This window comes from Atractosteus spatula, chromosome 19 (genome assembly GCF_055471065.1).
Source record: "Atractosteus spatula isolate fAtrSpa1 chromosome 19, fAtrSpa1.hap1, whole genome shotgun sequence".
In the NCBI taxonomy this organism is placed as follows: Eukaryota; Metazoa; Chordata; class Actinopteri; order Semionotiformes; family Lepisosteidae; genus Atractosteus; species Atractosteus spatula.
This window is the reverse complement of record NC_142724.1, coordinates 6316316-6388404: the sequence shown is the minus strand read 5'-3', so window position 1 is coordinate 6388404 and position 72089 is coordinate 6316316.

The following is a 72089-nucleotide window of genomic DNA, read 5'->3' as shown; positions in this document are numbered from 1 at the left end:
GAGTTCCTCCTTTCATTTTCTACTTGGAGAAGATTGACAATTTTCAGTCCCCGTCCCCCCCCCCTCCACCCCCACCCCACTATAAATTCAAGTGACTGCATGACTCAGGGTGTTTTTGTTTTGTAGACTCTCGATTTTGGCAATAACACTTATTTTCATCCTCCATTAGAAAATAAATCTGTCTGCGTCCTTTAAAATACTTTGTTTAAAACATTATAATGCTTAATTATTATTATAACATTTTTCTAAAATACTTAATTGATTTTAATTTATTAACCAATTCACATGCATGGCAATTCAACACCATGGTATACTGTATTGAACCAACTTGAAGTACGGTCAGATGGAAAGTGACAAGCGATACTGTAGGTTATAATGAGTGTTTCAGTTTTTAATTTTATTAAATAAACATCATAAAAAGAACAGATTGCTCTTTGCTTTCTTTCTTTCTTTGGTTTTTATCCAAAGTGACTTACAGGGGATAAATTACAAATAGGTTTTGGTACCATCTGACAGGGTTTGCTTTCCTGGAGCATTCTGGGTAGGGCACCTTGCTCACGGGATACACAACTTTCTGGTCAGGAAATGAAAATGACCCCATGGCTTTCTGGTCAGGAGACGACAGCCCTCACCCCTATCCCTGTGTCCCAGCTCGCCTGTAACTCGCTGGCTTTGTTTTGCTCTCGTGGGTTAATTGTTCAGCATAGCGGAAGCAGCCCAGGACTGCATTGCTTCAGTAATCGGTGGGGATTTTTTCTGTTTTTGTTTTTAACAGTCCCGCCTTAGAGGAGATCTCTTGGCTCCAGGAGGCCTCCTCCCTCCACCTCGTTCAAAGAGATCCTGGCATCGTACAGTCAGGCAGCTGTTTAATTTTTTTTTGCAGACCTCCTCTTCGGTGTCTTGCAGTGGCTCGGAGGATAGCAGGGAGAGAGCCAAGAGTCCACCACTTCTTTCAGCTCAGTCGGCACATCGTGCTAGTCCAGATTCCACTCTAATTATTTATCTGAGCGTTCCTTCACACACAGCTGCCCAGAGAGCTTTCTTGTGGTTGCTGTATAGAACAGCGGGGATGAGAGCAGCTGGGCGGCTCAGCTTTAGGGGCAAAGAAGGTTGTTTTTCAAATCATCTGTGAAAGGAGGATGAAAGAAAAGAAAGCACAGGGGCAAATGACACCAAATAAAAGAGCAGCACGATTCACGGAGCTGGCGAAGGTGCACACTAAAGAAAGATGGTACTGACAAGAACATGAATAGGATACTGCACTGGGTAGGGTTCAGCTCTCTCTCTCTGGTGCATAAATGTGACTGCATGGAGATGCAAATGGAGATTTATAATTTTGTTTTTATACATGTGTGTGCATATATATATATACTTTATAGATATTCATGTATGGATATTCAATTATGGAAATACATTTAAATGTTAGTTCAAATTCAGTATAAGTTATTAATACTCATGTAGAACCTTTTATACAACATGTGCAAGGTTTAGGGGGCACTGTTTGTGTAAGATAAGGTACATAGCCCGAGAGCAGAAGCTTTCTTAGGGGAATGTCTGGTCCTGAAATGAACGTTTTATTCAGATGTTGTCCTATGAGAAGACCTCACAGGAGGCTGTCACAGTGCAGCACACAAAAAAGCACACACAGAGGAATATTACTTCACTAGAAAATGAATAAGGGGGCACTTCTGCTTTCAAGTCAACACCAAATTCCTTCAGGGTGTTTCGTGAACGGCGGAAAAAAAGCAGGGATTCAGTTGCATGGGGAGCTGAAGTGCAGGCACCTGTAGCATGGGAGAAAGTATCACATTCTTCAAAATTAGCACCTCTCAGAAAAGACGAAACTGGTGAATGTTAAAAGTAAGCCTCCATACTCTACACAGGATACATACTGTTTTCTGTTTTCCTCACCCCTGTCTGGTTCTTATTAAATGGCTAATGGCTCCCAGTTAGTTTATGTCTGTCTGCTCTATTAGTCACATTAGCCCACATCACAGCTGCAACCTCGACCCCCCTCTGCAAACACTGCTCATGGAAAATACATGCCTACAACTGGGAACCAAGCCCCCTTTGATATTCTCTGGGTAATGAGGTTCTGCTCTACCTGAACTACAGCCATCGCTCGCATTCTTCATCGCCTTCTTCATTTCTACATTCGTTTTGAGGCTTAGAAAAAACAATTTTTTTCCTCTCCCTTATTTTAATTTGAGTCTGTTTTTTTCTTCTTTTGCTCTGCTGTCTTATGATTCATTTAACCAAATCATTTTTTTAAGGACAGAGTTGTGTTTTCAGAAGCTCCCTGTAGCTTTTTGTAACACCTTTCCAACCTTTTGCTTATATTTATGGCTTTTCCTGAGGTCTGTTCAAGCCCCAGTGTAGCCTGCTCTTTTGTCAGTAATGGACTGAAAGTCTCCACGACATATATATATTATTTCAGCTCCAGGCTTAATGACCTGGTTTGAGTGTTTATGCCATATGTTCTAAAAAGATGTATTTCGGAGGCCTGTTATGACATGTTTCCCATAGACCAAGTGGCATTTGTAAAACTCTTTCTGGCTACATTGAACTCATGTCATGACTAGCGTGTCCATTTCCACAGACTGCGACTGGTATGAACACTACCAGGCCTTCGTGACTCTTAACTCAACCTTTGCCACTTTTAAGTCTTGAACATCTGAAAAATCTTGTTTATGAAGATTCTGCAATATATAAAGTTATTTCTGGATCACTGACTTTGTTTTCTGTTGTTTTTTTGCCAAAGGTAAAGAAAAGGAAAGAAAAGACTAAGCAAAGTTGCTGATTTATTTTTTCTGTTGCTGTAGAATTCTTATTGCATAGCAATGTGGGAAGTACAATAAGACGCTGTGTCTGCATTATTTCTTTTCCTAAGTAATATTATTCTAAGGTGTTTTATTGCCTACTTTGTAATGGCCACTAATAATCTCTCATAATTGGCTTGTGGACAGGTCAGAATTGTTTTCCACCACTAAATAAATCTAGACACTTAATTTGAATTCTTGGAGAAATCTTTCTCTCTCTCCCCTCTCCACCTGGAGGGAGGGATTCAAGTCTCCTAATCCACAGTTGAATTAAATATTCATGCCTTCCTTAGGCCAGGATGAAGCAGTTTGTTCCACCTCATTTCTCCACCCCAATCTCTGTTGGGATCCCCAGTGTACTGAAACAATCCTGACGATTCGATTTCTCTGCCCCCTCGATGTCCAGCCAATGGAAGCAAAAGGGTGCAGGTTCAATAAAGCATCTTATTCTCCATCCCATCTCTATAGAGGACATTCTCCTATTATTATTGCTTTCAGTTATCCTGCTCTGGTGGATATCGTATATGCATAATGCTGTTACTGTACATTTTGATGTACAGTATAGATTGCCCTCCATATGCATTGAGATGGTGAGGTCAAAATTGCTATTTTGCTGTAAACTCAAGCAATCTGGATTTTAGAAAAAATGATGAATATGAGGCATTTTCATTTCGTGTATTTCTGTACATGTATGCTTGAAAGTTTAAGAATAATGCCACTCCATTCCTCCATTTTAGGTGCGGATACATATTGGAACAAATTAAGTGAATTAAAATAGTATATAATTTAGTATTTGTTTGCAAATTCTTTCCATGCAATAACTACATCAATCCTGAGACCCATTGGCATCGCCAGACTCTTGGTTTGCTTTTTTGAGATGTGAGGCTTTCAAGCCTTTGCTTCAGCCATTTTCAGTTGCTGTTTGTTTTGGGGCATTTCAGGCTTCAGTCTCCTTTTCAGCAAGTGAAATGCATGCTCGACTGGATTTAAATCAGGAGATTGACTCGGCTCATCTAAGACTTTCCGCTTTTTTCCCCTGATGACCTCCTTGGTTGCTTTGGCAGTGTGATTTGGGTCATTGTTTTGCTGCACAAAATAAGTACTGGCCAATGAGTCTGGAGGCACATTCTTGTACACAACCAGAAAAGATGTTTCTGTTTACGTCTAAAGTCATTCTGCTTTTACAGTCATTAGTTTTATCATCAATAAAGACGAGTGAGCCAGTTCCAGAGGTGGCCATGTGTGCCCATACCGTGAAACTACCTCCACCATGTTTCACAGATGAACTGATATGTTTTGGATTGTCAGCAGATTATTTCTTTCTCCATACTTTCACCTTGCCATTACTTTGGTAGATGTTTATCTTTGTCTTATCTGTCCATAACATTTTGTTCCAGAAGTCTACTGGCTCATCTCTGTACTTTTTAGCAGATTGTAATCTGGCCTTTCTATTTTTGGTGTTGATGATAGGTTTGCATCTTGCAATGTACTGTAGCCTTTATAGTCCACTATTGATGTCTTCTGTGAACAGTAGATACAGTACCTTTACTCCTGCACTGTGGAGGTTGTTGGCGATTTCAGATGTTTTAAAGTTTTTCTTCACAGCAATATAGATTTTTCTATCATCAACTGCAGTTGTTTTCCTTGGCTGACCTGGTTGTTGTCAAATTTGAAGTACACCAGTGGTTTCTTTCATTTTCAAGGTATTCCAAATTGTTGATTTTGGTAGCCCCATTTCTGTGCTATGGTTCCAATGGAATTTTCTTTTCTTTTCACCTTCCAAATTTCTTGCTTTTCTTTCACAGACAGTTCTCTAGTCTTCATGTGGGTTTGGGACTGCTAACACCAAACGGAAGAGCAAAGGCTAAATTCAACACTGTACATTCTAAGCTCTTTTATGTGTGCGCAATCAGGAAACACCTGACCAATAAGAAATACCTGACAGCCAACTGTCTCCATACTTATGCTCACTGGGGGGATTGAACACAAAAAGTGCTATTATTGTAAAACCATACAACATATTAGCACCAGAATACCCAGAAAAAACATGACATTCTATACTTTGCAAACTTTCACCTCAGATCTTTTCATCTCAAATCCAATTTGCTTGAGCAAAAAAAAAAAGCACTTTCACTGTCCCAATAATTACAGACAGGACTGTATAACAGTCACCTTGAGTGCTCTCTTTTTTGTATAAAAGCAGTAAATTTAGAACAAACGCAACAAATTGGGCTTCTGGTTTATCCAGTATCAGTGTACCTACAGTGTAGACACGGGATTCCTCAAACAAAGCTTGGAAAAGGAAAGAGGACATTATTCTTCTGATGTAGCAACACAGTACCTCCAATATAAATCTGTTACCGCCATTCTACACTGCAATATCAGCTCATGTTAAGTGGCTTTTGATGTCTCTGGCCTATGCTTTAAAAGTCAGGGTTTTAGAGCTGAGATCCCTGCCCTCGTAAGTGCCATTTCTCTTGGGCGCAGAGCCATTTCATTTCCAGAGCTCTCTGTCAGTGGCTCTCTGGGGATGCTGTAATGCTATCAGCTGTAGTTATAACTTTGATTATGCGTCACGTTGCCTGCGGTTCGATTGCGTTAATATAATTACGAGTACAATATTGGTATTAAATGATGTTTTCCTAACATTGCAATAACGCTTATTTTGTTCATTGAAAAAGTTTATTACATTCTTCCTGATCAATAGCTGCCTAGATTTGTGACTTGAGATTAGCATTGTGAATATCAATTAGGAGAAAAATCAATAGCATTCACAAAAATAAGTTGGCTTGAGAGAATCCTTTGGGGATTCCTCCCCCTTTTCTAAATAAGAGTGAGTGTAATAATTCTCATTTGATCTTCCAGGAATAAAGTTCATTGAGTGAATGTGTGTAATGTGAACCAAATTGGTTTTTATTAACAGATGGTTCCTATGATTGAGTTACATGTTGTTGAAGATCTGCGTGTTGTTAGCACTATTTAAAGACTAACAGACATATTTTCTTTATTACTGCAGAGCATAAAGGTACAGAAGACTGAATTCATAGTAAAAGTTCACTGACAGACTCAGCTTGACCCTTTACAGATAAGCATAAAGGATGACAAAATAACAGATCATCTGTCTCAAATGTCAGCTCATGATTTCCTCTCCTATGTGTGACCATAAATATTTCTGGCCAGATTCAGTACCATAACTATGTTATAGTAACTAGTAGAAGATTAGATTGACTAATAATTCTTAGCTACATTTGAACTGTAAAGGCCCAAACTTTAGTTTACAAACAACAGCAACATAAATGAGAAAGTCTTACTTAATGTGTAGATAATTGTAAACAAGTTCTTATCGAGACAGCAAGAAAAGTGGAAAAGATAAGAAAAGTGGTCATTGTTCTTGTTGTTGTGGCTCATTATTCAGTCATTTTGGATGATGCTGTTCTCTTACACACTCAGCTTTCAGAGCATATTATGACCACGCAAGGTGAGAAGAGATAGATACTTAAAGGGTGCAATTGTTTCCTTCAAATAATATTGTCTGGCTATTTAAACACTGTTTTGCATGTCTATTATATCTGTAACAGGAGTAAGAAACATCACTTCATTTTTTAATAAAGACATTAACGCACATTTTTTTCAAAACCGAGCTCACTTTCTTCCCTCCCACATCTTTTGTTAAACACCAAACAGCAAAAGTCAGACAATTTAAATGTGGATGGCAACAGAACCATTGTCATTAAATTCAGCAAATAAGGACCATTGAGCAGTGTCTCTCTATTACTAGTTACCAGGGAAGCACCAGAAAAGGGTCTTTCAAGCTCATAGACCCCCACCCTTGGTGTACACTGGGATCAATGTTTGAAAATAATGGCCTTGTCGGGTCTTGGATTGAGCCAGTTTATAGTGTTGCTGGTGGGAATCAATCAGGTGCATGATATCTTATTACTAACGTTAATTCACTCAGGGCTGTATGGATCCATGCATTAGCTGGGGCAGCATTTGATTTACAGTCGGGACATGAAGGGAGGTTTGAAATGAAAAAGAAGAAAGTTCAATTGCTGGGTAGCCCCAGGAAGCAGATACCACAGTAAAAATGCAGTTCTTATAAAACAATTATGAAAACACCAGCTGTCTTGTAGAGTCATTACACTAACTGTACACAGGTCGTATTACAAAGCAGATATTTGGAGTGACCTCTGGATTTCCTGCATTTTCAGCATGGTGAAATGTACTCTACCTAGTACAACCCATTAGGAATAACAGTTGCTCTGGAAGACGTAGCTCTTAGAAGGATACATTCTCTCTGTTTGATTTGTTTGGTGTATTACCATGATTGAAATTAGACTTTCTTTTGTCTGCTTTACTCCAAATGGAAGGAATACCATTTTTCTCTTTAATTTGTAAAAAAAAAAAAGAAGCAGTTGCTTGGTTACTTCAAGGAATCCCGCTGGCATTTTTCAAATTAAAGGGCTATATTTGTAAGCCGATTTACTGGAACAATGTTTTATTCATTTGTTGTGTTATTTTTTGTATTATTGTCTATTGTGGTGGGGTGTTTGATGTTATGGCTGTGTGCACTCCCATGGGAGATAAAAATGAGAAGCTCCCTCAGTACGGTCTGTAAATAAGAATCAGTTTACATCCCCACTTTGAAGACGTGCTTTGACTCAGGCTGATTTGCATATCGACTGGAAGACCATGTTTTGTTTTTGGTATAGGTCAGTGGAGATCTACAGTACATCCCAGAAATCCCACCTGCAGAGATGGTGCATTCTGAGACATTGTTTGTGGAGCGGAAACATTTTAGCTGAGACAAGCACTCCAAGTATTCCAGTCTTCCTAATTCTTGGATAAAACCTAAACAAATTAACGTACAACACACGTACACATCCTGATGTGTTTTGTATTTACGAACCTCACTCTTAAACTGAGCATATGTCAGTCTGAAGCATTAAATATTTAGTTGTGCAAAGTGGACATTATGTGAGCTTTAATCTGCACTGCATTGTTAGCTTTGGTGCCGTTTATTTAAAGGTGTGCATGATTCTAGCTGTATACATAGATATTAAAGAACAGGTACAGGTTAATTCATATGTTTTTCTTTCTTTTTCTACTTTTCAGTGTGGAATTAAACTCTCATTTTTCATTTGCTGCTTGCACTCACCGATACCTCACTCAAGCACAATCTCTAAATTCTTTTGGTGTATTTTCTTTCCTCCAGAATTGTCACCTTTTCACATTGCATGCTTGAAAATGTTTGTTGTGAAATACCGGCTGAGACGCTAACACGACAGAGGAACAAACTGACAGGAGAGGGTATAGAGTGCTTGTGAATAACAAAACCATAAGCTGTTCCTCTGCACCTTTCCTATGAACGAGTTAAAAAAAGCAGTGGCTAGAAGCTTATGGTCAGTGTGGCTTCTGTTGCAGACTTCCACTATCAGGTGGGAATATTGCTAAACACATTTGCATTTGTGGGCTCTTTTTGAAAGCAGCTGCTGCTCAGTGCTGTGCAGAGCAAATGAGACAGGTGTCTGGGGCTGCATGATGGTTTAAGCGTGCTTGGATGGACGTCAGGCTTGGTTGCCTCCAACTAAATACTGTATATCAGAGCCACAACCTAGGGTTTCACTGTTACAGAAACACATAACTGTACCCTGTAAAAATAGATCTGGACACATAGTTGCTTAAATTAATTAGAATGTATTAAACCTTCATTGTGTTTTGCTCAGACAAATGCAGAGCAAAGCCTGAAGAGACATTGGCTGTGAATAAATGACCAATTGCAACTGTTATTCTCTCTTCATTTTAATCCCCTCTTCATCCCTTTAAGCAACTGACAGTACAGCCTTGCAAAGACTCCAGAGATGCAAGTCAAATCATGGTTTCTTGTTTTGTACTAACTGTGAAGCATTGAGCGTTTATACATAATTATTTTAAAAAATAGAACTGTAAATTAAAGGCTAACTGAATTCTTTGGAAGAGCAGCAACTCAGAATGATGGCAAACAAGATTTTGGCATAGGGAAATGTTTTATTTTCTGTTAAAGCTCTCTGAAGGATTTTTCAATTTTTTGTAACGATCTCTTTAAAGTTGAATAGAAATGCACAGAGTCTCACAAAGCAGCATGTGAAATGTAGAATGCCTGGATGAAACAGCAGTCACCACAGCTTTGCGGGGCTGTGCGGAGACAGCCGTTAGGAGTCGATGAGATGGTTAACTCTCTTTATCTACAGTGTACCTGTTTCCTGCAACACACCTCTCTCTCTGCCTGTCAGTCTCTTGTCCCTCCCATCTCTCCTGCCTGGGCCTCACCACAGGAGGTGGCAGTTAGACCAGATCAGACTGATTAAGGAGGAGCAGGGTGATTAATCTAAAAAAATCAGATGAGCTCATTCTTTGACTTGTTTAGAAAGTCTTTATCTGCACATCTTTTGAGCTGTAGAACCCATTAAAAGTTTATGATGGGATAAGTTTTCACCTTCCTCATAGCACTTGTGCACAAAATGGAGATTCCTGAAAATCTTTCCTACAGCCCTCAGATCCATAAGCGTCTTGCTTTGTCCTGATTTATAGCTCTGTGAGGTCCTTTGTACATTAAATGAGTGTATGAATTTAAATGTGTGCTCTGTAAGGTTCAGTGGACCAACCAAGCTTGTAAGAAAGCCAAACATAATTAATATTGTGGGCTATTAAGCCAAAAGCAGGCATAATGCATTTTTCTAAAAAATATCAAGATTAATTGCAAGTGTTTATTCTACTGCAGTGGTGTTCACCTGTTCTGGATGGAGGCCCACTTTGCAAAAAATCCTCTCCTCCATTGAACTGGAGTCTATAATTCTTATAAAAAAGCTTGTGTGTTTTAAAAACAGAACTACAGATTTAGTAGACCCCGAGTGGAGTAAGATCGCTATTGGGGTCAAAATGTTACCTTTGTCGCTTGGGACTTCCTGGAATTTCTTGAGGGAACCCCAGGGGTTCCCCAGTCTCGTTGTTGAAAATCCCTCATCTACAACATTTATCAGAAATGATGCAATAGGACCTCAGACAAATTTGGGGGTTTTCTTTTATTGTTCACATTGTGGGGTTGATGGGGCAACTCCCACATGTCCAAAGACTAATATATTTGTATCTGGCATACAAACAGTGCTTTCTGCTTCTACTCTGTAGTTAGATGTGCATATTTCGGTAATTATACAGCAGAAACCCATTACACTGCCCAGTGTTCTCCAGCTTCTACTGTACATTGAATCAAATCCTAACCAATAAATTTAGGGATATTTTCACTTGTGGTCTTGATCAGCTTTTGTTAATATTTTGTTTTTATGATGCCATCCATTTTCCATATATTAAAAGTAATAAAAGAAAGCAGAAGAGGTTAAGTGAGAATTAAATAGTCTCCCCGAGTCATGTTTTTGCATAAAGACCTCTATACACATTTAGCTTCTAAACTTCTGTATTTCTTTAGGTCTCTTCTAGCATGTGTTGAGGAACTATTACATTTTTAGTGGTTCCTATATTGCTGCTGCTTCTGGTGGAGGGAGTCAGAACTGTGCACTAAGCCTTAGAAATAACTATGAAAAGAAAAAAAGGTAGAAGAATGCTACATTAAGTGGCCTTCCACAGAAGAGCTATCCTAACAGAACAGACGGAAATAGTGAAGTGAAAAGTGCATAAGTAATAAGAAGGCCACTAGGTGAAATGAAATGTCTGGAAGGAGATCAAAGACAACTTGTGCTTTAATATCATGACAGTCAGATTATCATATACTGTACTTAAACACAATGCTATGAGAGAGTTAGGGACCATGAACAGAGATGAAATATAATTTTTTTCATTTTGACTCACTGCAAAATGATTGGTTTTCATGCATTTAGTGACACAGAGCATCAGGAATAAAATGGGTAGACTTTCAAGCATATGCAATTTACTTATGTCTGAAGTATGTGAAGTAGCTGCATTAAGTATTCCTGAGTTTGATTCAAATTAAAAATGGCAATGAATTAAAGCTTTTACATAGACCCTTAAAATTCAATTCAAATAATTAAACAGTCACAGAATTTGTTTTAGATAGAAGTACATACAGTAACGAAGTATACTGTAGTACATACTATCATGTATTACATACAGTGTTTTACTATTGCATTATGCCTGTAATAATAAGATTGTGTGGATACTCATATTTCAAGTACTAACTAAATTTTTAGTACGTGCTGTACGTGTCATGGGCTTGTGATCCAAATCTTTACAGGAAATTCAACAGTATTTGTGCATGCCTGGCACTGATAAAGTAGAATTTTACTAGGAAATAAAATTGTCTCACAACTGTTAATACCTTCAAATCACCATACAGCAAAAACAGATTTTTGTTTAATTTGGAACTTTTCATTTTTTAAAATGATTATTTTGCTATTATTTCTGACAGGTTGATAGCTTGGCAATGTGCATGGCCTTCAGTTTATCATGTGGGTTAGTGCATGGATGTGAGGCAGTGAAGTCTCCCATCTTGCTTTTAAGTAACTCCAGGGGACTCGGAACTTTGCGGAACTGAATCTGCCGATTCAAGCAAGTCGGCAAAAGCCACCTAAATTTACCGGATTGTTGTGGTGGAAAAAGATGCTGAGAGAGTTAGTATTGGCGTTTGAGAAATCCCCCACAAACACACTTGCGAAGCTTGGTCTGTGGCCTGTGGCTTTCTTTACATTGATTTTCTTGTTTTTGCCTCATATGAAAATTGTCAGGACTTCTGCTATTGGAAGACTGCGGTGTTTATACACCTGACAGTGTAGCAGTCATCTAAAAAAAATCAGTAAAACTGTACTTTGAATGCATATGTTGCAATACTGCAAAAATACTGCAAACAGTTTGCTCTATATTATGTATACAGTATATATACAATTGTATTTACATATAAATGTTTGTCTTGGAGCTTTAAAATCTTACAGAGCTCAACTTTATAACTTCTAAAGACTCCTTTTTTAAGATCTTACAGTGGGTTTATGTATATTTGATGAAAACCCATCATTTGTTTAGCAGAACAATTTCATCTGTGCAACATACGAACAGATTGTAGAAAATCAAAGTGATTTGCTTGAATTGACGGCCGCATGCATGTGTATCTACACCTGGACGAGCAATATCTTTGCCTTTTAAAATAGCTGCTTTAAAGGCAGCATTTCATGCATGCATCCTTCTGCTGCCATTCTGCAAAGTTATTCTGCATAACACCATTGCCTGCACTGGATGACTCATCTGGGTCTTTCCATAAGTGTGTGGGCAATAGAAAGCCACTGCCCTGGTGATACTGCAGTAATTTCAGACTGCGACTTGTAAGTTCTGAACCACTAAGGATCTTGGAAGGAGCCCCGTGAAGATGTCATTTTGAGGAATAATAAGTCATGATTGCTGTTGGACCTATTATTGGTGAAATTCGATGCTTAGGTACAAAGCAGATGAGGCTGGCCTGGGGCTTTTCTTTGTAGCTCCCTGTCATTCGGTCTGATTGCAGCACTGACAGCTGTTCTTAATACAGCTTCACTCTTAATACACAGTCTGTTCCCTGCATGGCCAGATCCACGTGAGTAGACAGGGGTATTCGTCATGATCACTGGAACATCTCTATCACTTACCGACAGGCAGAGCCAACTGCAGATCAGGGGAGGAGAGAGATCCTGTGGATGGCAGGAATGTTCCTTCATTCCCATTTTTATTCTGTAGCTGATTACTTAACATTAACAAAAACATGTTTACAAAAAAGTCTAAAGAGGTGACAACCCTTGGAAAAGCACTTCCTAATTTAAGATAATACATTTTTTAAAATTTATTACAGATACTTCCCTACCCAAATATTATAAAATGCACAGTATTGTCCACTGGAGGGAACTACCTTGTCCGAAAACCATGGGAAAGGCCCAAACTGTACTGTAACATGATTTCTGGGAACCATAAAGAAGTGCTGTAGCAAAACAGGCTTTTTCCTCTAAGATGGCTGGTGTAAATGACTTCACAGGAAGTATCGATGTTGGCGCACTTGCCTGTGGTGCATCAGGGAAGACAACAGCAGACTGGGCTCATGTGTCAATTCAGACATCCTCAAGGGTTTACAAGCGCTAATGCAGGCAAAGAACATGTGGGTTTATGCTGTAATGCCACTTCAAACACACACTGCTACTCATATCTCATGCATACCTGCATAAACTGTTTTTGGCTAAGCGGTCACATATCTTCACAGACATCTGTGACCATTAAGTGGAATTGATGCAGAGACATTTTGCAGCTCTAATCACTGCTGAAGGGGAACCAACACACTGTTAGATGTGCTCACTAATTTTTTTGGTAGGACAGTATATGCTATGACCTCCATGTTCTCAGTCAATTGATCACACAGTTAACCAGACATTAAATAAATTAGTCATGCCATTCTCCAATAAGTATAGTTTTCCTCCCAAGAAGTTCGAGAATCCTGTCTGAGTAACCATCAGTCCTCAAGGCCACCTGCTTTCCCAGACTAGTGCTGCCTCATCTGGTGCAATCGAGCTGCCGCCAAAACCACGGAAGAGCTTTTAATAGCAGCCATCCCTTCCGAGATGATTATTTTAGTCTGCTCTGTTGCTTTCTGTTTCTGATTTTCTGAGCTGGTGAGAGGTGGCAGATCCAAGAGACTCGAAACGTTATGCTTTCTTAAACTCCTATTATTGCTACTTATTTATTGGGTTTGCAAATTCTTTCAAATTCAGTTTCTTTTAAACTTTTGTTTACATCAGTTGTGTAAATTATGCTCCTCCATAGGGAGCAGCATAGTCTGTATGAACGTGCCCAAAAGAAGAATGTAGGCAGAGAATAATCACAGCACCTGAGAGAGACAATGCTGACAACACATCCCTCAAAGCATAAATGAACACAAACGTCCTGAACAAGGAGAAAGGAATCAAATGCTCAGACAAAAAAAGGTCAAATTAACCTGAAAATATTTGCTTGTCCACGATTGGTGTTAGTTATATACTTATTTTTGTCATACATTTTAACTCTTGCGATTTAAGAACAAAGCCTCACTTTGTATTAAAAGCTGTGTGTAGGAGTTTAATGCAGGGTACAGGAGGTGGTCTTTAGGTTCTCAAGCTGCAGGTGATTTTAAAGACTCACTGTGCCCCACTCTCTATGGAACCCACCTCCCCTTGAGCTTTTGGAGTTATTTGCTCCTCTTTGCTCTGTGCTGATTGAAAGTGACGTTGACATGATTACGGCACTAAAAACCAGATTAGGAACGACGCGGCACACACAGTTCCCTTTTCCCAGGTGTCTTTAAGTGACTGCCGGGGCTAATTTGGCTGTGAGAAAGCGGCCCTACTGAAGGGGGTATCTGATGATCTAATAACTGTTTATCTCATTTATCAATGCACACTTCTTCCCAAAACCTTGTTAGTATCGGTGGATGGATTAGACTAATGAAGTCTGAGAGAAGTCAGTTTATATTGTTCCTCCTCCTGCTCCTCCTGCTTCTCTGCACTTTGCCAGTTGCCTGCCTTCTGCTGACAGGCCATGTCATGTCACGGCTTTTGGGAGAGACCCCGTTTTCCTGAAACAACTCCTCCAGCCTCTATGATTTGCAAAAAAAAAGGCATAACAAGAATAACAACAAGAAGAATATTTTTACAGTTTAGCCTAAATCTTTCATGGCATTTAATAACATAGGATCATTTCATTTGCTTAGTCTTTTTGGTACACTTTTTGTAAAGAACTGTTAGGGCCCTGAGAATGCTCTGGCTCAAAAGGCACTATATAAGAATAAAATTGATTTGTTGATTGATAGATGTTGGTGTTTTTAGTTGCATTTTTTCTCCACTGTATTTTGTCTGTGAAGAGATCTTTGAAAGGAAAGCTCAAAATGAAGACCCAAAAATATCTTTGATTTTTAAATGTAGATTTTTAAAAAATATTTTTGTCTTTCCTAGAATTGGGAGAATTTGGGTTTTAGAGTTTAGGAAAGAAATACGTGGTTTTGTACCATAAGTGCTTATCTTTCTTACATACCAGAGCCAATGATCCTTTCTCCAAGTTCAAATGCCAGGGTTAATATGAAGAGTGAGGTTGCATGAGTCCGCATAGTCTCTCAATATTTTCCAATAAGGCAAGAAATTGTCATTGATTTGCCACTTTGAGCAGAAATGCTTTGATGAGCTCATATTGGGAAGTTATGATTTCTCCATTTGTCAAATATAAAGTAATACCCTGCTGCAATGTTTCTTAATTTTTTTGTGAGTGGTATTTTAGGAGCTTGAATTTGTATCAGATCTAAGACTTCAGATGGTCTGTTGTGACATCAGAAAATCATTGGCGTCTGCCTTTCACAGAGCAGCCTGGTTTGAAATCAGATTGCCAGGTGCATGTCGGCAGTTTGATTAAGAACAAATCAAACAGCGCTCTCAAAAGCATAAAGAAAATGGTTGGGATTATATCCGAAGTTTGCATTTCTGCTTAGTTCAGGTGCAGCTCTCATTCCTGTTAGTGCACATAGTAACATAAGCAGTATGCCAAAACGTGATAACTGATCATAACAAGATGTGATATGTTTGAGAATCTTATATTTTCTCTTTGGATCTGACACAGTAGCTATAGGCTGATTGTGTTCCAGTGCAATTCTTAACTGTTCTCTAGAAATCTCATGTTAAACCTCAAATATAAAAAAGCGGTGAAAGTGGAGTTATATATAATAAGTGGAGTTTGTGATTCATAATGTATGAATTTTGGGTGCTTTTAGAAGAGATATTGAATATTGAAATGTTGAAACATTGAACTCAACAACATGAGAGAATCCTCTCTGTCTTTTTGAGTTTAATAGTGCACAAAGTGTAGTTGGTAAATATCAATTCAGTTTTTAAAAGCGTTATCCAATACAGGGTCATGGGGGATCCAGAGCATATCCCAGCAAGCAATGGGTACGAGACATGGTATGCCCTGTTTGGGATGCCAAATTTTAGAGCAGACCCACAGACACACACTCACACCAGGGCCTGCTTTCAGAGAAGCCAATTAACCTACCAGCATGTCCAGATAAGAAAACCTACACGAACACGGGGAGAACATACAAACTCTACACGGATAGCATCCTGAGACTTGAACCTCCAGCTCTGCAAGGCAGCAATGCTAACCACTGCACCATAGTGCCACCCTTGGTAAAAAATCACAAATCTTATATTATTTCTTCATGGTAGTGTAAGATGCTTGAAGAGCGTACAGTTAACAGTCTCCTTAAATTGTTGCTTTTGAAAAAGTGGAGAAGCCTTACACATATTAGACACAATCAGAAGTTACAATATATGAGCACCAACTATTTACTCTTATTATTTGTGCTTATAACGCACAGTACATGTATGTACAGTAAATGTATTCTGCATAATATAGATAATCAACACATAAACGACTGTTTACAAAACTTAGTTTGGGTGAAAAGAAAACAATCTTGAAATGAAAGAATCTTTAAAAAACCTCAGCACCATTCACGATTAACAACCTGATTAACAATTCAAGATAAACGATACTTGAGCAGCCAATATGTGTTGTGGTAGTACATCTATCACATTTATAATCATAGCTCATTGAATCATTGTCAGGTGTTCTTCGTCATTAACATCATTTGTTCTACTCTGCACAGCTTATAAAGCTAAAAGGATACTTTTGGTTCTATGAAATGCAGAGCTATCAGGATTAACTGTTAGTTTGAAAATGGCTAAAATGTCTGAAGATGATCCCCAGAATAGTTTCTGCATACAAAAGGAAAAAAATATTAAGTCAAAGACTAAAACAAAAAAAAGATTAAGACTTTCACAACTGTGTAATAAGGAGATCATTCACTATAGCATACAATGTTTATCATTTGTTTATAAATCCCATCTAGAATATACTGTATACACTTCAAGAAGCATCTCTGCTGCTAGAATCCAATTTACATTGCCACATTTGGCTTGAATCCTTTTCTTTTTCTATATCAACAGTTCCATTCAGTAATTGATTTATTATTTTATTGATTGCTTGATCTATCTATCTACCCATTTGTGTGTCTCTGGCAGATTTTTAATTGATGAGAAAGCAGGACAAATTAAGTGCTTAGACTTACAGCTGGAAAGCACAAGCAAACTTTATTTTCCTGGAAAACAATAAATGAAAATAGGCAGATTGCTGCATGTTTACGTTCTTTCATGTCTGAATGTGAATAAATTTTTCATAGCTATTCATAAAAAATCCATCAATATTTCACCTGGGTAGAAACACACAGAATGAATTGTCATGAAAGGCCATTGAAGCACACAGTGGAAATGGATTCAATATAACTAAATGTTTATGGAGAAGAGACATGCAGAATGAGAGAATGTGTACTTCTAGGTGTGTGACAGAAAGAAATGGAAGGAGAGCAGAGGTGTTGAAAATGAGGAGTGTCCTTCAGTCAATTTCATAACTGTAATTAGGATCAAAGAAAATTCTCCAAAACACACTACTGTACATCTCTAAACAATACTGAATTGGAAGATTGCTTTAGAGCAAAGTGGATTTAGATTTGGAGATTTCCGTGACCATGTGACCTTTGACTGGTAGAGGAGCTGAACTCTGACCTTGATCTTTGCCAGTAAAATCAAAGAGGTCGAGTAGTGTCCCATTTGAATCAATTTATGTTTATGAGGGTGCCATCAAGTGCCTTCAAATGAATTAAATATCCAATTAACTTAGCCATATATTAAGGAATTCTAGGATATTAACTAATCATATAGATTAATACATGTCCCTAAATTATGTGAGCTCTATGCTCATCAATAATGTCAAATGCCAATATAGCACTTGAGAGTCTGGCTTCAGTTTCATGCACAATCTATAGACTGGGATTTCAGTAGATACTAATCCTCAATGTGATGCTTAGTCTCGCCCTACACATAAGTACACGGAACACAGAAGCTCTGCAATAAATGAATTGCAGCCATTTTCCTAACGCAACAGCTCGATGCTATGAGTGAAAACATTTTAGGAAAAACCAGAAAAAGCCTTATGAAGTCACATGCATGTTTTCTCCATGAAAGCTTTCCATCAGAAGGGCCTTTCAACGCTGGTTAATTCAGCATAATAGCTGAGATGGGGGGGGGGGGGGCAGATTAGGGGGCTTGAGAAAGGTAACAGAGAAAAAAAATTGGAAAGATGGAATCAAAACAAAGAAATGGAAAAGACTGAAGAAGTTTGTAGAGCAGCCTGTAATTACAGCAGTGACGACGGGGATCTGGTTATTTTCTGGAGCCAACAAGAATCCTTGGGTACTTCAGCTTCACGCTCCTCCCCGCATCTACAACCCCCCTCCCTGCTTGACTCTGGCTTATGAAAAGCCGTACAGGGTGGATAGGATGCAGGATCGCTAAGCCTGCTCAAGCCCTGTGGTTGCTGGCACAGCAGTGCTCCCATTGCTAGAAATTATACGTCTCCTCGTTCCCTTCCAACCCCACTCAAGGCAGCAAGCGTCTCTTGGCTCAGAGAAACATGTTGTACAGCACGTTGAGGCCAGCCCTGGCCAAGTCCTCCAATTGAAATCTTTAAACTGTTGGCTTTCCCCTCTCTGCCGAGAGCCTGTTGGCTGCTCTTCCGGTAACTGTTTAGTGTCTCTGTGTGCGCTCTGCACTTTCTTAAAGATGTATTGTCTGAAGTGGTACGCATGTTACAGGCTAGTGAGACAAAAAGAAGCAGGTTCTTGGCATTGCTTTTTCTAACAGGCGTTGAAAGTCTCTCCTAGATCATTACACTTGCTGAAGCTTAACAACAATAAAAAACAATTGGTAGTAGTTGCATGAAGTGAACAGCACATACATTGTCGGTCCAATCACATGATGACAATCAACCAATGTTTTCAAACAACCTATTTGCAGTCTTAGTAAAGGGATACAACTTTGAAGTAAAAAACACCTAAATTAAATAGATCCAAAATGAAAAGGTTTTACTCCAACTGCAAAAATCTGTTATGTCTAGCTTCCTATGGCATGACCCATCCAAATTCTGTAATGCTAGATATCAGCATCTGCAGGGCAAATTGAAATCAGACAAAACCAATACTGACAACACTGCACAGGCTCCTTTGGTTTTGACAATTGCTTTCTGAAAACAAATAAGGAAATGCAGGGAGAGTGGAGGACAAACCTAAAATTCCAGGTTCCCAAATAATTGTTGGCAGCCTTTGGTCTCGGAGTGTGTAGCTGTAGGGTTAGCATGTACTATAAAGTTCCTGGCAACACGCCACACTTCAGCTCCAAAGAATCTCACAGCCTTATCTCCAGCCACTTCTCTTCCTGTAATGAAATCTGACAGTGCTGGGTGCCGCGGTGTGGCAGTAAAGAGACTAAATCCTTTCCTTTCCCTTTCTCTGTCGACCAGTGCTGCTGGCACACGAGTAACAGGACAACATCCTGTAGCTTCAGAATGCGTGGCTGCATTTTGTTTCAATTAGTATTTGCTTGTGCTGTACATGTGTGGGAATTTAAAATGGTTAAAAAATGTTCTTTTGTCCAAAAACTGAAATTGTTTTTACTTAAAAGAGTAAAATAGAGAATTCTATACTAAAAGCAGTGGAAAGCTGTTTAGAAACATTGATTGCTTTGAAACACCCTACACTCTTCACTTACCAAAAGCTAGAATTCCATTTAAGTGTCAGATCTTTACAGATTTACATCCCGTTAAAGTGGATTCTTGGAAGATTATGAAAGCTACTGTCCATGCTTATTTTCCAATTCTGATTCACTGTTTTGTTTTTCAGGTGCTTAACGAAACTACTGAGTTTCAGGTGTCGCTCACATTTTCGCACTCTCAGCCCGATGCTTTTGATAGTGCTTTGATTCCATGCGGGACGTCTCAAAAAAGCATCATAAAAAGCAGATTTCAAAAGTAATTTGCCATCATATTTCCCTGAGAAAAAAACAGTGGTTTTACACACTGCATCATCATTTTTTTGTTCTCAGGGAAAATTTACAAGATTGAACCAGATTTACCATGGAGAAATCAGTACAGGTATAGCTGTGGGAAAGTGGCAGATTGTGGAGCAGTTAAGACCCACATGCTGGAGGGCCAAAGGTCAGAGGTGTCCTGTCACTTGCAGTTACAATAGTTTGTTCAGTCTGAAATTCCAGAGCTGTAAGTGTACAGCAAACTGTCCTTTATTTTTAAGAACTTAGTGTTCAGACATGGATGTCTTAATGGCTGCATGTGACGAGATACTTGATTATGTGTGAAAATGCTAGCATGATGTTGGTTTCTTATCCTGCCAGGGAACATACTGAAAGTAATGCTGTCAAAAAATAATTTTCCATTGAAGCCTTATGGCTTTTCTCGTGCTCTTACCTGTATTTTGGTCAAATGATTGGATAATTAGCATAAAACTACTCATGAGGTAAGAAAGGAAGTTGTGTGTGAGACATCCTGGTTTTGGGAGCTGGTTCACTGGTTTAAAGACATGCGTTTGACAATGAGGAGTTAAAACGTTAAGCTTAAATGTAGATTAAGATGATGAGTTAGGACCATGGATGGAGGCATGAGAATGATGTAATGCTGGCATTTCTGCCTGTGCGTGGTGTGAGCATTCTGGTGTTTCTCTCCTGTACCCCACAGTTTTTTAACGACAGACCCCACGGACTCGGGAAACCATATGGTGTTAAAAATTTCCACCTTTTAGCCATGATCCCTGGAGCTCTTGTGACAGCAATTGCCAAGGAACCCTGGCATAATTCATGACATCTGGGACGGTTCTCCTAAGATCCTACAGTGTGTCAACAACGTCTTAAAGCCAGACAGATGTTAATTGGACTCCTGTGCAGTGGGACTGGGGGTACAGCAAACATTTTATTCCTGTAGCACTACCTCATGACAATATGGTCTACCATCCTAATTTAGGACTTCTTCGTTAACTTTCTGCCATTAACTTGAAGATTACATACTGATTTGCTGATACTGATCTGATAACTTATAGATTTACATACTGTAATAGAATTTGAGGAGGCCTCACTCCTAGCTTCCAAAACAATAATACAAACTCAATCAGAAATACTTCACAAGTATTCACTTTGTGAATATGGGGTGAACCTGAGGGTTACGGATCTTTATTTTCATTTGCTAAGAGTGATGATAATCTTATCGCAATGACCATAGAGCTAGTAGCCAAATACATATGGAACTTTGGGGAAAAAAAGACAAGAACAACAGGACCTGTGAGTTGTTTCTGGGGCATCCTGGGGTACCTGAGCCCAGGCAGACGGTGGCTGTTTTGAAACATTCCTTTCCTGGCCTGGCAGCTCCTGTTTAATTCAATGAGCTCCGGGCCTCTTCCCAGATGTTTTAATTACAAGGCAGAGAGAGCGCATGATTCCCACCATATGTCTCCACTCGGCGTAAGTAAGAGGCAGCTCTGGTGGGGCGTGAATCCGGCAGGTTAGCCTGCCTTTCTCCATCACGGCGGCTGTCAGCTCAAATCAGCTTCTTCTCCCCCCGAGCAAGCATGCTAATCCAAGGGAGGGCCTGACTAACACCCCATGAAAACACTCAATTCACAAGCAATTAAAGTTCAGGCCGATATTAAACACTTCCATGAGGAATTACAGACAAAGGAGAGGGGAGGAGCTTATTTATTCTACAACTGTGAGCAGCAAAAGTAAATTTGTTAAATCTGTGTGCGATACAGAGAGAGGTTGCTTGGTTCGTCTTTCAGTCTGCATTTGTGCCTTCCAGTCAATCCATACAGTCAGATAAATGCATTTGGGGGGATGTCATGTTTGTCGAGTTGTGCTAGGAAATAGATTGGGATTGTATTATATAAATTCCTGCTTTTCAAAAGCTGGTAAAAGTTTCAGTAATGAGTAACACCAGTTTTTCAGATTAAGATCATCTGTATACAATCCCACCTTTCTTTAAAGGCAAACCAGAAGTAAGCATTTCATTCCTTTCAAGGCTTCTAAGTCCTGACTGACTTGACACTTTAGACTTTCACTTTAACTTTGATGTCCTTACTCATGACATGAGGCAAGCTGCTACCAGTTTAGGAAACAAGACCCATAAGGTAATACCAACTAACCTGTCTCTCATGGCATTAATGAGGCACGAGGCAAATGGAGAGGATGAGTAAGACATCCCAGAGTTTTTATCTCTTGGCTTCACTTCAAAGTCAGTGGGCTATTTAGAATTAAAGTTTCAATTCAAGTAACTGATGTGTAAGCCTGTTTGAATAAAAACAAAAAAATGAGCTGCATGTGAAAGCAGAATGGGACCTATCAGTCACAGAGAGCTCTGGTGAATTCAAACATCTTTCTTCCATTACCATGCCCATTGAGGGCAGATATCTGTCTAGCAGTGCTCTTGTTCTAGCAACACTCATACTTGTAAAACTATCATGCTGTAGCAAGCACCGGCAGACAAATAGCACTCATTCTGTAGCTGGACATGAGTCTCCCCATGCTGGGAGGTAGGGAGTGTGTCAGAGCAGTGGTTTGACAAGGAAATAGTGGTAAAAGCCAGGTTTCCTTGCGGCACTTGTCTGAAATCAGATAGCGGTGGTGTTTAATAGCGTATCTGTTCGAATTGCTTTTTTATGTGCAAAAGCCAAAGTGACTTAACAAATGTCACTCACTTGCACTTAAACTATTAGTCTCAGAGGACATACAACCACAAGGAAAGAGACACTGAATTTGCATTGCCTCTGTAAAATACAGCAAAGGAGATGCTACCTCAGCGATTTTAGTGTCGTCATGGCCAGTTAGTGCAGTGTACTTTATGATCCATAACAGTTTCTGAACAATTGCAAGAATGCCAGTTTAAAATGATTAAGTGGCATAGCATTGATGTAAAGCATCCAGAGGCCTCCTACTGTGACTCTTCTGGAATTCATGGAAGCCCCTTAAACCTTAGGATCTCTGTTTTTTATCAGTGATTTTGCTTCTCTGTGGGTATTGAGAATAACTCCCTGAAATCAGTGCTTGCTGAAATGGCCCAAGTACAACCTGAACTGGCCTGGGTAAAGCTACTAATCTGATCTGCGGCCTGAGTCACGCTATGTGTGTTCTTTTGAGTGAGCCTAAAAGGTGAAGGAGAAGGTGCCATTAAGGAAGAACCTAGACTGACCCCAGCACTCATCACGGCAGCTTCCCTTTATGAGCATTGATATGAGTATGCTTCACAGCTCCTTCTTGTTTATGGTTGAAAATCCCAAAGAAGACCAGAACTGCTGTCTTTACATTTGTCTTGGGCTTTTTTTACAGGCACACAAGAAAATAGCTCTTAACTTCTGTGAAAAAAAAGTAAGGCTTCTCTTATCTCACCAGTTGGTGGTGGAGATATAAACCAGATTCATCACAATTATTTCAACCTCAAAGTTAGTCAGGCACTGTGCATGTCTCTGGAACCCTTAGATCAGTACAGGCATAAGGACTTATGACAGGCTGAATAATACACCAGTTATAATCATGACTGTATGATAGCTGCTGTGACCCTCACCAGAATACACAGACTGAAAATGAATGGATGTATGGTGGCCCATTCTCTGTGTGACACATTGCTGTTGGTTATACTGACTCCTGCTGTTGTTAATACCTGCTAGTAATGTGATGGGATCAGACTCGTTTGGTTAAACGTTTAAAGGTAAACTTTACCTTTATTTTTATTGAATTTATGATATTTTTATTTATCTTGGGTACACATCAGCTCATCATGATCGGAACAGCTTGTGCATGAGATAGTGCTATAGACCAGCCTCTTTTATCATCAAAACAGTATACCCCTTCAACCTCATCTGCAAATCACTCCTTAAACATGATACTGTGGAGCACTGCTTTCATACAATACATCACCACATACAATAGATTAAGACTAAAAACAATTAAGAACAGCATTAATTTGCAATCATTTTAGTTACAGCACTGTGAAATGAAAAAGAAAAGAAATCTAAACTTGTTTCAGCTTGTGTGCTATACAAAGAAATACTTCTTGGGGAGTGGTCCTAAATGGGTGAAAATGTTAATTATAACGTAGGTTTTAAGCAATCACGGATGTCACACTTGCAATAGAAGAAAACCATTATGAAAAAAATAAATTCTAAAAGTTTTTTGTTTATCTTATGCTGCACTATTTGTCCTACCATATTCATTTTGGAATATGCATCACCTTACCATTCAGGCATGTCTTGACAATAATTATTAATGTGTCTCTTCTCACTTCACTTATGAAATGCTAACATACTGTATATTGCTATAAATAGTGAACCTAAAGTATTTCAATGGCAAAGGAAAGCAGAGCTTGGCTCGATGAAATCTAATAAGAATCTGCGGGAATAGAGTAAAATCCTAACATGCACTCCCACAGACACCAGAAAAAAAGAGTTGTGCAAGTCTTCTTACGTGCTTAAGAATAGCCTGGCTTTTTTAGCCTGGCGAGCACAGGAGGAAAGATAAAAGGAGTGTGAAGGGGGGTCAGGTAAATAATGGAGCTCTATTTCGAGTAATCTTGAATTCCTGGACTAATTCTAGATTCTCATTCCATATGCTAAAAGCTGTAGTCACACACACTCTCCCCTGCACGCACATATACACCCATATAGAAGACATACACACACTTGCGTAACTAGCTTCAGAAAAGCAGCTCCTTCAAATCATCGCTGTGGGCCATAACCTTGAAAACTCAGGTTTAAAACATTTTCTCGACTTTTTATTGCTATTTATGTTGACAGCTACTTGGCACCTTGGAACGCTCAATCTATCAAAGACTTCTTTTTGTTTTAAAAACTGCTTTAGTGGCTCTTAGAGAAACAAAAAAGGCCCTTTAAACATGAATGAAATAGTTCTGCTTTTGAACTTGCAGCACTGCTCCACAGACATCCCCCCCTCTATCTTCCCCTCCCCTCACTAGCCCTTTAATTTTTAATGCTTGTTTCTGAATAGGTTTGTAATAAAGAATAGGTACAGTAAGTAGCATAAAATATTGATTTTGTACATTTTCTTATGAATTTTTATTCTCTGGAATTATTAAATTTTTCATATTTCCTGCACTTTAGAGGTTTCTGAAGAATTTGTCCTTGTTGATTATAGGTGCATTTTTTTCAATAAATCATTTAGTTAAGTTTGTTTGTCTCCTGAAATCAAAGCCTAGATTTGGGGGATTGTGGGGTTTATTTAGCAGGACAGTGGTTTAGTGACTGCATGTACTGATGCACTGGTGTTCAACATTTGAGGCTTTAATTCTAATAAAATTGGAATACTGTTGCGGAAGATGTATAGTGGACAAAATAGTGCTTTAGATTTTCTAATTATGGTGCCTGTTACAATGCTGGAGTAGAAACAGACAGATTTTGCTGCTTATTTTTAGGATAAAGACCTGGAGTGTCAGGAATGGAATGAATCAAGATTCATTATAGTGGTCCACAGCTACAATGCTTTAATAAAGGAAGAGTTTTCCTTTGCCCGTTACTAAAGTGCCAGGCTACATGTACAAAGAGAATAGAGTTTTACTACTGATTAAGCAGGCTGCTGGTGGCAGAGAACTGAAATCAGTCTTTCATTGCTTATAAATAAGGTAGCAATATACTGGCTGTGCTATTCATTTGTGAGATTTTAGCGCTGGAAAGCTGAGAACGGAGAGTTTCATTGTTTTGGTTGTAGGACAAAAGGCCCAGAGATTTGACAGAAGGGAACATTAATATTCAGACAACGTAGCTTGAATATGAAGTATGGGAGTCTTAGAGGGGCTGGGAATGAAACTGGAGAACCAGAGAAGGGACTTTTCACACAGATAAAATGCCTGCAAGCTACAAATTGAATAATGGCAATCAGCCTAAATAGAGGAATATTAATTGTTTGAAATTAAAAGAAATCTTTGGCAAAGAATACCCACTAGCAACACAGCAGACTGTTAAAAACATATTTTCACTTAGGCAACTAAATTCAGAGTTGGGATAGGTAATTAGCACAAGAGGGCAGTTAACTATCCTGAACACAACCTGTAGGCAGCTAACAAACCCTATAAAAATGGCCTTTTTTACAGTATTTCCTGTGTCTGAGAATGTTACTGCTAGCCCCTATAAAGCCAGAAGGAGCTCCAAAATTATTTTGTTCTATTTTTATTTTTCCTTTTTAAAATTTTAGTGTATGATGTTGCCTTTTACTTAAAGGTGCAGTTTCTTTCTCTTCTCCGTCATCTTTTTATTCTTTTGAATTTCTTGTAAAAAATTCTGTGGCGTTAGAAAACACTTCGAGCTCCTAGTTTTTTGTGTGATCTTTTGCCTCAGACAATAAAAACACTAAAATAAAGCACCATTTCAATGCCACAAATGGTTATGGGGGCAATTGGAAGAGGAGTTGTTTTTTTAAATATATGGCCTTACACTCTAAGAACATAAGAAACATGATTACAACTGAGAATAATCTAATGAGAACGGCCCATGTATGATCGTAGCTAATTGATTTGGAAATCTCATCCAGCTGTTTCTTGAAAGAAGCCAGGGTCCTTCAGACCCTACAGTTTCTGTTGGTGACCTGGGGTCTGGAGATTAAGATGGCCAGTTGATTACAGTACATTGACTGTATGCTGTGTGCAGTTAACCATTTCTTTGTTGATATGGATGTATGCTTTGGTTCATTGGAATGTCCATTTTCAGCCAAGCTTGAGATTCTAGGGAGAAAGAACCTGGTGTTTGGCCGAAATGTCCTTGTACTCGTTGGAATTCTTGATTTCCTCTCGACAATCACGTTCCAAGTCCTGCAGATACACAACACCAAAAGAAATTAGACCCCCCACAGTAATTCACAGCGAGCCCTGGTATTTTCTCAACATAAACTTCATATTTTTTATAGCAAGCATTGTACTGATGATCATTTGCAAACAGCCCAATTTTCACTTAATCTGACCAAACCCAGCTTGGGTGTTTATTATCTATTATCTCCTAACGTAGCCTCCCAAACCACTTGGATTACAGGTTTTTGTTGGCAAGATATACAGTACTTGCATCCTCTTCCTGGCTGGGTGGCCAATGTAGCAGTAGCCTTAAATATCTTAATAATGGACGCTATAGTGGAACGTGGTAGATACAGTTTTTACACTACAGATCTGTTTGTAGCCATCTCCCAAATCGTGGAGGTCAATCACTATTTGCCTTCAGACTTCAAAGAGCTCTCTGACCTCGACCTTCATGGTCCGTGCTACAACTGAATGTCTTCTCTTTGTTGCTCCATAGGCCTCAGAAACCTTCCTGAGGTTTCAACTATACTTCCCAAGAGCCAGAACTATTAGTGTCAATTTGTTTATGTTAAATTTTATTTAAATGAACACTTAGAGCTGTCAGGAAATATTTTAATCACCGTATCCCCTCTAAATATTTTTGAGAATCGTGTCTTTGATGATGACAGTATAGCATTATGATATAATGATGACAGTATAGCATTATGAGAATTTTTGATTTTGGGCTAAGAGAGGCACATTTATGCAATCTGTAATTATTTTTGTTAAATGATCTTTTTGTTGTTAATAATTATGTTGGGGTATGAATACATCAGGAGAGAACTGTATGGAAAAATATAAACTTACTGTACCTGGTTTTAAAAGCTTAGTATGGCTGTCAACCATAAGTTGGTTCTATATAGTGTATATCCTGAGTTCTGGACAGGTTTTCAACGTTTACTTTTATTATTGTACATTTGAATAATACAGAAGTGCAATAACTAAAAAAATAAAAAAAACACAATCACAGCCACCCTCGACTTCATTTTAAAGTAAATATGTTTGAAAAGACCTTGAGCGTGAGTTTACAAGAGATCAATGTGTGGAGGAAAAGCCGATCTGGATCGATGGGAATTGATTTAGAATGGCGGGCTGCGGTGTTAAAGTCTAAAGCTGCTGAAATAGCCTTTATGAATATTAACAGGACTGGATCGATAACTTCAGCCAACATTCAGAAATGACAGGGAGCAATCTGCCTTTTTACAAACCCTGATTAAAGACAAAACTCACATTTGTTTGTACTACCTCTCTGGTTCACAACAGATGTAGCTCTTGCTTGCAGCCACAAAGATCCTCTTCAAATACGACAGCTTTTCTTTAAACTTACCTGCCCACAGGGAAGGAAAAGGGAGAGGGTGTCCTTGTGTGAATTTTAAACGACTAGTTTTCACTTTATACGCGTTTATTAAGTTGCTGTGGACCTCTGGCTCTCCTAAGCAGACTTTCATTCCTAACAGAGCTAGGAAAGAGTCATATTTGCATTGACCTGGTCAATAGTGGCTTTCCAAAGAGCAATGAACATAGGTCACAACAGCTTCTTGGGTGCAAGCTATTGTCAGATGTCTGAGGACTGTTGTTTGTTGTCTCTGAAGGCAATATTGACCATGTCTTGAAACAAGAATCTTCTTTAAAGCAAAACAAGCAGACTATGTTCATTTTATGAAGGTATATTTTAGGACCACTGACAGGTTGTAAAAAAACAGCAACATGTTTAGACCTCAAGGTAACCTCTGTTTTAATGGCATGTCCACACACCCTGTTTTTTTTTTGTGTGATCTTGAATTCAGCTCAAGGGCATATTGGAATAACCTGGTCTCTATTAGAGAGACAAATTGGGCTGACTTTGTGGAGCTTGTTGAAGTCCAAGCCTAAATCTAATATGTTTAGACCTGTCATCCTGGACTGGAGCGAAGCCCAGACATGCTTTAAAGAGTAGACTGTAACTGGTAGCATCGTGTAGCTTTGTAAATGCAGTGTGGAAAATACATTTGTTATGACAAGTGGCAAATCAGTTTTAAGTTAAACATTAAAATAGTTAGTAACCTTTGCTTTTTTGTATCTTTGCAATACGTCTTTGTTTTTTCATTAGTTCTCCCACTTCTGTTCAATTCACATCTGGCATGCTTTTTGTGATTTAATATCATATTAACGGATTTCAATAGTGTTTAGACTGTGATATATTTCTGTGATTGGATCTTGCACTCTTTGCAGACTGCACTCTGGGAATGAAATTTTGAAGAGATGTCTTTGAGAACAATACATTGAAGCAGTGTGTCTTAATATGTTTCTTTTGAAAAATAAATATTGTTTGCATTGTTTAAAAGAGTGATGGGATAAATAAATTCATGTGTATGATTATTGTTGTTACTAGCACTAGTACAGTAGCAGAAATTCTATGACAGTACACACTATAAAACTCTGGCCAGTCTGACGGTCTACACAGGCAAGCAGAGGGGGAAAATATTTTGACTCCAGTCTTCATGAAGAGAATACAAGCATTTTTTGTTGTTGTTTGTGGACAAAGCCTAAATCCTTTAACTAGCATATCCTTGAATTAAAAAAAAAGATCTGCATGATTCTTTCTGGAAAGGTGTTCTATAAAACAACAAGAACATTGTTTGCTGATATCAGGTTCTGCTGCTTAGCTATCAACTGTCAGTACCATCTGTTTTAAAATATAGAACAAGCGATGTATTGCAACTGTGAGGCATTTGAGTGCCTTTGTAGCTCTTGCAGGGTTTGTGCATGTTTTTCTGTCATTGCTAAACGTCACAGGATTGGGACTGATAAAAAATTCTCTGGCTGCGAGTTAATTGACTGCCGCATTTTACAGAGATAGAGACTCGAGGTTTATAACCTTTTTCTACAGCAGCTTTACAGTTACTCTGAGTATGTGATACATGTGGAGGAAGCTTTACCACGTTTTATTGGAGCATCGTTGAGCAAATTGGATGACGCTGGTAGTACAGAGTAATTCCAGTCGTCTTTTCCACATGAAAAAACTTGTAGGGAACTTCAGTGACAAACAGGAAAAAATTGGGGGAGGGTCTATACAGTGTGCCACCATCTCATTCCCTTGTAACCCAGAGACTGTGACTACTTGTTCTTTTTTAATAACTCATGAATTAAGCTGTATCTGCCAAAAGGAGCTGCCTGGATTTGACCCCTTTTTTATATATCCATGCTTAATAGATTTAATCAGCTGCAGAAACTTACAAAGCTAGCAAAGCATCTCTGGAAGCTGGATGGGACTGTCTTTGCATTTATTCTGGGGCAGAAGGGTTGAGGTGAGGATAGGGGCAGGTCAGTGTTACAGGTAAATATACTGTATAGCTCGAGCCACATAAACAGATCACACACTTGGAATGGAAATTGTTAAACATCTGTTGTGTTTTTCTTGGGGAGGGGGGATTGATCTGGTTGAATTAAATTTGAGGTGTAAAGAATAATAATCCTAAACGTCCCCAGAGTCTGCGTGCAGATTTATAGGCATGTATCACCTTCAAAATGCTTCCACATGTGTAGCAGGCCCTGTGTGCCCCCACCACAGGAGCTGCCTGAGCCAGAGGGAGAGGCGAGGAGGTATAGTACTTTGCCAGGCTGGGGGAGGGGGTGGACTTGTTTCGTTGGAGAACATGGTGATGAAAGTGCTGATAAAGGGAGGAGCAAAATGGTACAAAGAATTCCCAAAATGTAGCAATCCCACGATCACCCCCAGCAATGAGATCCTTCTGAAATGAAACAATGCCTCACTGACACATGCATTTTTAAAAACATGTCTCTCTTAAAATGTCGCCCATGTTGCAGTGGTCAGTTCTTGGTCAATTCGGTTCTTGTAAATGTACATAATATTGCAAGCCACATGTACCTGGTAGCAGGGAGGTTGACTTTTTAGCCGCTTAGCAACCAATGGTGTTCTATCAATTCCGCATTATCACACAGATAAGTAACAGCAGCCTATACTGGAACAAATAATCTCTGGCCTACAAGGCCCAATATTTATACTGATTTGTGGCCTTTCTTCCTTGAGCCACCTGTGATCGTTTTCTCTTTATTATGACCTCAAAATGAATATTTAATGTAATTGCATCAGAATTCTGTAAAAAAAGTACTTTTAGAAACCTAAAAAGATGAATACACCCAATTATTGTTTTATCAGAAGGGACATGCCTAGAAGACAAACTGCCCTGAATTTATCTTTTTAGATCTGTGTTGCATTTTTCTTCTTCCAAATAGAAGGAGACCCACTTCATTCACCAGTGAAGTGCTGCACCCACCTCAGTAATGAGTACATTATCTGAGGTTGATAGCTTTGCTTTGGCCTACTCTTTAGATCAAAGAGCCTTATTGTTACACTGGTTCAGTTTCTCGAGATTGGACACAGACAGGGAGACTCATCTATTCGTGACAGACAAAGAAGCAATTGGACTAAACCTGAAGAACAGGATGGTACTTTTGTTTTGTAATATTCTGCAGTGGAATGGGTTGTATTTCTTACAATGATTGGTGTCTAGGTATTTCTAAACAGTATCAAAAACACATACTTCAAATTAATGATGACAAGCATGCTTAATAGTTTAACTTGTTAACACTACAGAATGCCTTCATGTCTATACTGTATTTTACTTTGACAGACACGTTTTTAGTGGAACCCATTACAAATCCTATGGTTTTTGTGTCCTAATAATTACACCTAAGCATCTGTATTTGATTACCTTTTACAGGAATTTCACATTATCCCAGTGGCATGATTTGTAAGTGTGCTTGATGCATAAGTTGTTTATGTTCCTTGAGAAAGATAAGCAAAAATTCTCCCAGAAGATTTTTTTTGCCAGCATTGCATAATTCAGCATTTTATCCACTGCTTTGGTTTATTACCTCTCCGGTCATGTTTCAAAAAGCATACATCACTGTGTTCAACATTGCTCTCCTTCATAGCTTTCAATATAAAGCAGTTTCTAGTCTTATTGCCACCTGCACAGGTGCATTTTTGTGCACAATCATGGATAGACCCTGGGGTTTGCTATTCTGTATGCATGCTGCACCTGACATAAGAACAGTTTTTCACAGATTCTTAAGTTTAAAAGTGCCTATTGTGGTCTTTCGAAAAGATGTACAAGTTAGATCCATCGCCTGCAAAGTATAAAAGATTTTTAATTAAAATTATAGTACAGTAACAATTTAAAAATCTTTTCAGAATCCCACGAACTTCGCCAAATGCACGTCTGTTTGAATAATAGGATTGTACGTTTAAACCGTTCAGGAACAATAAATCCTCCGTGTTTTAAAGATATCTGATATGGATTAAACTGGAGACATCAGATTTGGCTTTTACCCTATTCTTTAATGTGAGCCCATGCTTTTACTATTAACACGTAACATTTAATATTAACACGATGAGGGAATGCACAGAAACACACACTGGAGTCTTGGCACAATGGCAAGGAATTGCAAGGCTCTTTTTAATGTGGTGTCTTAGTAAGAATCTGGCATGAATATGGCTTGATAAATAAAAAAGCTCTAAATGTATCCTCCCCTATCAGAAGGCCATATAAAAAGTCATCCTTCCCACAGCTGTTGTGTCAGAAAACTCCATGGTGGTATTACTCCTAACACATTTGGTGTCCCAAGAAAAAGGATGCATTCTCACAAACAAATTTCAGCACTTGGGCTGAGCCTAAGGCAGCAAGTCATTAAATTAATTAGCACCAAAGATAGAGCCATTTTCTTTTCATTCAGAACCACTTTAATCGTTTTGGATTGCATTACTGCACACTGCCGCTCTCAATTTCAACAGAACGGATTTGCAAACTTTGGATAATTGAAATGCTTGGAACATCTTGCGCAGGGTAATGATAGCCTATCTGCCTCTACCATGTGTTTCTGTTTTCATGCTAATAGCTGTTTCTGGGTTGGGCGGGAGGTAGGGTTAACCCTTGCCAGACATCTTAACACTGTCCTGTGTTTCTTCATGCCTCATTGAAGATCATTTCTGAGGGGAGGCAAGAACAGTTTCTGACTAATAATATAACAGTGGTAGTAACAATAGTAGTCAATCTGCCCTCTTCCTGTCTCTTAGAAGTGTATACAGTGTACATACTTACACCCTAACAACTTTTTCTGTGTTTTTGTTTTGCTTTAAGTCAGTGATGGTGATTTCTTTTTCTTCTTTTTAAGTATCAGCTTTTGCCTTGGGCACCATTTCATCTGGCACTGACCTCACTGTGGCAGGATGAATAGGGGGCATATACTGTACGTGTCCTTTTAAGTTTTTCTCCTTTTTAAATCTCATTTAAAAAAAGAATTTAAAGTTAGATGCACTTTCTTTGAACACTACACTTCTGCATTAAAAGGAAAAAGTAAAATACTTATGTAGGTCAGTTGTATGGAGAATACTGAATTTATCTTACTTAGGAAGACAATCTCTCTGCATATAATTAAGAGATAATACATGCATTGTATCTATAGATGTGTCATCAGTTCCAATAATCAATAGTATCCAAATATAATCAGCTTCAGCATAAACTAACAAATACTCATAAACTGCTCAAAGTTAAAGAGAAAGAGTGGCTTCATAAAAGCAGTGTACACTGCGGATTTTCTTCAACTTCTCCCAAATGAATCAAGATGTCCTGACTTTGAAAGGGACAAAAGAAAATAGTCTATAGACTTTCACAAGAAAAAAATTATTATGGTCATAGTGTGAATGGGACATTTAAATTTATATTCTTGAAATTTTAGCATGTTTACAGTATATCGCTTGATAGAAACACATTGTTGTACAATTTATTGTGTGAATTGAAAGTTTAATACCATATGCATTTCTCTTGAAAATTGAAGGTTTACCTAGTGTATCCCTAAACTAGGAGCCAGCTGTCTGAGTGAGAAGAAACCAATTGTTTTTCATTTAACAGTCCTTAGTTCACATTGATCAAAAACTGATCAATAACACAGTAGTGTATTTACATAAGACAGAATGTATAGGAAATGTATATACGTGTTGTGATTGAATGAAGAGGTAATTAATATTCCCACCCATAATTGTTGCTGTTTTATCTCACCCTAACCTTGAAGGGCATTAATTCTAAGAATAAATACATCTGTGCTACTAGTCAAAGTCACACTGATGAGCTGCTAACTTTGACACTTTGATTTTATATGCACACAAAGTGGAATGATAACTTAAAAGACAATTATAAATTTAATCTTATTCTGATTGAATATAAAACTAATCTGTATTTATACTCATAATTCAGTGTATGTACATACAATATACTGTAATATCCTGCATATACAGTATGTGAACATTGTATATATATGTGAATGTTTTGTGTACTTTTATTGTTTCCTTTTTCCTTGAGGCTTTATAGCTGCACCAACTAAGCTGGTTAAAACCTACCACACACTCCTGAACCTTGACATATTTAAATATACTGAAAGAAAAAAAATAAATGGGTGAAAATGGAAATAATGAAGTAAAATGTCTTTTACAAGGTACTGTTCCTAGCTGCTTCTGTCAGATTCCCCTTTTTGAATTTGATGTGAAATGAAGTGTGTAGAAAAAGCACAAACACAGGACATAAAGCAGACCACACTCTAAACATGACCGAGCATTGTTACATTACTCACAGAGAACTTATTCAAATCCCCAGTGAAAGCACCAAAATCACTGCCTTTTTCTAAAGTGTAGTTAACAGTTAATTATTCCAGTGATTTTTACATGCTCTTCTGTGCCAAATAATGCTTGGCAGGGGGATCTGAATCCTCATCTAACAGTTCCAAATGTTGAGACTTGTGTCCTCCTAGTAATTCTTTCAATTTGCTTGTATGTTGGGAACACGGCCAAGATATAATCTAAGGAATTGCAATCCATTAGCTTGAAGAAGCACAGTGCTGTGCAGAAAAGGCTAACCCTTTCCTTTCTAATGATTTCATGTTTTTGAACAGCTCCTTCTTGCAGCTTTTGCAGAGTTTCAGACTAAATCTGTTCAGTACTTGATTCCCCTTTATTTATTTTTTTACCTTTTGAACTGCTTTTCTAAGAAGCATTTGTTGAATAAATTAGATGCATCTTATCAACTACGGACCTGAAAAAGGACATATATTGAAACAATCCGCTCTGGAATAACACCTTACCATTAAAAGTGAAGATTCTAATGATTAGATTGCTCTAGCAGAAATAGCTCCATTTGGACATATTAAACTGTTCTGACCACATCTGGTTCTTCTGCTTGATTTGGTGATCCTAACTATTTCATCATGCTTGGAGTCGGGCTTCATCATCTTGTAAGTGATGTGACGCATTGCAATGATTTGGGGTTTCTGTGTTGGGGTTTCTGTGTAGTGTAAGTAGTACTAATCTACTTTTCCCCTCTTCCCCTTTCACTGTTAAGACCACACTGGATAGGTAGACTTGGAGGCCTCTGCTCTTTCCTCTCTTTTGATCCTTGTCCCCCAAGTCCTTTAATCTAGCCTGGCAACTTCCACTGCCTCTCCTTGTGGATCTACTCTCACCCCCGTGGTCCTGGAACTGTGCCAGTCTCCTGCCCTTTGCTACCAGTGACGCTACTCAAATCCCTCATCACCATAGAAACCGAACATTAAGTGTGACCTCTACATAAAAAGAGTGAAGAGGTGAGAAGCCATTGGTCAGTGCTGTAGCCAACCTGTCCCCCTCTTTTGTTTAAAAAAAATGCTAGGATATTTCCTCTAATCAACTTGATTATCAAGCATTGAATTCACTGTGCTAGCTTTGCCAATTTTCCTTGAAATAGTAAGCCTGTTTTATACATTTTGATTACATTTGAGAAATGTTATAGGCAGCCAAAACCAATGTGTTTTTTTGAAAATGTTAAGAAAGGTTAAGGTAATCAATGAGTTCATCTTGCTCACCGAGATGCTAGAGTTTATTGACCAAAGAATGTCATTCATCTGTTATCAGAAGATCATACAGAATAATCGGCACTCACGCTTGTGTGCACAGCTGCAATCTTTTGCAATAATTTTGCATTAATATTACTTAGCTTCTACTTATGCTATGTCCATAAAACAACAAAAATGGTAAGAATACTAGTGACACTTTAATTTAGGAGCTCCAAATAGCATGTATTTATGAATTTAGAAATACATAAAGTCTGGAACACTGAATTGTCCATTAATATAGCTTTTATGAGAGCAATATTACTTTTATTGACACTCACGCATTTAATCATTATTAGGAAGTGGTAATTACGAATATTAATCACACTCTTTTTTGGCTGATGCCTTCATACAGGACTGCAATATAACATATACATCAAATGCAATTTGTAATAATACCATTGTACTAAGTTTTTTTTAATTCTACAAAGCAATGAAGACAGCAGCTATAGTTTGCTAGTACACTCATTACACATCAGCTGTAAGTGGGGAGGAGAAAAGTGATGAAGCCAATTCATAGGATGGGATTATTAGGAGGCCATGATTAGTAAAGGGATATTTAATGACCACAGAGAGTCAGGACCTCTGTCTCATTTGAAGGATGGCGCCTTATTACGGTGTCCCCATCATTATATTGGGGCATTAGGACCCACATAGACTGCAGGGTGAGGGCCCCTACTGGCCCCTCGAACCTCTTCCAGCAGCAAACTTAATTTTCCCAGGAGGTCTCCCATCCAGGTACTGACCATGTTCAAACCTGCTGAGCTTCAGTGGGCTGCCAATTGTGAGTTGCAGGGTGATATGGCTCCTGGCTGTGACCAGGCTGGCTTTTTAGCTTTGTTTGTACTCTGATCCTTTTGCTTTGTCTCCCAGCTGTGCTCCTGGATCACCCCTCTTCTTGGTTAACTGTGCGTCTCTCGGGGTTTGACCCTGGCTTTGAACTCAGACTGTATCTTGACCTATCACCTGGACTTCCCCTTGGGCTTTGTTAGTGTCTCCCTGATTACAGTCCTTGTCTCTTGTGGGTTGTGACACTGGCATGTGTTTGCCCACACCACACGGTAGTCCCCTACCTAGCTACAGCACCATGCCTGCCTGCGTGTGTGCACCATGCCTGCCCGTCTCCGGTCTGCAGGGATCCTGCTCCCCGTTCCCCTCAGTAATGCTCAGCGCTGGGCATGTGCTGTGTGCTGTTTCCAGGCTCCCCAACTTGACCACCTTTTCATCCAGCAAGTGCCTTCTTAAGCACTTCTGGATCACATTCCAAATCCCATCTCGGTTGCGCCATTACAACAACAGGATACGATACTGTTTATACTCTGTATAAATTCTGAAATGGATGCTTTGTATAACTTTCTTCAGAATCAAACAGCTGACAGGAGAAACACATCTGCAGTATAGAGATAAAGCTCTTTGATATATAAGGAAATATTCCAGTTTTGGCCATTTGATCCCTGGTATCCTTTCTGAAAAGGAAGAATACAGTCATTTTGTTGTTGTTTGTGATGCTCAAACTCATCTCGGCCTCAGAGATCTGTCCCTACAGGTGTGAAGTTATCAAAGGCTAATGTTTCGTCCCAGTAGCCAGGAGTCCCGCTGACAGTGTGCAGCCCTTTCCCGACTGCTTTATGATGGTTCGATATATCATCCATTTCTGTCTTATGTCTTTTCTCTCTCCCCGTATTTTCAGTTTTCAGCTGGTTGTTGGGTCCAAGGCCGAACAAAGCTGGAGAGATCAATGGTGCAGGGCTGAGGAAGGAGATGGACGGACCTGTCAGGCCTGAATTAGATGTTAAATCTTTTGGACAAAATGTATTGTGTTAAGAATTTATCATGTACTGTTTCCTGCGAGATGATGTATAGAAAAGATTTGTCGGTGGGCACAGTCAGAATCTGCTGTTTCAGGGCTAAAGTGGTTGTCAGGCAGCACATGATAGATTTTTATCTGGGTTCCCTCAGTCTCTCTCCAGCCTTCCCTTCCCTCGTTCTCTCTGTTCCCTGTGCATTATCAATTGCTCCCTTTTATCTTTGTGTTGTCCATCTCTTCTTCTCCATTAAAACTAAAAGACAAAACTGTCGTCTTCTGTGTTTCTGGGTTATCACAGTGATGTCGGTGTGATTTAAACCCTCATGGGAGAGGAGAGCCACTCACTGGATGAAAAGCCTCCCAGAGCCCCATTAAAGGTGAATGATAGTGCAGCCCAAACAAAGCAGATTTCTTTTTGTAGAAGAATAATAATGTTGGCAAATAATTTCTGACCATATGAATTTCAATATCCTTAGGGCAGGGGTTCCCAGCACCAGGACTGCAGGATTTTGAGTTCTCTCGTGGACAGGGTATGGGTACCCCAGCCTTAGAGTTTAGACAATGTACTGTACATGATCCATCAAAATTCTTCCACCAATCCTCATGTGCACAGAAAATAAACATTTGATTTATTCTGGAGGCAAGGAACTGTACTTTCTTCTGCTAGACTCACACTATTTGCTTTCCCAGATTTGAATATTGAGCTCAATGAATCAATGAAGATATTACTACTGTATATGCCTTTCTCATTCTACATTAGAGTAAAATACTTGGGGATAAGCCCAGGGGATTATAGCAAAACAAAACCAGGAGGGTATTTTGTTTTCACTCGGACAAAATAAAAACTGTTATAGTAATGATAAGGGAGGGCAAATGAAAAAATTGGGGTTTAGAAATACTGCAGTACTGTCCTTATGTAAAACACACATCCATATGCTATATATAATATATACTATATGTATGTACTGTTCCCCCAGGTTACACACCTCACACTGTTTCCTTTGTTATTTTTTTCAGCGTGACAATGCAAATATATTAGTTATGACGGCAAAACCCCTGCTGAGGTGCTGCCAAAAACTTGGTGCGAACCATTGTTGACATTGTTAAAATGCTAGAACATTCTGAAGCGCTAACTCTAACTCTTGCCCTAACCCAGATGATAAGATTCCACGTGACATCTAGCAGGTGATAGATTTTGGCTGTTCCGACAGTTTCTTTGTGGACCGCTGCAATGGTAATTACCCATTCTAAAACCTCTTGGCAAGCTCGATGGCTTTGGAGCCCTAGGCTCAGCTTTCAGACCAGAAGAATTTGAGGAATGTACTGTAAATCCCTCTTCACTTCACCCTAGGCAACAGCTCCATCCCAGACAACCCTGGGAATGTCCCTTGTGCCTCCTGTTCTCCACTGCTACTAGAAACATGCAGTTTACAGAATAAAGGTGTTGTGTGCTTCAACTATATTGTTGCATTCATTGCCAATATTCTTATTATTTGTTTTGTGGTGCATTTGGGCCTTGTAAATGCAGCTTTGTATTCTAATCTATTTCCTTTCCAAGGATATATGGTGATCAGCACCTTTGCCTCATAGTTTCCTGTGTTTGATTCCAGTTTGGGGTGCTTGTCTGCATGTTCTCCCCATATATGTTTCCCAAATATATTTGAGGCTTGATTGACTGCTCTAAATTCACCCCTTCCTTTTCTAGGGAATTTCGTACTTGGGGAGACCTGCCCAATACAGTCAGTGCTGGGCCATGGGACTGCTGCAAAATTGAACCAGATGAGCACAATAGCCTGAATGATTTCTTCACATCTGTGGCCACTTGGATTTGGCTTTCACTTAAGGGATTTCTGTCCATTCATGTCATCAAAGTGTAAAAACAACACCATAATGCCACAATGGTTGCTGTTTAGGAATATTCAAAAGTAAACATTTCCTTTGCGGCACTTCAAAACCAGATGTTGTAGATTCCGTTAATAAATTCTGAATAATCTGTCATTTAAAACCCTTTAAATGCAATGTCATTACTTTATCCTGTATTTCACAACAGAAATTTAAAAATGGATAAGGAACTAACAAACAACAAACTTTTGAGTGACAGAGGTGAATTTGTAGCATACTGTATTTATACTCAAACTGCATACTACTGTATACCTACTCGAACTACAGTATTAATATACACCTTTGTCATACGCAAACATACATGAATTGATGTGCAGTTCCTGTGCTCATGGTATTTTTTACTGTATGTTAGAAATTAAGGGGTTACATTTCTTTACTTGGAGGATTGTGGGTGTCTGGAATCAAACCATTGTTTGAGCAGATCCCTTGAGATCCTTCAAAAAACAACCAAAATGGTCCTCAATCAATAGGTTTCTAACAAGCAAATGAGCATAATGTGCTACATACCCCTCTCCCTCATTTGTAATGTTTTTAAACACAGTATATTCTCCTGGGTGCATGGTGGCACAGCAGGTAACATTGCTGCCTCGCAGCGCTGGGGTCTTGGGTTGAATTGTGGACCTGGGGCTATCTGCACGGAGTTTGTGAGTTCTCCTCGAGTGGGTTTCCACTGGGGGCTTTGGTTTCCTCTCACAGTTCAAAGACATACTGCCAGGTTAATTTTTCCAATGCGAAATTGGCCCTCGTGTGTGTGAGTGTGTGAGTGTGTGAGTGTGTGAGTCTGTGAGTCTGTGAGTCTGTGAGTCTGTGAGTCTGTGAGTCTGTGAGTGTGTGAGTGTGTGAGTCTGTGAGTCTGTGAGTCTGTGTGTCCCCTGTGATGGACTGGTGTCCCGTCCAGGATGTATCCTGCTTTGCACCTGTTGGTTTCTGGGATAGGCTCTGGTTCACTGTGGCTTTGTACTGGATAAAGCAGTTAGAGACTGCGTAGATGGGTATCCTTTCAAAAAAGATTAGTTTAAATTTTCAATTTATTGTATATAAAAAATCTAAAATGTTTTAATTCTAATATATATTTAAAATGTTCACTGTACCTACACCTTTACTACATGAACAGCGCAGTTGTGTAAATAAGGGCAGTACTCTGTCTGTGTGCCGTAATTGTAGGACTGTACTGTCACTTATGGGTGTTCTACTCTGTTTGCCAAAGTCTGGTTACGTTTCAGGCCATTGAGCTAGAGGACAGTGATCTTTACAGAACTGTACTTAACCCTTGACAGCCTTAACCCTGAACTGAGACAAATAGGGAATTCTCGGTTCTACTTCAGCAGACATGCCTTTTCTTGCAGCTAAACATTTATCTGCCTCGGAAAAGAGTTAATCAGCATTGATGGTAAACTCATATTGAGATCATTTGCATTTCTCTCTGTTTTTCAAAAATGTATCTATCTCTTCAAATAAGAGGAACCCCCTGAGAAATAATCCACATTTTAAAGAGCAGGTACTCTATTTCAGACGGGTTTCGTAAGTGGTGTGACAAAAGTTCCTCCATGGCTAAAGATATCTGCCGGTGAAGAAATCACCTGATTACAGATGGTTAATAATAGGCTACAGACTATAAGGGAGCACTTTGGTCCCAGTGCGAAGTCCACCAGAGCAATTAAAGTAGAGATGAAAGAATGCAAGTTGCCTGATAAATAATTGACTCTTTCCTGAAGAGCGGGGAGGGGATATAGAGTTGGGGCCAGGTTATGTAACCTCAGGGGAAGTTAATGGAAGGGCAAGATCTCTGGTAGACAACCAGTACAGCTTTTTCAGTACTGAAGGTTATAGTCCTTAATAACCTCTCCAATTGCCTAAATGTCAAAAAAAGGTGTGACAGACTGTCTATCCTTTAGCATGAATAGCCTCAATCTCTTTTATGATTAAATCTGTGGAAATACAGTACAGAGCTACAAACTTGTAAAAGATGTAAATCAAACCTTTGCTCTACATCTTTGCATAGTTTCATACAGCTAAAATATGTTTTCCAGACGACATTTTCCTAAAGACACACCTCTATACATTTTCATATATTCTGGTAATTGAAACAAAATTGTCTGTAAGGTCCTGTAGGATGGTATTTCTTGTGAGAGTAATTCCTATTATATTTTCATATTGATTCATTGTGGATATACTGTTTAAATATGCAGTCTGAGTTGTGAAATGTCAATCCAGAATTTCTCTTCATACACATTGATCAATATTTTGGGCAAAGCGATTTTTTTCAATTGTAACACACTGCATTCTCAGGCAAGGAGACATAGAAAAGTGCAGAATGTATAATCCTTTTAGTTTTCTGTGGAGGCAATGGACACACCCAACCCAAAGCCTGTGCTTTAGCAAACCCGAGATACCTGTCATGAGAAATAAAGTTGAACTAGCCCACGATGTGCAGTGTTTATTTTTACATACACCTTAAAAATTAATTGCACACAAAACTGCTCTCTCTGGGGGATTCCTGTGTGCTTTCTAATGCACAGACACACAGGAAAGCAGGGAGAGAACATTGTTTGCCAGGCTCAGAGTGCCTGAAAGTCACACTCTTAGAAAATCCCCTCCTTTTGCCTCTGCACTGCCTGCCTTTTTGTCAGAAATCCAGGAAAAAAACACACTATTTGCTATATTTTTAAAGCTTGGTACCAGCTATTGTATAAACTAATTTCCACTTAGGTTTGAAATAATACACTCATTTTCACTTCATTAAAAAAACATTGTAACTTAAGATCATTCGGTTTAAATTAAATGGGAATACATGTATCATGAAAAAAAATAGTATTTTTGCAAACCCCTGAATGCATGAGCTCTGAGATACAGCCTGTAGCATCTGAAATGTGAACAGTGTGTATATGAAATGAAAAGCAATTCTCTACATTCTCATTCTTTCTTTTATCCAGACATAAAAAGCCATATACACGGAAAAGAGGTGAGTGTATTTCACAGTCAAAGGGAAGTCAATTTCTTTTCCCTAACATATCTCCCTGAAAGGTCTTCTTTAATATAATTTTGCACATTTGTACAAATTTGGAATTTTCATGTAGTGAAAAAACAAATATTGTTGCTTTTTAAAGCCTGTTTCTATGCATAAACTGTTTCCTCTTAAATATGTTTGTACATGGAGGCATTTTTAAAAGTTTAGTCACTGTCCATTGTGTCACTTGTTTCAGAGAGGCACTCTGTGCTGGCTTTCCCAGTATCCAGAACCACTTCCTCAGAAAAAAAAAACAAGTGTTTTGTTACCTAACCAGTTCATTTCATACAGAGGAGCTGTTTTTGTTAATCCCACCCGATCGTTACCATACCAATAGGACTGTAATGTAAAAAGAGGAACTTAATGGTAGACTGTGTTCGTACACTGGCCAGAATATTAGGAACACCCGATGTAATAAACAAAATCAGGCAATGGCTGACAGACTTGAAGTGGATCGGAAGAATTTCATTGCCTTCCCTTCCCAGAATGATCCCACCGTCTCTACCCACTTAATGTTAAAATTGGTGGGATGTGCAGCTAAATCCCACACCCCATTACCTTTATTACAGTTCAGGATGAAGGCAATCCTTCAAAGAAAATGGGAAGAGACTGGGCTGCAAATATTTTGAATCCTTCTGGAATACCTGCCACGCTCAAGCTGTTCCTACAACTTGCAGAGGCCAAGCTCATTTTTCGGTCGGGGTTCCTAAAAGTTTTACCCATCAATGTACATGTATATCATGTGCTATAAATTCAGGGGATTTTACAGCAAATGCAATGGAGTGCACCATGATTCCTGCTGCAAGGAGATCGAAAGTTTTTAAGTCCAGGTCAGTGTGACTTAGCCATCTTGGCTTGAGCCCCGTGGATGAGAAGTGTGATAATTAGCTGCTGTTTATATCCTCTGCTGCTTCCCAGGTACCCCTTCCCAAGCACATCTCTGATGGGGCCAGATGTGGCCTGAAATTAAACTTTTACATCTGGGATTAGTTTCTCAGCAATACAAACTGACTCAGCCCACTTGGTGAAGAGAGGATATGGCCGTCAGATAAAATTGGAAAACACGCATTGATTATATCAAGCTAAAAGAGATTCATAATTAATAGCTGATTATGAAATCAGTCTGTGCATAAAAGAGAAAACACACGGAACATATACAGTATGCTGATGGAGAATGCATCATTCCTATCTGACGCACAAAGTGCAGTTAGTTCATTCCAGACAAGTCCTAAGTAGTTCTGACAGCTAATCAGTTTGCGTCAAAACCATCTTGTGGAATGCCTGGATCTGAGTTTGAATCTGGACATCCTATGTCAAAAAAGGCAAAGAAGTTTTCTGCCAAAGTCTAATATTCACTCTCAAGCACCTTGTTTCATATCCTGAAAGGGTGTTTGGATGCTTTAGATGCTTAAACAGGCCAGCAAAGAATGAATACAAAGAAGGAGAAAACAAGTCTCTTGGGATGCATTTTAATTTACTCACTTGCCCTATATTTCCATCCAGTTTTGTTTTGATGATACTAGTGCTTTGCATTTTTTTTCACCCTGGCAGTCTTGGAATGGGAACCATAAGTTATCACATCAAATAAAATCATGGTAACATTACAACTGCGTTTTACTCAGTCTGTAAGACCTGTGCTAGAGGTTAAACAACATAAAAGACTGCACTTAGGCCTCCACTTACAGTTGCAATCATCTAATTTATAAAGGCCAACAGGCTAACAAATAAACTGACTCTTAAGATCTGCTGTACGTTCTACTGGCAAATTATTTGAATTCACTAGAACATATTTAAAGGGACACAGATTAGGAACAGAGAAAGGCTGTAGGTACTTCCTTAGATTCATACAGGCACTATATAAAAGGGGCTGTCATTTTGTTGTAGTGCTTTTTAATAAAAAGCTAATTTCTCATGAACACATGAATTAAAATGAACTAGAACTTGAGGGTTAAAGAATCAGTTGGGGGACTGAGCCGTGCAGAGAAGAGCAGTAGAGAAAGATTTATTTTTGTTAGTTTTATGGCTACAGCTAAAGTTTAGGCCAGCGCTGGCACAGTGCCCATCCACCTTTATTCCAGATGTTGCCATGGCGAAACTCATGGGCGGTATCTAAGCAACCAGTAAGGGGCGGGGAGTATGGATGGGGGGGTGGGGGGAGGTATTGGCTTGAGGTCTTGTTAAAGAGGAAAAAAAATAGAATATCTCATGACTCTATTATTGAAGTTCCTGTGAGTTTATTTCTCTGTGTTATTATTTTTCTTAAGGAACAACCTGGCTTTAATTTAACCCTCATGTTCACTCCATTATCCTCCCCCAGATAGCACAGAGAGCAGTTGTTGTTATTCCTGCTCTATTGATTCTAATTTAAAGCTGTAATTGAGAGTAACAAACATTGTTATTCCTTAGCTCTCCTTCCCTCTCAGCCAGTTTAATTTAAAGGACAGATTCACTGCACAGGGTGTGTGATGAGCTTTATATCAGTGCCAGAGGGCCTTAGGCAAGGTTAACTCTTTGCTTTAACTTAAGGCAGGATTTAAGGAGAATATCTGCTGGATTTTCTACTTTTCCACAGGTTACCCACCACAGCTAAAAAAACAACACAAGCACATCCTAAAAGCCTTCTCCTTAACACCTCAATGCTTCGTGTGTGAGTTTTCCTGTAGTTTGCTTACACATAACATCTTTTTTCCCCTCTATACTGTACAGTATGTCTATTGCCCATTAATCACAGAAATATGAGTGTTTTAGTGTACTATACCTTGCTTTGTCTTGTCTTCCATATACAGCTTTTAATCTTTTTTCTGGTATACTGTATACTAAGCTTTAAGCAACTTGTGAAAGAGTGAATTTTAAGTGATTTTTCCATACAACATATAACAAATAGCTTTCATCAAAGAAAATACATTTTAGTTAAAACTGTACTTTCCAGATTTGCTATCCTGGGTCTCTCCCGGAGTCTGTCTAGAGGTCAGAGCAGCACTGTAACTAGGCGTGAAACTGTCCCTTATTCAGGGGAGTGCTGCAGATACTGTACGCTCTAGAGGTGAGTGGTGATCTGAATTTCAGGAGACCAGCTTAGAACATGCCAGAGCCTCACAAAAGCAATTACGGTCAGCAGATCAATACATCTCTGGCATTTAAATGCATGGCCAGAAACAGGGATATTGAGGAGATGAGAGAAAGTGATGAGGCTGTAATCAGAGAGAGCACCCAATTAAGACAGAGATGAGTGAAGTCTCTCTTTATCATTAATTTTAATGATGCAGTTCATAATAATAATCATCACTGTACACAAATATTAATAAGTACTTTAGCTTTTTACAGATGGTCTGAATATTGTAAGACCCATTTATCAAGTGTAAAAGGTTGCAAAATGCATGTGTTTAGTTATATGCAGATAATCTTTCTTATTCCTTTTTCTACATGATACAAATGTTCTCAAAGTATTGAAAATTGCAGCAGGACAAAGTCTTGTTTTTCTGTGAAAAAGTTTTCCCTCTGCTTTCTGGGGGAGTTTTACATATCTTCCTAACTTTTACATAACGTACTAATATGGAAACCTGTTATGCATTCATTATATGCATTTTATCCTTCTTTACATGACTGGTAGTGCTTTAGCAAAACCTGAATAATATGATAAAGTTTTTCTTGAATGCAAAGTTTAAAAGGGTTTTTCTGAGTGGGGGTGGGGGGGTACTAACAGTGGGAAGAGAGGATATGAGTGTGAGTGCAAGAAACACAAGGTTTCAAGGACAGACAGAATGATACTCAGAAAGAGGATGCAAGGGAGATAACGGCATTGTTCAGATCTTTTTGTTTTCTGTTTTTTTTAAGAGTACAAAAGAATAAGTGAGCTGAAAATTCCAGTCGAGTGTAACAAAACAAAAAGAGAGAGACAGCGCCTGAGCTGACAAGCTAGGCCTTGTGTCACTGCCACCTCAGGGCTCTGTGTGTGAGTGTGTGCCCGTGTGTGTGTGTCTGGAATGAAGTGTGAAAGTAAGGCAACCGGGCATGAGGATGAATTGGTCTATGTCATTCAAAGCTGTTTGGCATATTCAGAAGAAGTGTGACTTGTGTATATGGTGCAACTATCAAATCATATCCTAGAATTCATCCAGGAGCCCTCTTTTCCAGACATAGTACTGCATTGCATTGCAGAATCAGAGACTGAAAAAGACAGGAGCTCTGATGACTGATCTTTGAAAGACAGGAGAGTAATCTAAATGTTAAACCTTTCACATATTTATACTGTATTTCTGTATTTTCTTTCCTGAAAGAATGAAGGACGTCTGTAGTGCTGCTCCTGCTCTGTTAAGGAGGGTTTGTCTGTTACATTTTTTTAGCCTATGCTAACAATCCGTATAGGCTATTTTTGAGAATAAAGAAGTCAACACATTCAACAAAGCATTTGAAGAACAATATTTTAATTTAAGATGAGCAACCAATGGAAACATACACGTTAGGCTATTCCTGTCGTTTTATTTAACATTTTATCAGACCTAATCACAAAGACAAACAGATCCCAGGTTTGACTAAGTAAAAAAAAAACACTAATCCTGATTATTACGCTGTCTGCTTTTTTATGCACATTGCAGATGTGCTTTGCTGGTCCTGAAGTGTCACTGCTTTTCAAAGCAATTTGTTGGTGATTTGTTTCCAAAGACCTCTTATATGAAGACGCAGAGGTGATCAATAATTGCCTCTGCTTGTTTATGGTGGGCCAGCTAATTTACAAACTATTCCTGCATTATTAATAGAGACAGCCATACACAAAGATTTTAATTAAGGCCCAAACACCATTCTCCCTTTGTCACACAGCATCTGTTTTTTTTTATTTTTCCCAGTGAAACATGCTGAAGTTCAGTGAATTCAACTTCTCCTACCTGTTTCATTCTTACCAAGACAAGTCACCAATGTTTAGGGGTTACGCAAACCAAACGGTGACACTTGTATGACACTTAACATGTTTGTTCTGCAAAAAACAATTTATTTGTGGTATATAAATGAAGAAAATTAACTTACAGTACTGGTCCTCTCGTTTTACTCCAGTTTCTACCACTGCTAGTTTTTCATTAGGATTTGAATAGGATTATATGAGCTTCTCTAAGATACTGGTGTACTATAGATTGGACACACTTCAGTAAAAAGAATCCATCACTGAGAACTTAGCCAAATAGACTGAATAGGGTGACTTCCACAGATTGCGCGCTCCACCAAATTAATCCAGAAGGTCATTCAGTGTTGATACAAAAGTTTTTTTCATTTTAAGTGAGTCAGCCTTAGTAATATAAGAGATGTTCAGTCTTTGGATCACATTATGCCAACTTGTGCTAATCAATACAAATACCTTATTTAATTATTTACCTTTTGACTTATCAATAGATACATGCCATGGACATTCATATAGTACCATTTAATGTATGTATTGATTTATATCCTTTATTGTACTTTCCTGATGCTATAAAATCAATGTTTATTATATCAAACAGAGACAGCATTGCCCTTATGAATGATATATTAATATTTTAAGCCTCAATTAGTTTTATTATTTGTCAAAAGTTCAAAAATAAAAAAGAAGTCATACCAGTAAGGCTATATTTCTTTTTTACAGGGCAATCCAGGAAAAAATGCTCTAAATACAATAGGTACTTATGTTTGAATGAATTATTCAGTGTCTACAATGACATACGTATTTTAGAAAGCTGTACTGTATACTGTATGTGCTAGGGTTCTTATGGGCAGTGTTGTTGTGGACAATTATCTCTTTTCTCTTATTCTTTAAACTGAGATTTATATTAGTTTCTTTACATTTCAACCAATGCTGTGTAGGTCAGCAGTAATTTCACAAAATCCCAGCTTTGACCTTAACAGGGAAAGAGTCACTGTGCAAAATTGAGTAACGCCATGACAGGGTGGATTTTTATATAACCTTTTGGTGACTTTCCTTTTTTTTCACGTGAATTTCCATTTCACATGAAAGACTCAGCAATGTCACTTTGTTTGCTTGATGAAAAAGAAAAAGGCGTGAGAAATCTCAGTTGCATTTATGAATTGCAGAAATAAACACATCCATTTTCTCTCTTCTCTGAAATGGGATTATTTTTCTTTTGAGTTCTAAACATAAAAATGACTATTTTTAAATAGTCCATAAAGCTGTTAGGTTGGTGCTGCTGGCTCCAATGAAATAAGACAGGAATGATAAACATCATGCAAGTGATAGAGGAGAGTGAGAAGGCGATAAAACATTTTTTTTAAATCTACTGCATCTTCAAAATGCTTATGCTGTATATAATTTGTGGAAGAAAATTACAGAGGCATAAGTTATTGGGGCACCAATATTGCTCCTATTTTGAATTCATAATAATAATTCATTGTATTTGCTTAATTTGAAGTTGACTTGTTGGACTATCAACAGAGCCAGTGTAATTACTGTAATGGTAAACGCAGTAGTGAGTGTAGGCATGTATCAATATAACAATTATATCGACGATTAATAATTATTTCAGAGCTGTGTATTCAGAATGACCTGCGTCCAGCTGAAGTCTGTGTGTGTGCATGTCAGTATGGGTGTGTATGTGTGCACGAGGGGTGGTGGCGAGCAACTTTAGGAACAAAATGTGAGACAATTACCGCAAAAGATAATGTCTCCGGACAAACAGTTGATACTGGGAAATCTCCACAATGTGAATGACCTTTTTAATAAACCAGATGATTTTTTCATGTCTATAATTTTCCCAATAATATTATTTTTGGGTCTGTTCCCCGCTGCTCCAAAACGTGTGGAGTTTCAATTTGGTGGAGTATGATACAGCAAATAAAATGAGTTAGTGGGAAGTGCAGAGAGGAACTCAAATGTCTGAGAAGACGAGTTCCATGAGTTGGGTGGAAGGTATGGTGTACTAGGAAATAGAAGAATGTGCAACCAAATACTGTGAGTCAATCCATTACAAAACCGGTCCAGATCAACAGAAAGAGGCCTAAAAATCTGTTTTCAGCACTGAGGGCTGAAGACAAGCTGCTGTGGTAAGGCTGGGACTACATCAGCCTGTTTTCTCACTGGATCAGTCCGCAAGTGATGGGAATAAAGATTATCCTGTGTTCAAAGAGTCTGCAAGGTTGAAGAATAGAGCAAATAAAAAAAGCAGCGATGCTTCTCCTCCGACATCAGGCATGGCCCACCTGCCTCTGAGTTCACTGGCAGCTAGAAGACTTTTATTTTCTGTGTTTTTTGCAACGAAGAGGCCTAACCGGGAGGCTGGCGTGAAGTCACATGGCCACCGATGACACCAAATGCAATTGGAGTGAAATAATAAATGAAACTTGTGCAACAGCAGTCATTGATGATAATGAATTCTATGTATTGGATCGATTGCTACAAGGAAAAAAAAGTCATGTGTGCATGATTTTCTGGTTAGTAACCTTAGAATGCTAGTTTACTTAACATCAATTGCAGGAAATCAGCTACTGCATATCACTAGTGTTCTTGATACCAATGACTGTTTACACTCTAAAGGTTATTAAAACTTGGAGCTGAATGAAACCTCCCATCTTTTAGATCTTTTGCTCAACTTACTTTAAAGTTTTCTGAAGCCAGGCTTGAACTGACATACAATGTTGGTGCTGTTGTCTTCATTTTGCAAAAACATTTCTGTACCCAGTTGTACTGCATTTCCTTAACACTCCAATCCTTTACACAAATGATTGTGAATGTGTTTGAGACAGAGGGATGAATCTGTGTAATTATTCTGAGTAACTGTGTAAAAGTGCTGCAGAAACAATGCACAGTTTATGAGTGCTGTTAGACATGAGAAACGAGAAATGTTGGATTTTATGAAGTGATTGGACATGGTGCTGATGCCAGTGTAAATATTTGTTCTTGCTGGTTCAGCTGTTTGCAGAGTCAATGATTTTAGACCAGTGACTGCGTATGCTGTGGCAGTCTTTGAGGCCTGATTGAACAAAGGGAAACGCTGAGATACAAGATATATCGTACAATATGTGTGATTACTCCATCAGGCTGGATGACGTAAAAAGGGTCTGTTGCTAGAAATGGCCTTGGTGGAGTGTGAATTTGCACGTTTACCAGCGTTGATTAATTCTACTTAGAAGCTTTTTTATTAGGTAACGATGAAAATAACAGGGGCTGCAGTGACAAGAAATCTGAGGGAAAGGCAGGCATGGATATTTAATGAAAGAAGTGTTTCAAAATGTCAGTAAAAAGTCTTTCTCATTAAATGATGTATTTTGAGATGAGTTTTTTAGAACATAAAAGGCTTCAAATGAGAGGAAGCCATTTAACCCATCTACTGTAGCTAAATTAGACAGTATTCCTCTAAATTGTGGAAATGTAGCCAATGAAATGGCACATAAACTATAAGTGTTACAGTTGTGCTGGTGTTAATGCTCCAGAAGACATGCCCGAGGACTCTGTGACCCTTAATACTGTAGGTCAAACTCTGGGTGGATGTGTGTCAGGGCATGAAGATTTGGGTTAGTGTCACTCGGTCATGGCTAATGTTTGGGCCAGAGATCAGAGTTCAATCTGGAGGAGATGCCATAGAAAAATGGCTTTGCAGGACATGAAAAGCAATGAAAAATGCCTAATTAATGAAATGATTATGTCAATTGAGAAATGAATTAGGCCATTGAGAGCTCAATGACAAAGTAAAGACACTCGGGACCAGAGGTTAAGGATTGTGAGGCCCTGTACCTCTCAGGGGAGTAGATAGCATGCAAAACACTTGTGAGCCTCCGATCCAGAGCTGGAGCAGAGTCAAGGCTCTAACATTCCGATCATCGCCCCTGCGTGTCCACTGCACACAGAAACACGGTCTGCTTCTCCCTGCTCAGCGCTCTTCATCTTACAGCAGCACGCTGTCAGTGTCAGTGCTGTAAGAATATAAGAAAGGTTACAAACAAATGAGGCCATTCACCCCATCTTGACTGATATCAGTTTATTTCTTCAAAGCCATCATTCAGCCCTTGCATGAAGGATGTTAAACACATGAGATATGCAAATGCATGCTATTTAGTAATACTTACACAAATCGCATTAAACCACTGTATTGTTTTAAATTACAACCATGAAAGCTCTTCTATCACTGATGAGTTCACTTTGCACCGGCAGCCAGTAAGGTAGGATACTCTCTTTTTACTCATATCATTGTTTTCTGTTAGATTTTCCATATTCGTTATTATTAGTGTAATTATTTAATTAGATTAATTAGCATGCCTGAACAGGTGCATGTTGGGTGTGACAGTGATTTTGAGTGTTTTTGGGTGACTGCTACCTGCTGGAGTCCACTGTACAGTACACTTCTGCGAGTAAACATGAGTATATTGCAGACTGGCTGTTCTGGCACAGTAGTAACACTCTTGTCTGGCAGCAGGAGACCCCAACTCAGAATTGTGAAAGTCTGCTGCTTGCACTCGCACCAGTGTTTCATTTCCTTCATGAACTAAAGTTTCCTCTATTGATTGCCTCTTCACTAATGAACATGCTCCACATTTGTACACAACAGAACCAGGAACGTGGTCTCTGTTCCTCCAAATGAAAAATTCTGCTTTCTAAACAACACAAAACTAACTGTCCAGTGGTTAATCTGCAGTTTGGTAAACTATTATTCTGTTCTGAGATAGTAGAACTTTGAAATAAATTAGCCAATATGCACTGCTGAGAATTCATTTATTTATGAGTCGATTGATAAAAATCGATTTGATATGAGCACCTTGACCTTTCCAATATGGCCAGTTGCGGAGGCTTTTCAGAAAAGAATGTGTCAAAATAATGTTTCTCATACCAAATAAAGACACCCTATAGCAAAACTGGCTGAACTGTCCAGTTGTACAAGAAATGGGAGCATGAATTCAAATTTCCAGCAAATCGATCTTTTGTTTCAACCTTTTTAAAAGAAATGTGCAGCACTTAACAATCTAAAATATTATTTATAACAAACTGTCTCAAAATCTTTCAGATATTTATATTTCCTTAAAATGGCCTTAAAACATAACGAATATTGTGGTATTAATGTTCATTTGTTGCATTTTCAATACCTTTCTGTATAATTATTTTCTGTGATCCTGAAAACCTTGACGGTTACAAATTTACTAGATGTAGACCATGGTAACTTGAGATTCAAATTGAGAAAATAAGTAAATAGCATCTACAGTATTTTAGGAGCATGTCAAATTTGCTAAATCAGCCGAGTAACATGGCTGTTAACCTGAAGTGGCATTCTGTACTTTTACCCCAGGTTCATTTCCTGTTATGTACTAAGTTATATTTAGAGTTGAAAACTAACTTGAAGAAATCAGACACACACTGCATAATTTGGTTTTCCTTATTAATACAGTTGTTTTTTTTAGTCCTGTAGATTATACTTGGACATCCAAAGCTAATTATTGCATTTTGACATTGCTTTTTTTCTTTCATTATTTTTTCACAATATCGTATTTTTATCATATGATTAAAAAATTATCAAATTCACAAGTCCTGAATTTAGAAGTGGCACTTGTGTGATTCGAGTTCATCTAGAAATACATGTTCTGTTCACTGCTGGGAAACTAGTACATGTGTTTGTTTCTTCCAGATTCGGCTACTGCAATACTGTACCTTACTTGCCCAGATTGTCAAAGAGCACCTTACAAAGTTCAGCATGTTCCAAACTAAACTTTTTAAGAGTTCTGCAAGAGTAAGAGCTCTGACAAGTTTGTGTTCTGATGAACTCCTGATCCTCCCTGTATTGAAGACTCTGGACAGGATTCCTCTTCAATTCTGCATAGACTTCAAGACATTGCTCTTGACTTTTAATGCCATGAATGTAATAACCTTACCTTATGTTTCTGGCATCCTAATGAATTCCACTTTTAGTCATAAACTCCGATCTCTGATGCAGGTCTCTAGTTTGTACCATCGACAAGACTGTGTGCCTTCTCCTGCTCTGCACCAATACTTTTCCTTATGAATTAAAACATTCTGAGTCTCCCTTTTTAAATCTCACCTTAAAACATACTTTTTCTACTGGCATTCCTGCAGATTTTATACTGTAAGTCATATTGTCTATTGTACAATGATTATTTTCATCTGGTAATTTTGTTTTAATTTTGTTTTTGTTCTAGAGTTTATTTTTTGTTTCTAGACAATGTTGTGAAAGACACTTAATAAAATAAAGTTAAGTATTATTAAATATATAGGTAAACTGATATTAGGTTTTGGTCTGTATGTTCTGTGACTCTCACCAGGACAGGAGGACGGAAATTGGATAGTTGTGCTGCCCTTTTCCTAACTGAGGAGAATTAGTAAGGTAATCAGCTAAACTTGCACAACACTGAAATGTTTGTCAAATTTAATGTGCAGCTATAGTGACATAATCCAACTACCCACAGTCACCACAAGGGAGAAAGGGTGTTAAAATACTTAAATGCAAAATTGGATGTTTTACCATGGTTCCCAGTATGGAGCCAAAGTCACTTCAAATATTTTTTGAAAAGCCTGTGATAATGGCTTGAGTGTGTCTCACCCTTTTTTTGTTTAAGGCCAGGTGTTGACTATATAAATATGTAAAATTAAGATGGTAATGAAGATACTGACATCTAGAATGTAATTTATTTCAAGTAGTAGATAGAAATAAGGCTTATACAACACTAAACAGAGAGTCATTTGGGTCAGACATACTGTAGGAAGGGATGAACAAGGAGTCTTAGGGATGAATATATAAAGGAATTCCAGCAAATCCAAAAGCTCATAGTGGATAGCTCCATTTTATTGTAAATCTTCAGGAATTCATTGTGCTTTTCTCTGCTTTTTTGTATGCGCTTGTAAAAACCGACGTACATTCTGTAACACATCTAGGTAGAGCTGTAAATCTCCATACAGCGATGGAAATGGGCCTGGTCTGAATCTCCTGTGAGAAGTGTGCCACCAGCTGCTGTAACGCAGGTGCAGGCAGGCGTTCCTGTGGAAAAACAAATGCAGGTACCTGTAGATTGGGGAGGGAGATAACACAGCAGTGGTGGGACCCAAAACTTTCTCCAGTCCTGTGGGAGCCAAGAAAGTAAAATTTCGCTGTCACCTGTTGCGTCATCCTATGTAATTGTTCAAGACAGAAACAGGAATATGGTGGCAGGGACAAGTCACAGGGACGCGGGTAACATTCGCCGTGAGATTTGCATGGCAAATTGAAATGCGCTGTTTTCCCACGGTCCTGCTTCTCGTAGTGCCGCAGTTAGGGAGCTGTGTGCCGAAAAAAACTGGAAGGTAGTGGAAATTGTGGGAGTGAGAGCCAAAGGCAAAACAACAATGACACTTAGAAAACACAAAACAGTTCTACGCCTTTACCTTTGTGAACAGTGATTGTAATCAGTAAACAGTACTGACAAGCAGGGTGAAGCCTACCATGCACTTCCCTCTCTTTTCCATGCAGTTTGGCAGAGAGCTGAATGATACAGTTGGTTGTTGTGTGTTTTAACAATCTGGAGCATTGTCTCATTGCACTCGATAGATACAATTCACATGTTACATCTGAGCGCTATAAAAACAATGAGATTCTTAGTTTATTTTTATGTTGTGCTACTTAACACTAGCACAAAATGTCCAATCAAACCCTAATTTCGATTACCAGTTAGCGGTTAAACATCGTCTTCTTGTCCTATGCAGGATCTTGCTTTGCATTCCACTGCTGGCTAGACCTCAAATAAAAAAAGACGACACCAGCATTATAACAGACAATGTAATGGTGTGCAGACTCCTGGAGAAGTACCTAAAATGTAAAGGAACAGTGTACAGATTTACATGTAACCAACAACCCAACGAGCTTTGTCATTGCTCATCAGAGAAATAGACTCAGGCTATGAAAAATCCAGCATGGAACTTCACACAAGCATGCAAATGCCATTATGACTTTGGAAAGGCAGGAAGGAACTGTGACACTCACTGTAGAAACCCTTAGCCTAATTCATTTAGCCACTTTGCCTTTACCTAATTCATATTTAAATTTGCAGACTGTGCAGCACTATTTTAATGCAATTTAGCTTCACATTGAACGCGAGCCAACAATGGGAATTGACAGCCATATGGCGTGTTGTGCAACTTGGTTCAGTTTTCCACCTTATTGGTTATGAACAGGTGTGTTCTTTAAAAATTATTAATGGTTATTAATAATAATGATTAATAACAATAATAATCACCAAGAGAAAGAATTTCATTGGTGGTTTCAAATGGTTTGTGGGAGGCTGGGGATTTGTTTGGAAAATGCTATGGAACTGCTGCTCTGAAACAAATTGTGCCAGAATTGTTAAATAAAGTAGCATAGTACTGAAAGAGTGTGGCTCATCGGGCCAGAGCTCACCCTGGTTTCTGTAGTATTAAGTGGTCTAAGTATCATGTGGAATTGAATGCTGGTCCATCAAAGGTATTATCGCCCATCAATGCTTGTTCTCACTTTTATACAGCTGGGTGTACTTGAGCAACTGGGGTAAAGCACCTCCATCAAGTGTGTCACAGCAGTGTCTGTAGCAGGGACTTGAACCCACGACCCCTCAGTTAGGAGCCCAAAGAATTACCCACTATACTTCACCACCCCCAACTCAGGGTTTAATCATGTGACCTTCTGTGATATAGTCTTTTACACAAGTACATCCCAGTCTAGAGTACATTGCCATGCACAGACAGGCCTTATCCAATTCCATTATCAAAACTGATTTGCATGGAAAAAAACACATTATGGAACCTGGCTCATCTTCCACTTAAAGGGACTTAAGGATTAAGGTAGGATTAATCACACTGTCTCCAGGCTTAGTCATCTGTGTCACTAATACTTACAGTTTTATTTTACCAACGTCCTGACTGGATCCTTCAATGTGTGCTTAGGCTGTACTGTGCAGTATGTCTTGTGTGAAGGGTGTGTGAACAGCCACCAGAGTGTGTATGCAGGCAGGCATTGCTAGAGAAAGATAGGCAGAGATATACAGCAAAGAGGCTCTTCACAGGTGATCGGAGAGTGAGATAAAACACAGAGCTGTGCTGGGACCTGTGATTTTCTCAAGTCCTGTGGGAATGTCTAACACCAGCATTACCACAAGTGACTTTCAGCACTCTCCTTCATCTGTTATTGATAAGGACACAGTAACAACAGGGATGCTGTAGCATGACTTTGGCAGTAGTCACTAACTTTATGAAACACCCACAGTTGCTGATTTGCTGTATTGCAAAAAAAGGTTACATTATTTAAAAGGAAGCAGGAACGACTACAAGTTGGAAGGTTGTGTAAACAGAAAAAAATTGTGGTATAAATATTGCTTTTTGAAGTTTCCTGGATCAAGTGTTTAAGAGCAGAACAGCATTCCTCTTTTACTTTCATGTACTCTCAGGATATTCAGAGACCAAGCTTGTGTGTAATCTTGCGTTCTGTTTGCTTCTTACACATATATGTTGTAGAACTTCTATGTGCAGTACAGCCAGGGGCTCATGAAATAGTTTGCAGTCAAGAAGAGAAAAAAAAACAATTGGGGAAAAAAAAAATCTAACCTGCAAGTCAAATTAACAGACAGGAATTTGAAACATGGAGGGTGTCTTCTTAATAACCGCCTGCCCAGTGTGATGTGGTTTTTTTCATTAATGCTGAGGCTGTCCAGAGACAGGGAGGAAGGCCTCATCTCTTAATTAAAGAGACCTGCAGGCCTCTGGGACAATGAGAGACTGGGTTCTTTCTGTCAAAGCAGCTCTGTTTCGCTGGGACGTGGGTGGAAGGGGTGGGGGGCCTCTGTGGTACCACTGGTATTTATGACAGATTTACTTCGTAGTTCAGAATTAATATTAGGCCTCTTGCAGAGATTATACAGCAACTGTTAAACTTCAGTTTCGAAAAAGGATTATTCAAGTTTAACAAAATAGCAGCTGTTCCCCCTCTTTCCCCTTCTTTAGCACTTTGTTTTTTGTGATCGGTAAAATGCACAAAATACTTTCACACCTGCAAATATGAAGTTCAGTATACCAGTTCTAGTATTTAATTATAGAAAGAGAAAAGAGTCAGGCAAAAAGAGAAATTAGAAATAAAAAGAAAAGTGTTTCAAAGGAACTGTGCTTAGGCCCATACCTAAAGACTTCAGGATACTTCATTTAGCAGTCATAAGAATAGCTGGAAAGTGGAGCAATGGTTTAAAGATCTATAAACCAGCCTGGATATTTGATGCATTGGAACATTCATCGATTTTTTCAGACATATTGATTGCTCACATGGATGATTGTCTAATTAGTTAGATAATCAGTCACAATAATTAGCTAAGGATATTGTCTGTAATGACTCTTCCTGCCTTCAGTCCAATTTTTAGCACTTATCTGCATTACTGTATCATCGGCCCTCCCCACATCGCTGAGACAAATTTGTTGATGCTTTCAGACAAAGACAAATGAAAACATCAACAAATAGAGCCGGTGTTATTTCTCCTTTGCACCGTGATTATTGATATAGTGGATAACATGGCCCTGCGATTCAACAGTAGTAAAAGGTGCACAAAGAAAAGGCTTTACGCCTTGCATGTTTGTTTGCCTGTTTGTTTTTATTTGTATAGGAAACAAAGCTGACTCAGGACACTACTAGGAACTTTCAGAACAAGTCGTAGTTTAATGTACGGTTTCCTCTGCTTCAGTTCAGTGAAGTTTTGAGGCTGTAACCATAAATAGGCTGAGGTGTGATCTTTTCCAGGCAGGCCTTGCAGTTTAAGTGCTCTTTGTGAAGTGAAGGAGGGTAAGGATGAGGATAAGGGTGAGCTTTCCGAACAGGTGCTGAGAGAATACAGCACACTGCAGGTCAGGAAAGCAGGCCTCTCAAGAAGGGTACAGAATGGGAACTGGTCAAGAAATCTTGTTAAAAGTAAAAAGGTTCTATAGTTTTTAAATGTTCTCCTTCAGAATAATCTGAACTTTTTATGGTTAGTTTGTCTTTTCTATCCCGCAGTACAAAGTTAAAATCCATGGAACCTTTTGAAAGATCCATTAGATAATTAGATTATAATAAGTAAAGATACAGTAATTACTTTTCATCTACAAAGAAAGTGCTTTTTTGTGTGTGTAATATAAAAGTAAGATTGTTCTCTTTTAAAGTGGTTAGAATTTATTCAGAGAAAAATGGAAAAGTATATCCTTTTTGAATACATTGTTTTTTCTTTGAACATTTCATTGGAGTACAGATGCTTTTCCAAAGGTGAAAAGTACCTAAAAGAAAAGTACCCATTCTTGACGTTACTTCTAATTAGAAAACTACAACAGAGAATGTATGTGTCAATACACAATGTTCAATAAATTGCTGCAGTTCAAATATTATTTTTCTAGGTTAATATATTATTTATTTATTATTTCTAGTAATATATGTATTATTTATTCCATTTTAGAAGTTTAGGCTGTGCTCTAATAAAACGACAAACCACGGTGTGTCAAGAAATCTGTTTACAATAATAAATGGTGATATTTGTCATCACTCCTTTGAAAACTACAACATAGATTTTTAGAACAATGAATACACACATAAGAACTTTATACGTTATATGTGTGTGTTAGATGAAACAGCACAGCTGGGGGTTGTTTTTAAAGATTATCTCTAAATATATTAGTCATTCAGACAGTAAACTATTCTATTTAACTCACATAATCCTATGTATTCAAAGCAACTTTGTTTGTTTATTATGTGTTTCCTTTGAAACACTTGGCCTCCTTAACCTGCAGAGTAATACTTTGTACTGAGCTAGAATCTCATTGAACTGCTGTACAGAGAATTACCACACTGATCTCCTTAACGGTATTTTTGTGTTTTATTTTACGTATGTTTTTATAATGGATCCATAGTATTGTGGTTTGCGAACGCAGTCACCAATGCAGAGCAGTATGCTTTTTTCAACAACATTCCTGAATATTTATGCTTTCAAATAACTTAAGTGCTGAGTATTGTTGTATTCTGTAACCCCTTTTGTATGATTATTTCTAAATCACGGTTTTAATATTTTTCCTTCCCTTGATATCCTCTATTCACTTTCATTAAACATGAAATTGACCAATATCAGTTCCTTCCTTAGTACATTGTATTGTTAATTGTGAAATGATATTAATTTCAGTGTTTATTCTAGCTAACACAGTTAAATAATTTGTTTAATCAACCGTTTTGGCAGTGCTCCCACATAAACAGAAGGCGGATACTGAACGCAAGTGAAAATCTTCAATTTTAATGTTGCTGATTGTTATCTAAAATAATGTGAAAGCAATGTAAACAGATGCTGCTAACTGCTGTAGTCTCTCTTTATAGTGGCCTAAGCAGAAGCAGAACCAATGTTTCCACATATCTTGCAGCTGCAATTGAGAGAAGTTGAGTTACGCTTTAAATGTTACCCCCTTTTCTTTCAGCCGCCCTAGAAACTTCCACTTTTGAAACTGCGTCTTCTGGAACTTGTCACCTGTAGTATGTTTTGGGTTTATTTATTAACACAGCAGTTCTGTCTTCCTGTCTCCAGCTGTGCTTCAGTTCAGCACCGTCTCTTGTTGTCATGTACTGTATATGGCGACGATTCTGAGCACTGCAGACAGAGACAGCACGACAGAAAACCCATGTATCACTTGAGCCTCTTTGGAGGATTAATTCTCCTGCATGATTTCTGATTGATTTTATTTTCTAAATAATTTACTATCGATTCGGTCAAGACTCTTTGAAAGTGTATTACACTGCATCATCTCCATATTTCAAACACTAAAACAGAGCCACAATGTGAAGTGCAGCTGGCAAAATGTCCATAATATAGACTGCTGGCAACAACTGCTTCCTTTGGAGGAAAATAGGATGTTATATTGCATTTCTGTGAGCTTCCAGTGTTTGGACCCTTGTCTCTACTGTTGGAAAGATGACAGAGAGAGAGATTAATTTCATTCTGACTTATTATAGGGTTTAAAACAGTTTTTAATAAGTGTATAAATTTATCTATGTACCATATGAAGCCGGTGACAAAATGATGGAGTGCTCCTCGGCAGTTAATATAAAGTGACATGTTTGCGGTAGTTCCCTATTGATCAGGACGTTGAGACAGACTGTCTGTGCCCACCTGGGAGCTCCACTATTATCTACGCAGGGAGCACTGAGATAAACATCTTTAATATCTGTGTTCTGGGGTTCACAAACTAATCAGAAACAGATGCAGTGACTGGCTGGACACCGCAGGTCCGGCCAATTGGATTCCATAGTCATTAGGAAACCTCATTAAAGATGCACTGAATTCCATTGTGTGGCCAGCTTCACATACAGTAGCCACCAAACCTAGAGCTTAGGGCTGAGGCAGGACAGAGCAGGGGCTTTGGAATTAGCATTAGAACTCTGACGGTCTTGAAAGAGTTTGCTGAGTAGTTTGTCTTAGAAATATCAGAGTAAGTGAAAGCAAATGAGTTGGTGATAAAGGTAGGTATAGTTATAACACAATTTCTTGGCTGTCTTAACCTGACTCCCAAAGATATTTAACATGATCACATTATCTGTCTGTATAGATAATTCTATTTTTGGTTAAGAACTTTTAAATTCTGATGTTGTCATGGGATTTGTGGTTTTGTCCAGTTTGGGAAAAGCGTGATCTGAAAAATAGAGATTGCGAAATGTCATGTAAAGCATACAGTAATTGAGTATTAACTGCTGTTTCAAAATCTGAATAAAACATAATATTGATACAAATATTGATAATATTGATACAAAAAAGCTAGTTGGGTGAGTGTGGAACTGGTAGCACGTTGACCCCAAACCTTTGTCTATGGCTTGTCTGACACAGACAGACACCTCAATAATTAATTCTGGAACTCCCACTGGATAAAGGCACCAAAGGAGTTCTGACATATAGGAAACTTCCATTCTGAGCAGTTCCAGACTTCTCCCACCTGCTGTGATTGTGGCACAGGCTGCAAGAGTTTCCATAGTGAACCTTCAACACATCAATCACAGCTACAGGAAAACACCTCAACCTTTGCCCCACTCCTTGGGGGAACAGCACAACGAGACATCAGTATTGATTCCCAAACACTAGTGAAGTCCTAGAAGAAACTTCGAAACCTTGCCTAGAGTAGTCCAGAATGTGTTGCAAATATCAAACAAGCAAACTACGTTAAAATCTATAACGCTGTGTGATAAAAGGACAGAAGGCTGCGTTACTTGCATTGTGGGAAATGTATACCTTTTTCTGCTTGTGAATGTCTACAAGTAGTGCCCACAGTTTTTGTAACACTTTACTATGAACAGCTGTCTCCTTCCTGCAGTGGGGAAAAAAAACCTGCTTCTATTTAAAGGCATGGTAACTGGACTGTGGGATTCTACCTTTTTAAAAGTAGATTGACTACACTGTGTGCTACAACACTCAACACAAGTTTAACGACTTCAGGATGCAGGTTCCTCAAGCAAACATTCTTTCAGCAGTCCGTATACCTATATGTATGTAAAAATGTGCCTTATGAATTAAATCAGTGTTTAGAGTTTTTTTTTTTTAAATGACATGGAGGTTTGACAGCGAATAAAACATTAAATAAATCAAACTGAAACGAATGTATTTTTTGTGGGAGTGCTCAGGAAAGATTTGCCTTCTTGTATTTTGATTCATATATTTTTTTTTCCAAATAGGAGAGCTGATGCTGTGTTTGGGAAAAGAATATTCCTGCTTATACAGTATTTATATCAGTTCTATAGCCTATTTCATCGCTGTTGGACGGCCTTTTTAGAAACCACCAGTTGACAGTTCTCTGGGGACACTAATGTTCCTATAGAAGGTTCAAAGGGTAATTGGATATATTGGAGTGAAAAACAATTAAATTGTGTAATCAATATCGTCCCTTTTAATGTATTTCCAAGGGAAGCAGTCTTATCACCAGCTAGTGACCCCCACTTAGCTGGGGTCTGGCTGTTCAGGAAGATGCTACATACAGGACTGACTGAAAGCACTTCGGGCCATATTAAACTTTCCGTGTCATTTACAGAGCACTGTTTTGGTTTCCAGATGGAAGAAAACAGTATTACATAAAAGGGTTTGAAATTGTCTCTTTTTTTGTGATGGTTTGCTTTCTTATGAAAAAAAAACCCCAGCAAACTTTTGTAACTCAGCGGTGAAAGTTTTCTGAATATGACTGTCAGTCTGTAGGTTGTAGAGGGACAAAGAGGTTTCGGCTCTCACTGCCTTGACCTCCTTTCTGCTCATGACTGCCACATGCCTTGACCCTGCCTGGAGAGATGTCAGAGGGCAGCATGGATGTGTCCAGTTCTGGACAGCCAGGCATTTCCATTTGTGATGTTTGCAGATGTCCTTTGAGAAAGCGAGGATGTTGCAAAAGTCATTGTTGTCCTCCCTACAGCACACTGGTGGCTGTCCTTTGCACAAAGTTTTCCTGACGTTTTATTTTTTTCTTCACATGTCTTTCATGTCTCAGCTACAGCTTTGCTCTAAATTAATCAGATGCTCAGAGTGTCGGGATATTCGCTAGATTTGGAGGAGGTTTAAGTTAGAAAAAGGACTAATTGTCATAACCAATATAATAATACCAAGTGATGGTATTTCTCTTTTTTAGTCTTCCTGAGGAAGGATGTGGGAAATAAAAACATCTATAATCAATGACCGTACAGGCAACCTCAGTGTCTTCATAAAGTTAAAAATTAATATGAGCCCACATTATCTGAGGATTGAAGAGTTCTGTTTAAATTACATTGGCACGGAACCTCGACATAATGACCTTTAATGACTTGCTTCAGGGGAGACACAGTCATGGCTATAGATCTTAAGGCGACTGAGTTTCTCCATCAGAATTTGCAAAGAATGTCCTTATGCAAGATGCTGTAAGGTGACCTTCATGGATTTCAGATCTGATGCTTAAGCCCAAGAGAAGAAGTATCTTTCTGACTAAATCACAATGATACAACTGTACAAAAGCTGTAAAATCACCTTTTTTGCCCTCCACTTAATAATTATTTGTTTATAAGTGTGTGTAGAGAGTGTAAAGAAAAGTCCAAAATAGGAAATCAAAGAACAAATTAAAAGGTGATTTAATGAAATAGTTTATAGAATTAAATAATCACATGATAACTGATGCTGTTATTGCTGGAAAGCTTAGAAAATCACAGAGTTGTGTTTTATTCTAGTTCTACAGCAAAAGTGATTTAATCACTGTTCATTGGCATTGTGAAGTGTACAGAGGGTCGCACATTCAACAGTGTCTGTAATTTTTTAAAGTTTTGCATAGATTTTTATGGCAAAGCAGGGTTTAATTGTGCTGCAGTGAATGCTTTGATTATTATCTGTTTCCCTTACCACCAGATTCCCACACTGTGACTTCGTTGTCTTTCGAGAGAGTGAGTTTCCCACAATAATGGAATTCCCCTCCATTCAGGGTCCTGCAGCATGCTTGAATTCTGCACCTGACTGGCGAAGGTCAAAGGGTAACATGTCAGAGGTCACAGCAGGCTGTAAATCCCTGTTACAAAACAGGTTGTTTCTATCAATCGAACAGACTCGAGGATTGCCACAGGTGGGCACTGTATCATTTTACAACAGGTCTTGCGGGGGAGGGGGTGCAGTCAATGCTTGTCTTGAGAGTTGTTGTGTGTCTGTGCCTGCATGACTTAACCCCTCTACTGCCTCCCAGATCATAAATTATCATTGCCTTTTCTCCCTGCCTCTTATTACTCAACTATCATAACAGTAACTGACACTTTATAGACAATTATCAACTGCTTTTTCATTCTCTCCATTCTGATCTCTACATCATTCTGCTCTATTGGGGACACATAACCCTTTTACTTTTAGAATCAACTCCAAAGCTCTAAAATGTTCTCCCCCCACAATTACACCAGTTGACAGGATGCTCACCCCTTCTACACAGACGCACACACTTGTCTGGCTCCGTCAAGTCTCTATGCACTCAGCCTCTGCTACACAGAGAGGTTAGGCCACCGGTCCAATCATTCAGACCTCAGACAGTCTCTTAATGTTTTTAGATAGGTTTACCGGGAATTAATTTGCCTCCAAGCCCTCTCTATAAAAGTAGTTGCCCTAAAGAAGATGGATTGTAGAAACATTTACCACACCAGGAGTTCCCTTTGGTTATCTAACTGTTTGTCTGTCACCATTTTATACGTTAATTCTTCTTGTTTTATTTTTTGTAAAGCCAGTGTGATGAATGCTTTATAAAATAGGCTGTAGTATAATCCACACATATGTACTTTTAATATGTAAAGAGCAGCCTATTTTTTCTTACTCATGAAAAATGATTAGTTCATATTCCAAAACTAGAATTGACTGGTCACAGTAAGAGCCTATTATATAAAAGAGCTACAGTAATTTGTTATTCTTTTTTCTCCATTTATTTTAGTGGAGTGTTTCATGTACTGTACCTTTAAAAAGGACTAATAGTTGCTTGAGAATGTTAGGGGTTAAACTCTTAATCTCCCCTCCCTGCCTTTTGTTTTTTTTTATGTAAGTCCTTTTTTATTAGGACTGGAGAAACAATAACGTGATGGTCTAAGGCAAGCCCCTACAGCAAGACAGACATTCCTTCTTCCCCCTCAGGCAACAAGCTGGAACATTTAGCTTTGGCTTTGGCTTGTGATTGTGCATTGTAATATGTCAGAAAGTGCGTGCGCGTGTGGAGGGATAAACGGGGAGTTCCGTACTAAAGATGCTGCCCCTGAGTAAACAGCACAAGCTCCTGCTGCCCCATTTTCCCCCCCGAGTCCTCCTAATGGAGCACACATGTTCAATGTGCTTCCACGCGACTCCGCCACTGGCGGAAGGAAGGTTAAGAGTCTTTAGCCGCCGTGTCCCCTGCCCGACAGCTTCACTTCAAACAGCTGGGAGATTTTTTTTTGTTTTGTTTTGGGTTGAACAACACCCTTCTGCCCCCACCTCTCCCCTCCCCCTCTCCCCCACACACCCCACCTCCTCTCCTCGCTGCTCCAGATGTTCACAGGGAAAACTCACCCCAAGCAATTTTCGGACTCTTTTTCTTTCATTTTCTCAGGGCTGTTTTTGGCAGTGCTGTTTTCTCAGCTGGGCAGGCTTTGCATGAACATGTGTCAGAGTGTGGATGTCCCCCTTTTTTTCTATTTCTCCCTTTGCAGCAATGTTGCACTCAATGTACTGTACACGCACACACACACACACAGAGGACAAAACTGCCATGCCTCTCTCTATTCCAAAACAGCAAACACACACCATTTGTACTGACCAGTAGTGGTCTGTGACCAATCATGTTCATTGGCTTTTCTGTTACAATGCTTTCTGGAAATGTCCTGCATCAATACTGTTGTGACAGACAAAGCAATTAATAATTAATTGGCTAAAAATCGTCAGATAACCATAGGTCTTTTAACTGCCTGAGGTCTGCTGTCTTCTGTTCATTGTGTGTTAGGCACTTCAGGAGAAGAGTTTTCTGGCTTTCCAGCCTGCTCTTCACTTGCCCATTTAATTGTGTTTCTCAGCTCTGTGCAGATCTTTGGCTGGTTGTATTGATTTACATAATATTTATCCAAGACCACAGAGGTGTAATGAATGAACAGGGATGTCATCTTTTAAAATCAAATGGTTAAAAGAACAAGGGACATAAAAATAGTCTTTAGGAAAACTAATTGTGTTGTGTTAATGTTACAGCAAAGTAAATCACAGCTTCTGAAACCCAATACAAATAAAAATCTCACAGTGACTGCAGAATGATGGCAAAGGACACTTTGAATTTGGAAAACTCTTGATATTTACGCGACCTGCAGCTAAACTTGGCAATACTTTATCTGTAAAATAAAAAAAAACAACTAATTATGCAGGCTCCAAATTTTTTTCTGAATTTGCTGGTTTGATTAAAAAAAACATTGCAAGATTGATAATTGACTTCAAAGAGTGTAGTTTGTTAGAGCAGGTGACATACCATTTCAGTGAATATTTTTATGCCTCTAAGGCTAAGTTCCCTTTGACACAATGTTGTTTTCAAACTGGCTGGATGTAAAAATACTTCCTGACATCACTCCTGGGGGCATAATGGTAGAAAAGTGCCTGGTACTTGTACTGTATGTTCTTAAGGGAAATCTGAGCCATAAAATTTATGGACTCTTTTCTGGGACCAGGCTGTATTTATCTGCAGTTGTGCTTGGGGTATTATTCCTTACAGACAAATCTGATTTACAAAAGAAAAAAAACAGGCCCCCGGGTATCTCCAGGCCTACGTTTAAGAATCAGCCTACAGCTCCTCCAGTAGCCCGCACTGACTGTATTCTCCACACACACCACTAGGCCACTTCACTGAGTTTCTACATTTAACAGATGCAGTACAGTGTAATACGGAGCACAGCTTCATTAATGACCAAATAGATCAATTTCCTTGGTCAAAATGAGTAAAAAGTCAAAGTAGCACTCCGTCGACGTGCTATGTACACTGCACCTGGTAGCAAACCTGCATTTCCGAAAGTATTGCCGAGCCTCTCAACCTCCCTCCCCACTCACTCTCCCTGCCCTGAGTCTCAATAGGTTTGTTGTAGTCGACTGACTGGTAGAACTGGGCGATTAAGCCATGCCTCTCAGCACAAGTGTGTTAAATCTGACACTTTGTTTTCGTTGGACAGCCTCTTCGTCCACCCCCCCCCCCCCTTTTTCCTCTCTCCATCTCTCCTTCCTACTCTTGTTTTCTTTTGCTCCCTTGGTCTCCCTCTCCCTCTCGGTGTCGACTGCCACCCCCTCTCGTTTTCAGGCTCTCAGTCTACTCCTTGCTCTCTTGAGCCTACAGGAGGTTCTCAGCTGAAGCTTGCTCAGCCCTGACTCCCTTAACTCCTTCTCTGCTAGAATGAGTCAGAGCGGGGCTTCCAGATTGAATTGCACTGTTCAGATTAAAGGCTCACTCAGCTCCATATTTACTATGAAAACTTCTCTGCTTAATGCACTGCAGCCATTAAATCTATTTGCACATTGCTTTGGTAATGTGTCATAGTCAAATGTCAAACTCAGGTCAGTTTATTGTTACTGTTCTTAAGCAACATGTGTGACTCTGATCTGTATTAAGTAAAAACAAGAAAAACAAGTTCCTTCACTAAGTAATCCAATGATGGCTTTGAGGAGTAATCCTTAAACCTTTGCCTTTTTTTATCACTCAGTCCTCATCACTGTTTCATTATTTTAAAATTATATAATTGTCATATTATACATGAAAGCATGTAATTGACTTTATGCTTTTTTCTGTATTTTACTAACATCAGTACAAAATGGAAAAATGTTTTTGCTGTTGTTAGGAAATTATTTTTAGCTCATATAACATGGGTTGAATGGAATAGCATCCAGTAAAAAAATATATGGTGTATGTAATAAAACAGTTTTTGATTCTAAAGAGATATAACGAACATTTTGCTCAAAACTTTATGAAATTTGGATTTTTAAAAAATATCATTATATATATTCTTATTATATTATATATCATATTATATATATTCTTTGGCATTTCTTTAAAGTGCTGTGCCTGGGACACAATAATTTCATATCTAACATACAACAATTGCCATTCAAAATCTGATATAACTGTTAGAATTGCCTGTTCAGCCATTTAATTAAGTAAATTAGAAGTGAGAAACATGAGCTGCACTTATCGGTAAAAAATCTGACAAAACACAAAAAAGAGGATATACGCCAATCATAATAAGAAGAACATTAAAATAATAACGACGCTCCAGAATTTCCAGCTGCAGCCACAATTTATAACCAGCTTCCTCAACTTTGAAAAAGGAACACAAAAAAGAAGAGAAAGGTTTCTGTGGGAAAAAATCCTGTGGGTCGGTGCAGACTGGCATGATGCCTGACTGTCTGGCTGGTGGGGTGTCAATCTGTCTCCTAATCTAGACTAGTCTGTGCTATCTCCACCTGTTTCCCAATTAGTACTGTATTGAAACACTTCATCTCTCTACTTCAGCGTCAGATAACATTTCGCAAAGTGTGTTATCCCTGCCAAAAGGGAGTTTCACTTTTGTTTGCCTGCTTCGTACTTTTCCAAGTGTAAGTCCTCCGGTGGCACATTCCCACAAGGAAATGCACCTCTGAATATAGGAAGGTCTTGTCCCTTATTATTATTATTTTTAATTATGCAGCTTGAAACAAAGAGCCGTGTCAGATACAAGTCTGGATCAGCTGTAGTTCTCTCCAAAACCAAATTAAAAAAGGGAAAGTCCCAACAAGTGTGGCCTCTGAAGTGAGTTCTCAGGGAAAGTTACAAAGTTACATCTCTGATTCTACAGATGCAACACAATAAATTCGTAACCCACCCCAGCTGCTTTGAAACCTGTGGGCCCATTTAAAATTTCAATGAAAAAACTTATGAGAGTTTTATTTTAAAAACTCGTTTACAAAACCAAAAGCGAAATGAAATCATAATCATAATAATTTAAGATGTTTTTTGATCCCTGCAATCAATAAAGATCGAGTATTCTCCGCACTAATGACTTTATGGATGCTGTTTAGGCTTTCAATTGAAAGATTGGAAAAGGACCTTAAGCGAGAGTGAGCAAGACTGACTGGAGAAATTCACACCTGTTTTATTTAGGTGCTCCACAGCCAGCATTGTGCTGGGGGCACTGATGGGGTTAGTATAGATTCTGAACTCTTAACCGGATTGGGATATAATGGCAGCCCTAAACCTTCACAGAAAAAACTAAACTGAATACATTGTCGATTGAGTATGAGTGATACCCTTCCTAATAAGATGCAGGCTGGAAAGTGAACTTTCCAAAACAGCTCAATGCTGTTGAATACTCCCTCAGAAAAGTGAATTGAACACAACAAACATACAATGCTGTGCAAAAGTCCAATTCACAAAAACATGTAAGCAACATCAGTTCATCAAAATTTCCTTTATTATCTCCTACTACTGAATGTAGTTAAAATGGCTCATTATCTGGTGCTCCTCATCATTAACAACACCTGTTTCCGTACACATTCACATACTGTAGCTATTAGTTTTGTACATTTTTTGTCCTTTAGGTACTACAAATTATTAGTAACATATATTCCTAGAAAAGGAAAAAATGAGAATAATTAAAAGAGTAGATCAATGGGAAACTGCTAAGGTATTTGCACTGCAGTGTATGTTATTGTACTGTATGTGTATGCGTTCGTGAGTTATTGGAATGGAAGATATACTATTTGACGAGTTTTACAAAAATATCTGCTGCATTTAAATGCAACATTTATCTTTATCAGTTTTTTTCTTTCTCTGAGTAGCCCATTTAGAATATGCAGCTATAAATAGTGCTTTTTTTTCTTTCCTTGTGCTGTGAGAATCTGCTTGGCTGTAGTGGAAAAGCCGTGGTAATCTTTGACAGGGATTCCTGAGCAACAGGGTCATGGAGCACAAAACGAGTAGTGTTTGACTGTGGCGAGCATTCACCTAGGAAATATGACATCTGACTGAGGTCTCTGCTCTAGCTAGCATGTGGGATGCTGAGGTGGGAAAAGAGAACTGGGAATTTTAAGGGGTGTGAGGGCTCAGGCCTCTGATCCATTATCACTTTTACTGGTCTCCGTTGGCAGTGAAACAGCCAGGCAAGACCATTGGAAGAAGAGGCTGAAGCAGCTAATGGTTTGCTAACACTGCAGTGCCAGGTAACACACCTGGCAGAGACAAAATATGCCTACCACAGCCTAGTGCAAGCAGGAAGGGGCACCATACTAGATGTTTAATGTCAAATTTGCATTCACTGCCTTCACAGTTATTTTGTCTGAAATACCGATTTCACACAAATCTCAAAACTTAGTTTTTCAATTAAATCATTGCAGTGGCAACCACAGTTCAAGAGGAAGTAAAAACTTCTTAATGATACTGCCAAGTTCATTGTCCAGTTTTGTTCTTATACGTCAGAATTACAGACTTGCCTCTTCAGTGTGTTGTGAATGTATTCAGTGCTATTGTTCTGTTCCTGACCATATGTTGCAGTTTATAATGCCATTTTAAATACTGCATAATAAAGTAGCATTATAAAACCCTTCCAGCACACCCATGGTTTAGAAACAGCACAGTGGCAGGGGTAAGACAGCTGGGGCAGTGTACAATTTGAGAATGCTAAAATGTAAAAATAAAATGTGCAGCTTTCCCTAAAGAGGAACTTGTACCAAAACACACTCCAGCTCTACTGACCCCTTCCTTCTGAGTTCCTTCCACATTTTTATTTTGAGCGGGCATGAATTTGAATCTCGTCTTCAGTGTTTTTAACCCCTGGGAGACACAAATACTGGAGACAAACCAGTATATTAAATCTAGAAATATTTAAAAATCATTTTCATGTATACGGTTGCAGAACTGTGTCTGGAACAGTGGAATTCACAAATTTGTTGGGTGTCATCCTGATTAACCTAACCAGTTCCCAAATAATTAAATGCAAACCTTTTCTTGTTGATTGAACTCATCCCACCAAGAGGTATCTACAATAGTTTATTCACAAGCTCCTAGAGGGCCAGTGTATCAGTGAAGTTTCATACCATCTCAGCTCTTATGAAGTAAACTATGTGGTTAATGGCTTAACTGGACCAATTTAACAATATCTTACAGCTCTTCAGGTGTTGCTTATTTTTCAAGAGACTTGAAAACCTGCAGACACACCAGTCCTACCTAATTCACGATACATGGTTCAAACATTTTGAAATTTACAGGTATTCACAAACGCTCCTTCAGTACTGAAGGTTAGCTGATCTTAATACTCACTAAGTGAATTAAACACATGCCATGGTATGAAAATGAAATAAGTTTAATTTGAGCAACATTTACATTTTTTGTTTGTATTTATACAGTATATACAGTATACAGTAATTATCTTTAGACATTGTGTGTCTTGTAAGATAAAATTCCTCTTTGTTAATTTATTTTAAAACATCTGGTCCATTAAATCCAGATGTTTCGCAATGAAAAGGCAGAAAGAATATTTTGCAAGCTTGTCCCAATGCATGTTTTTAAAAATAATATATTAATTTAATTAAGAAAAAGGGAAAAAGGTCAAGTCTGCTGACAATTTAGTCTCCCTGAACACTAAAGAATGAAAATTGTCAAAGCATGCTTCCACATGACTTTGCTTTTCCTGGCTTTGCAGTACAGCAAACGTTTGACAGTGTTTGCTTTGCTTAATATGGTTTGTCTTGGAGTCTAACTCTGATTGCGCAAAGCAGCAATCACTGAAATGTACAGGAGCTGGCACTTTAAGCTGAGCTCTGATTGCGTGCCCTAGTCAAGCACTGCCGCTTGTTGTGTCAAGATCTTTATCATCTGGCTGACAGCATGAGCCTTACATACGCAAGTCGAGCTCTAGATAAACAGGGGCTGTGAGAGAAAGGATGCTGTACCCTTCAGTTCAGGCTAAAACCAGCTCTTCATTTCACCTTATACACAAGAGCACTGCACATTGCTGTTAGTTAAATGAAAAGTTATCTGAAGCCTAGGAAAGAGAAGTAATGTTGAATATCATTATCACTTCTTTTCTGAAGACTATTAATATCTTGTTTTTTAATGTCACAAAGAGGGAATTTTAAAATCCCATGTTAGAACTTCAGATGTAGAATTTCTGCTGTTTTTTTTATGTGAGAAGGGTGATGTACACACTGGTGCCTTCAGCTTCATAACATCATCTTGATTTAATCCAAGCAAGCAGATTTTTCATTGAATCCCAGTTTTTGGAGGTGAGAACTGAGCAGAAAAATTGTAAGTTGAGATATACAGCTGTGCTGTAAAAGCTTGCAACTGCTACCAAAGTTGTGTTAATCACAGGAAAAACATTTTTTTATTGCACTACCAGACAAAGTGTAAAGCAAGCTCGTCATATAATTGCAAAGACTTTTGAATAAAACATTTTGAAAGGCAGGTTTTGGAATGTTC